At 41.3% G+C, this 72,089-nt stretch overlaps 2 protein-coding genes across 3 annotated transcripts; one reads left to right on the top strand and one right to left on the bottom strand.

The window, feature by feature from the left end:
* Positions 1-13,632: 13,632 nt before the first annotated feature.
* On the bottom strand, positions 13,633-37,465 carry adgra3 (adhesion G protein-coupled receptor A3). The gene is made up of 19 exons (XM_088347574.1): positions 36,714-37,465; positions 35,294-35,365; positions 31,965-32,036; positions 29,938-30,009; positions 29,796-29,867; positions 29,556-29,716; positions 27,338-27,551; positions 27,115-27,279; positions 25,986-26,187; positions 25,758-25,907; positions 24,711-24,869; positions 24,376-24,543; positions 23,368-23,578; positions 23,043-23,251; positions 21,534-21,658; positions 21,340-21,463; positions 21,124-21,269; positions 19,807-19,902; positions 13,633-19,207 (listed from the first exon to the last, which is right to left on the bottom strand). The coding sequence occupies exons 1-19, from the start codon at positions 36,917-36,919 to the stop codon at positions 17,914-17,916; spliced, it is 3,918 nt and encodes a 1,305-aa protein (XP_088203700.1). The 5' UTR covers positions 36,920-37,465; the 3' UTR covers positions 13,633-17,913.
* A 376-nt stretch (positions 37,466-37,841) lies between these two features.
* Positions 37,842-67,307, top strand: znf638 (zinc finger protein 638). 2 transcript variants are annotated; one of them, XM_088346840.1, is made up of 31 exons: positions 37,842-37,918; positions 38,013-38,119; positions 38,847-40,605; positions 49,432-49,493; positions 49,864-49,992; positions 50,069-50,664; positions 50,734-50,954; positions 51,038-51,172; positions 51,296-51,394; positions 51,469-51,506; positions 51,590-52,020; positions 54,773-57,205; positions 57,283-57,311; positions 57,386-57,535; positions 57,969-58,103; positions 58,175-58,213; positions 58,300-58,425; positions 58,497-58,623; positions 58,707-58,877; positions 58,952-59,154; positions 59,246-59,380; positions 59,455-59,493; positions 59,571-59,711; positions 59,796-59,890; positions 59,974-59,997; positions 60,074-60,500; positions 60,666-62,558; positions 63,714-63,816; positions 65,302-65,412; positions 65,488-65,609; positions 67,045-67,307. In XM_088346840.1, the coding sequence occupies exons 3-31, from the start codon at positions 38,965-38,967 to the stop codon at positions 67,105-67,107; spliced, it is 9,918 nt and encodes a 3,305-aa protein (XP_088202966.1). In that variant the 5' UTR covers positions 37,842-37,918; positions 38,013-38,119; positions 38,847-38,964; the 3' UTR covers positions 67,108-67,307. The 2 variants fall into 2 exon arrangements, with proteins under 2 accessions (XP_088202966.1, XP_088202965.1); XM_088346839.1 differs by having other exon boundaries at positions 51,590-52,065.
* Positions 67,308-72,089: the final 4,782 nt, after the last annotated feature.

Here is a 72,089-nt window from a genome sequence, read left to right as displayed (position 1 = left end):
ATTTGGACCGGCCAATTCACCTGAAATGCATGTTTTTGGAATGTGGGAGGAAACCGGAGTGCCCGGAGGAAACCCACGCAAGCACGGGGAGAACATACAAACTCCGCACAGGAAGTCTGGAGCTGGATTTGAACCCACGCAGGAGGTTCACATCCTGTATATTTTAAAGGCTTTGAAACAGTTTCCCTCTGCAATAGTTTTATGCCCCAAATCACTGTGGTACTTGTAGTTCGGAGACGAATGCTACACCCAAACTCCGGCATACTCCCTAAAAGGCTTCATTTCTAGTTCAACGGGACATATATATTTTATTTTCTGCCCCAACGTGGACATTTCCACAGGTATTTCCATCCATATATAAAATCGATGACTCAGAATGCAGCCCATGGGCTGTCGTTTGCTTACCACTGATTCACACTGTATGGTCATCCCTACCAACACTACCTCTTTACACATAAGACTGCTGCTTTTCGCCCCTGAAATTTTTTCCGCGGCTTTGTAAAAGTAAATACAGGGCTTTTCAAATTCAAACAACAACAAAAATATTGACTTTAGACCAGTATTTTAATCTACGGCGGTTTTATTTTAAAATGAGACTAAGACTGTGCATGAATGAACAGCTTTGACCAGGGGTTGGCAACCACAAAAAAAAAAAAAATAAAAAAATAAATTAAAAAAAATAAAATAAAATAAAAAAATATATATATATATATATATATATATATATATATATATAATATATAATAGATATATAATATATATATATATATATATATATATATATATATATATATATATATATATATATATATATATATATATATATGTATATACATATATATATATATATAGAAGATATATATAATATATATTATATATATATATATATATATATATATATATATGTATATATTATATATATATATATATATAATAATATTATTATTATATGGATGATCGTCTCTCAGAAAGAAAATGATGCACTCTCTCTCTCTAATATTATTATTATATTGTTTGTATTGAAAAAAACAAAAACAAAGCCTTTAAAATATACATGATGTGTTGCATTTTGTTGGCACTGTGTTTGCTGTGTGTTGTTCAGATATCAAGACTTCAGTTTCCTGCACTGTTACTGCCACACCATTGGTTGGGACAGTTGGCTGCCTTTGCCATTTTATTGAGTTCTTTGGTTTGGCATACTTCGGCTAATCCCTTGGCCTGGTTTTGTGTCTTTGGTATAGGTTCTGTTACTCTATAGCAGGGGTAGCGAACACACGGCTCGAGATGTGTCTCTTGGCCAATAAGAATGCGGCTCTTTGTCTCATCATATTTTCTATACAGTGTGACCTCGCTACTTCGAGGTTCGACGTTCGCGGATTCAGAGCTTTGCGGTCTGTAATGATTTAAAAAAAAAAAAAAAATTTTTGAAGGGGCGTCGCTATTTTGCAGATTTTCACTTTTTTCGGGAATCCCCCTCGGCCGACGACCCTAGTCTTTAAAATGGAGGCACTTCACACACTGGTCCGGACCCGTTCTCGTTTCCCGGTGTTGTGCCCAAATCCGACTCCCGTACAGATCCTCCACCCCTTGCGTGAAAGCGCATTCTGATGCGCTTCCGACAAAAGCAATCGTATTCTATATAATACGCTTATTGAAACCATAAAGCGACCTAATTAAAATAATTGGGCGATCGTAGTCTATATAACGCGTTTATTTAAACAATAAAGCGCGATCGTATTCTACAAAATGCGCTTGTTAACGCGGATGAAAAAGTCACCAACGTCATGTCTCCCGCTCGAGCCGCGATGGCTCTACATGGCGCTACACGGCCCTCGATGGCTCCGGCCGACGGACAGGGCCGCGGGGGAAAGGGGGAGGGGGGACCTGTGGGATTGGGGGGCGGTGAAGCAGAAGCCCATGTCCCAAATCCGACTCCCGTACAAAATGTTGTGTCGTGCGTATCACGTCCGAAAGTACCCGCGCCGCGGGTTAGGGGCTCGCTCGCGAATAATAAGGATAAGCGGTGCAGATAATGAGATGAGATCAGATTTTTTTTTTTTTTTTTTTTGAAGTGGCATTGCTACTTCGCATATTTTCAGTTTTTGCGGGTGGTTTTGGTCCCCATTAACCGGGTCTAAAAAATACTAATTTAAAAAAAGAAAAAAAAAATTTTTGTTTTTTGAAGGTGCGCCGCTACTTCGCGGATTTTCACTTATCGTGGGTGGTTTTGGTCCCCATTAACCGCGATAACCGAGGTCTTACTGTATACTGTGACTCTTTGCCTCATTTCATGTTTAGTTTTTTTCCCCTCTTAAAACACATTTGAATCCATCAGAGTTAATAACAAATAATAAATAATATTATGAAATTAATTTTGCAGATTTGTTGTTCTTATGCTGCTCTGGACACATAACTGACCGCCAATCATCTGCGTAGGTTGGCCCAGTCGTCCTCAAGATTTTTGGTTTTTAGGGGTACCCTATTCAGCAAAAAGGTGGACAATCATGTCAGCTATTTTGAGGTGAGCCTTGCGTAAATACGAATTAGTTGACCTATGACTATTTTTTAAAAATACACATACATTTGCGTATTCTTCAAATCAAGTCAAGTCCTGTTTATTTGTATAGCCCTTAATCACGATTGTTCTCAGCTCAGGGATGCTGCTGGAAATGTGAATTTCTCTTCGGGTGTCACGGTCGCCTTGGTGACCAGTCTGCCCCGCCCTCTGGGCAACAGCTGAAAGCAGTTCCACTAATTGTGGGTCTGTATTTAAGGCTGCATTGTGGGCTCTGCCGTTGCGGGTTCATTACTCTTATACACAATCCCGGTCTGTTATGCTTGTCCTGTTTTAGTCTGTTATGCCTTGTCCTGTTTTAGTCTGTTATGCCTTGTCCTGTTGAGTTTGTGCCGGAGGAACTCTGTGTTGTTCTGTTTTGCCCCGGAGTATTGGGCGACTTTTATTTTGTAAAAATAAAACTTATGGATCGTCAACGCATTTGAGTTCTCCCTTCATGCCTCCTGCCTACGTTCTGGTCCGGTCACCTTCCACGCCACCACGCCATTCCGTGACATCGGGGATGAACAAAGTATCTATCTATCTATCTAATGCTAGTCAGTGCGTGGTGTGGCTCTTTGACTATCACAGTTAAAAATTTCGGCTCTTTGTGTCAAACTTGTTCGCCACCCCTGCTCTATAGCTACACAATACATATTTGTTTTATGTTACATGACTTTCTATATTTGCTCTAGTGCACTTAGGCTCCTTTTTTCCTGTTTTAAGTTATTCTTGTCACTTGTTATTTTAACACCTGGTTAGCCAAAGCTTACGAGTTGTAACATACCCGCTTTGGCATGAGAATGTCAGTGTGTGAATTTCCTTTTTTTTTTTAAATTATTATTAATTGCTCGATTTTCAAATTGTAGCAAAGCGATAAAAAGCACAAATGTATATTTTTCTTTTAAACACAAAGAGAACTATAGCTTAGTATTGTATTTGTATTTCGGTAATTAATAATTTACTCGTCCATTGAGTTGAACCAAAAGGCAAATAATAAGTTGAACCGATCTGTTACTATCGGAGGCGCATTTGTCTATTTTTTTTTTCAATACAAACAATTTCAATGTCATTTCAGTTCTCTGTATTGCTATAGAAGTGAAATAAATGAGATGTTTTAAAATATGGCGAACAATAGTTACCTGAATTTGGTTAATTGAAGCCAGAAGTTGACATAAATACTACAATTTGACTGCAAATGGGTCATGAGCTTCTCACAAAATAAAAATAAAAAATGCAAGTTCCTGATTTTTCAAAATAAAAACAGAAACCTTGAAAAATAGTAACACTCCATACTCAGTACATGTAGCCTATCAGCAAACTACAGACTTTTGTATTCAGAAAACAAGGATGAGGCCGCTTTAGATATTTAAGTGGAAACATATACAACACAAAGAACAACATTTAAGTCTAAAACTTTCCAAATGTTTTCTTTACCACAGTTGAGTAGCCACAAACACACAAACCTCAACAAGCAACATCAGTTTTGTTTTCTTTAGTTTGCTGCTCTCTGCTGGCCAAAAGCAAGAAGTGCGACTAGAGCCTTACATTAAAGGGTAAAATGGTAAAAGGTATGCATTTATATAGCGCTTTCAAGGCACTGAAGACCTTCCAAAGCGCTTGACACTTACCCATTCACACACACTCACACACACCTATAGAGTGCTTCGAGGTCCTAGGATTACCCACAATGCATTGCTGGCGGGCATTTTGGAAGTCAACAAAGCTTTTCACTTCATTGTTATTGTTCAGCGAACCAGTTAGATTCTACATTGTAACGCCGAATACGTGCGTTATTGTTGGCTGTTGTAGCCGAGGGGAAAAGGGTGGGAAGGGCTTCTTTAGACTTCCGAAGTGTGTTTACGATCAGGGGATTGAAGCTCAGGAGAAAAGTGAACGGCGAAGACGAATGTGGCTGGCAGCTATCAACCGGTCGAATTTGCCAAAGCTTGACTGTGTTCGTGTTTGTTCTGACCACTTTCTGACAGGTAAATTGAATTATTTATGATGTAGAAATACATTTTAAAAAGGTTATGGTACTTCATGACAACAGCTCGACGACCCCAAACTACTTTTATAACATATATGTGAGGTATTTCGCCGAAAACGACATTTAAAAACCGAACAAAACTCCGTTTCTCATTCGTACGCTATTTTGGTGGAGAAATTCAACGCGGTTTCAGGGAAAGAGAGTCTCCTTTCCTCAGTCAACTCGCGTCAATAGAGGATTTAAAGCCCCCGAAAGCTAAGCTAACTTAGCCACCGGTGCGCCGTTCGGAGAAGCGTTGCCTTTCCCGGGTTGTTCAACATAGAACAAAAGGGAAGCAACATGAGAACAACATTCCCCTAAACCTGCAACACAGTTGCAATGGGCACACAGAATCGATGATGACTTGTCAACAATGATCCATGGTTGTAAACTTGGCTGAGACAAACTCTGAGAATGTAGAACTTTCCCTTTCACAGTCTTGTTTTCATCACCTTTGCTTGTGTGCACAGACACATCCCGAACCCAACCAGACACAAATCTGTCGTAGGCTTCCATACTAATTTTGAAAATCCTTCAGTTCACAAAAGGGACTTGGGTGGAAAATAAGATAGTTAACAAGTTCGATGTAAGTCACACACGGCAACAAATTGGGATCAGACTTCCAGTCCTTGTTTTTAATTTTGTAGGGATCCAATTTTCCCATAAAAGGCAACTTCGCAGCGTACCGCTCGCGTGCTTGCTTGTCTAAACTCTCCACGTAGTTTTCCATAGTGTTGATGGACAAAATCCATACACAAACGAAGCTAGTTGAGTAAATAAATAGACAAACTGAGTAAATATTTGCTCCTCTCGCTATCACCGCTTGTAATCGACAGACTTCCAAGATGGCGGCACGAAGCCGTGTTACTATTTTTAGCACAAAGCGCGGAGCCCTCTATAGGTGGTCAGCCATGCAAGGCGCCTACGTGCGTATTGGGGGCATTACCGTTTCAAAAAAACCGGGAATCCAACCTGCCACCTCTAGATCCCAAGACGAGCGTTCTACCTCCTGAGCTAATGCCGCCCATTAGTAGTCTCGGGGCCCTAAGCCGCCGCTTAGTTCGCTTATGCCTCGGTTCATCCCAATACACTACAACCCAGAACAGAGACAACAATAAAGAGCCAGTTCACAGAGAACCTAGACGAGAAATTACATGACTCAAACCTGTGTTGCTTAACAGGTTAGGACAGACTGCCAAAGTGTTTAACTTCATACTGCACAATAGCTCACACAGTTCCCATTCAAGTGAGAGAGAGAGTGCATCATTTTCTTTCTGAGAGACGATCATCCATTGACCGACGTCAATTAATAATGAAATCTCCTTCCAACCCACTTGGGCTGAGTCAACGAAGCTCTCTTTCATCTCTGATCAGTGTGTCCTAAATCCTTCCGGAAGGCATTAAAGGAACTTTTTGCATCCCAGCAAAGTACCTTTGTGTTTCGGGGAAGCCCAGGTGAGGATGTAGCGCACCAGGCAGCAGTTGAGCAGGATCTTCCTGGGGAAGCCTCTGCAGAAGGTCGGCACAGACCCGCGACGCTCTTCGGACAGCGAATGCATGGTGAGTGAATCAGATGATGATGATGATCCCTGCTTACATTCCAGAGACCGTCACCTGTCGATTTGCCGGCAAAACAAAAGTATTGAAATGCCTGCAAGCTGCAAAACCAGCGCTAAGTGATCTTCACTTTTCTGAGTAGAGGAACAGAATGTGGAAGATGTTGGGGGAGGACAAGAATTATGAGAGCGGGGACTTCAAGAGAGAGAAAGTGAGATAGAGCTCTCAATAAAACACCAGTAGTGGGTGAATTAGCACAACACTCATGTTGGCACCTAATACCTTTCAAGGAATCACTTGCTTTCAGCGTAATGACGAGGGACGGAGTTTATGACCATGAACGCCTCGTTATCTTCTACATTAATTAGAGTGGAGTGAAAGCTAAGAATTTATGGTGTTCTATCTGTGCCAAAAGTATGTTATACTGTACATAAAATGATGTTCCATTACAGGCAAAAAGCTTCCGATGTGAGGTTTGTCATGATTACTGAGGACAAACAGCTGTGCCCGCTCATTTGGCGCCAACCGCCATGGATTCTGATTGGCTCCCTGTCAGTATTTGAACCCAGTCCTGTCTGCGAACCTCAGTGAACACTAGGCAAGCCTTTTTCGACCCTGACTCCCACCTGTCCCGTTTTTTGCTCCCGTCTGTCTTCGGCTTTGACCCGTATTGATCCTGACCACGTCTGCTCTCCCGTCCCGGCTTACGACCTCTTTTTGTCCCCGACTACGTCTACTCTCCCGTTCTGTCTTACAACTCGCTTCCGACTCCGACCACGCCTTGCTCTCCCCGTCCCGGCTACCGACCCGTTTTTTCCCCTCCCTGACATCGCCATCGCTCGCTACGGAAGATCCACTTCCGCGTTCGGAGCAAAATCCGAGTACAAGAGCGACTTCCTTTTCGCATGCAGGGACCACCGGACCGTGGACGCAGCCCTTTTTCTTTCCTCCAATAAAACTCGTGAGAAACGTAACGCAATTGGGTGCTGCGTCCGTTCTGGTCCTTATAAGGTTTAATGATTTGTTTGTCTTTGCTGCCATTGCTGTGTACATATGTCACGTGACGTTGCTCTTATCAATGTCAGCTTCCATTGTATATGTGCATGAATTCAACAGGGTTCTATTAGTGCCAAAATCCTGCCGATATGTAGCTTGACAATATCATTACGCGTCAGTAAATGTTGCGCTTCATTCTTGTATGCAAATGTCAAGTGTCGTTGCTTGTATTGATGTCAGCTGCCGTTGTATAAATGCATGTTTACTGTGGGGTTCCATTAGTGCTAAAATTATGTCCATGTATAAAAAAAAGTTTGATTAGTTGCAATATTCTGCCAGTGTGTAGTTTGAAAATTCTTTAGTACTGGAAATGCTGTGTGCATATGTCAAGTGTTTTTGCACTTAGCTCCTGTGGTATATGTGCATGAATATTATGAGGTCATATTAGTGCCAAAATCTTGCCGATATGTCGTTTTACAATGTCATTTGGCATCCGTAAATTTTGTGTGTGGTTGGTGTGGTCCAATGTCAAGTGTCAGCTGCCCTTTTATACATGCATGTTTACTATGCGGTAAATGATGATCCATTAGTGGCAAATTTCTGCCAGTGTGTAGTTTGTCGATTACGGTATTTAGTATTTTCTGCCATGTCTGTGTGCATACGTCAGCTGCCGTTGTATATGTATGCACTCGTGTAATGTGTACTGCCGGTTCCATTAGTGCCAGAATTATGTTCCTTTAGTGCCAAAATCCTAAAATGTCATTCTGCATCTGTTAGTGTTTCATGTCGCTGTTTGGGTAAAAACTAATAGAATAGAATAGAATAGAATATACCTTTTATTGTCATTGTTACAAAATGGGTTAACATATTGTGACAACGAAATTGGGCATGACACTCCAGTTTCACACATTCATAGTGAGGTAAAAAGCCAAGAAGATAAAGGAACAGAGAAGATAAGGTTATAAAACGAGTAGGATAAGGCTATAGTTATAATTTACATGATATTTACACAAGAAATGTCGGCATGTAGGATGTTACATACAGTTGGTATCGTAATACAGTTGGTATCGTAAGGCTTTGTGCAATTTTGGTGCAAACATAGTCATCATAGTGCAGAAAAAAATGGTCAACATTGTGCAAGGTGAGCAGTAACTGTCTTTGTGTGTATGTGCATGTGTATGTGTGTGTGTGTGTGTGTGGGTGTGTGTGTGTGTGTGTGTAGTGTGTGTAGTGTGTGTAGTGTGTGTGCACATGTTAAATTTTGATGTTGGCGTAGATGTCAAGTAACTTGTGCACAATACAACTCAATTCAATATCGACACGAATCTCATTTATTTCTAATAGAGTACACAGTACGTTTATTACTCTATTACAAATACACTGGATCCTTCACAGACTCCGCCGCTATGCCACAAGTGACACTGGCCAAGCGAAATAGAGTAGGTTACAAATTGTAGATATATATAAGAAGTAAATAAGTAAAAATTGGTGTCATAATCGTGTTTCTTCTGACCACAAAGGGTAATGTGATGTTCACAAGTGGGGAGTGAGACTCCTGAACAGTGATGAATGATCCTAAATAACTTCAAGAGGAAAAAAAAAGGAACAGAAAAACAGCCAACTGGCCCTAAAGCTCTGAGCCTAAAACTACATGTGACATCTGAAAGTACCTTTTTTAAATAATTGTCAGGACCAGGCCAGGAAACAGGAAGCAGAACCAACTCGCGTAACATTACTCACAGTTTATTGGGAAGAGGAGGAATGAGCGTACACTCTATCCGGGGATCATTGGTCGCGGAAGTAGATTGATCTGAACCAGGAAGTGGTCAAAATCAAACAGATTGGGGCGAGAACAAAACAGGAGCAAAATACGGGGATTCACAGGGCTGCGCAAAACAAGAGGAAGAACACAGGCAAAAACGGGGATTCACAGGGCTTGATGTATAACAACAGAGTTTAGCACGAGTTTCGCAGACGCTCCGACACCAGGCAACTCACAAGACAGTGTTTAAGTAGTCAGGGAGCAATCTGTCAACACGTTTCAGCTGGTGTCCATGGGTGGGGCCAATTGGGCACCATGGCAACCGTGACAATAATCGTAATTCATCAACAAATCATTTGAATTTAATTTTACAATACATAGACCTCACCTTGAGGAAGCGGACATGATTGTCCGCCTACATCCTGCTAAAGGAACCCGAAAACACAAAAACCTTCTGAAAAAATGCTGGGCTAAAAATAAGAAACATTGTGTGATTTTGTCACTTTGAATCTCCGTAGTTTGTACTCTTCCCTGTGCTTTATAGCACTCACTTTCATTTGCAATACACAACAATCTAAAAGTCAAACTGTCAATTTAAGATGTACAAAAGCGACAACCATAAATTGCTCGGGCTTGTCTAGTTCAGTGCTGCATTGCGGTGGCTGAACTCCACAAGGCCACTTCCCTGGTGCCTCAGCTAATTTTGGCCGCCGAGTCGGCACACACGGTCAGATCTCTTTCGCTCGTGGCATCCGTGGCAAATGACCTGCCAACCCCGATTTTGCTGAGGCAGTTGCGCGCACCCTAGTGTCAAGGCTGCACACTTCAATTTCAGTGTTCTTTGCAGGGAAACTCACCAAATTTCTTGTTCTTGTCGGGAGCAATAACTTCGTCTCCCTATCTATGGATTCCAGTTGTGCTAAAATTCTAGATGTCGTTGTATTGTGTCATGCAACTGAAAAGGAGTGCTAAAAAGCAAAAGGAAGACTACAAACTAAGGAGACTCAAAGTAAGCAAACTGCAACATTTTTCTTTTCATTTTTTTGCCCGGGCCATTCATGAGGTTTTTGTTTTCTGTGGGTACCTGTATGAACAAGATGGCGGTCAATAATGTCAGCTCTCTCCAGGTGAAATTCATGTCGTGCAAAAATAAATGCAAATTTCTTGACCCACAAGTATTAAAACAAAAAATGGAATTCGTAAGGTTGATATTTTTGCTTATTTTCTAAATCAATATTTGTTTTTTACCCACCCACCAGGCAAGTATAACACAAAATGTCCTTTAATGTTCCTACGAAAATGTTTTTTATGAAAAAAATTGCAATGAAAACAAATCGAATCCAGCGTCAATGTTCCCTCTAATTTTCCACGGGTCTGAGCGTTCACACAGTCGGTGAACAACGTTTGAAACAACAGTGAGCAACAGCATTCTTAAGTGTGGCAACTAAGTCATTATCAAACATGTCCAAAACTTGACATCACGGTTACATTTTGCTGAGTTTCCGGCAAAGCAAATTATTTTTTTTCATTTTTGAATTAATTGACTAATGTATTATTGCAAAGGTTGTACGGCCTACAAACGTCATTTGTTTTTACAACAATTCTTTCACAAGATTTCTTTTTTTTCCTGGTATCTTTTGTCGCATAATACTAACATTTTTGGGGGCTTATTTAGTCGGTTGCACGATACACAACTGTATTTAATCACATCTTTAAGTGGAAGTACAATGTTGGCAATAAGACTGACTTGGTATAATTGGAAATTATTTGAATGCAACACAAATTTTTTCTTCTTTTTCCCTGTTTTTTTCTTTTTTTTTATTCCTTTAAAAAAAAACTCATTGTGTTTATTTTTTCCTAGCTGTTACTGAGCCGGTTCTTTTTAGTGAACCGAGCTGAAGAAGCCGGTTCTCGAAAAACTCTACTGGCTTTACTCAACTTCGTTCTCCTCAACCCGTGTATTTTTACCTTCATGCACTGTAACTTTGACTTAATTTGCTTCTTAATTAGCAATTTTGAGCCCTGATTTTTGTGAGCTTGGCTAGATTTTCTTGTGCGCGGAAAAGCTCTGGGTAGTGCGCACGCAGCTTAAAGGGAACATTGCGCTGGATAGATTTTCTTGTGCGTTGAGAATGTGCGGGCAGTGCGCGATTGCGCACGCACGCAGCTTAGAGGGAACATTGTCCAGCGTTATGTTGATTGTTACAAGTTTCATATATTTTTCTTATTAATTAAATCATTATTGTTTTTTTTTATGAATACCGTTTCTACCATTTGCTTCCCTTAACCACTAGGGTCGTAGGGACACCAGGTCCTGTGGTGTGCCCTGGGCAAATACAGTCTGGTGGTGTTAAATAACATACCCTGTCCCTTTAAGACAAGGGTCTCAAATGAAGTGCTTTGAGAGACTGGTTAAAGAGCACATCACCTCCAGTCTCCCCTCCTCACTCGACCCCTTTCAGTTTGCCTACCGGATAAACCGCTCCACCGGGGATGCCATCTCCTCTGCGCTTCACCTGAGCCTGACACACCTAGAGGAGAAGAACACCCATGTGCGGATGCTGTTCCTGGACTTCAGTTCAGCATTCAACACCATCATCCCACAACACCTGGTAGACAAAATGAGACTCCTGGGTTTCAACACCCCCCTGCGGAACTGGCTGCTGGACTTCCTCACTGACAGACCCCAGTCAGTGCGGATTGGTCAGAACATCTCCGATGTCATCACCCTCAGCACGGGCTACCCCCAAGGCTGTGTCCTGAGCCCCTTGCTGTTCACCCTGATGACACACGACTGCGTCCCTAGGTCAGCCACAAACCACATCGTGAAGTTTGCGGACGACACAACAGTGGTGGGCCTCATCAGGGACGACAAGGACCTGGCCTACAGAGAGGAGGTGGAGCAGTTGGTGGGCTGGTGCAGGGACAACAGCCTGGTCCTGAATGTTGACAAAACTAAAGAGATCATTATCGACTTCAGGAAAAACCAGCCCAACCATGCCCCACTTCTCATCAACAACAAGGCTGTGGAGGTTGTCAGCAGCATCAAGTTCCCAGGGGTGCACATCACAAACAAACTCACCTGGTCCGTGAACACTGCATCACTGGTGAAGAGGGCACAGCAGCGCCTGTACTTCCTGCGGAGGATGAAGAGAGCCCACCTGCCCCCACCCTCCCTCATCACATTCTACAGGGGCACCATAGAGAGTATCCTGACCAGCTGTATCTCTGTGTGGTGTGGAGGCTGCAGCGCTTCCGACTGGGGTAGTGTGAGGGGGGTGACGAGGACAGCAGAGAAAATCATCGGGACTTCTCTCCCCTCCATTCAGGACATTGGCCAGAAGCGCTGCCTATCCCAAGCTAAGAACATTATCAGGGACCCCTCTCACCCCCATCATACTGTTCACTCAGCTAGCCTCTGGGAAGAGGTACTGCAGTCTGCGGTGCAGGACCACCAGATTCCACAATAGTCTTGTCCCCCTGGCCATTAGTCTGTTAAATGGTCAATCAAACACATAGTAAATCTAAACTGCTGCTAATCTGTACATCTGTTGGTGTCATGATTACCCAAGTGGAGCCACCTGGGGTAATCATGTGGCGCGCTGGAATGTGCTTCCTGATTGGTTAATGCTCCCTTTTTAAACGGTCGGAGGATACTTTTTACCCCGTTTGACTCGCCTGATTTTCCTGTGTATTTTTGACTTGTTTACCTGATTCTGCCTGCCTCCGATCCGACCTGCTTCCGTTCCACGCTACGATCTTCTCTCCAGTCCCGGTAAACTCGACCTGCTTCCATCCCACGCTACGATTGGCTACGTGTCCCGAAGTTGTCTTCACGGCGTTGCTGCTGACGTTCGACGGTCATCGCGTCTCCCGCTAACCCTGTACGCTTCCCCAAATAAAAGACTTGTAACGAACGCTCTGGGGTCTCCTGCTCTGTTATGGTCCTTCCTGACAGTTGGTTTTGTTTGACTTTTTTGCACTACTGGCAGTTCTTTATAGCTAGCCACTCCTTGCACATCTGTTTCTCTGCACTATTGTACTTACAGTGTTATTGTTACAGTGTTATTGTTACTGTTTACCTGACTTGTTTACCTGACTGCCCATTTTGCACATCTGGTTATCTGCTCCTCTTGCACTCTTTGCACTACTGTAAAATACTATACATAGCCATAATTATTTAGTATATTATTAGTACTCAATACAACATTTTATTTATATCTGTACATTCAAGGAAACTGTGCGGGTCAGATGTATCGACATTTCGTTCTGTATACACGTGTACTAGAATGACAATAAAGTAGATCTGAATCTGAATCCGAATCTGAAACGTGATGTTGTGGGCACCAGCTAGGCCCCTAAGAAAACATGGGAAGCCCACGCACAGGTTCTGAAAATAGCTCACCAGTGATAGGTAATTGTGATTTTCTAGTAAATGTGATTTCTAAAGGACATGTTTTAGTGGTTGACGTAACTTCTCACAATAATTTGGTAATAACAAAGTAACAACAAAGTTATAACTACTTATTCAAGTCAGAGCTTAATCACCCAAAAATCTCAAAGGACAGAACAGGCCACACTTGCAACATCCCCCAAACTGAAACCTGCATGAAGACAAGGGTACATTCAAAACCCTCAGCACTGCAGAGTTTAATGCTCAATTCCGATTTTTGGTGAAATCAAAGTTTTTTTTAAAGAAACCTTTGGAAGTGACCACACAAGGGGTAAACCCCCTTCCAGGATGACCAGGCTTTAATAGATGTTGCATCGGGTAACAATACACAAAACTTAATCCCCATCAACAATAAACATAAGCAATTCCCTAAAAATTACGTAGAAACTGTTATATTAGATATGCATATAAAAATACTAGCTTCTTGCGCCCATCATTAATGAAAAGTAGATGTCAGCCTCAAAAAGGTTGGTGACCCCTGCTTTAAGGTGACCAGGAGATATATTCTTTATGAGTGATTTTTGGTGTGGAAAAATCAAATCCAGCGTTCAGTTGTTTATTACAAGTTTCGAGCCCACCTGTCTGTCCAACTCACAGACATTCATGTCCTCAATGCACCAACAAAAATGAGAGTGAAAAAATTTCTGTAAAGTTCATCTATATTTTCCAATCAATCCAAGTGTGTTTCTCCTTAAATTATTTTATGATGCGTTTATTCTGGAGTGACATGTCTAATCTAGTTGTAAACGACAATTAAGTAAATTCAACCTTATTTCCATCCAATAGTGAGCCTTTCTGGATTTCAAACAAATCATTGAATGTCTTCTGCATAATTCATGAATCTCATTAGAACTGTTCATGCCTGAACTGGCCAGGCAATCTTGGTAAAATCTCGACCTTATTACCTAACCGTGCATCAGTGATGTCGAGTGAGGCAGTCAGGTCTCCAGATAAATGAACTTACTTTGCTCTGTGCAGCTAATTCATTTTTTGATAGGGAACAAAACTAAGCTTCACCGTTTACTCTCATCACTTTTTTATTTTATTTGTTATACTTGTTTGGAGCTCTCTTAAAAGTTTTATAAACTGAATCTAACAGGATGGAGTGGGGACCTAATTGGGAAATTAGGCCAGGGAGTGATAAGATTCTATATTATTATAATACTGATGAACTGTATATATATATATATATATATATATATATATATATATATATATACAGTTCATGTCATGGGAACCTGTCGTGGGTTCAAATCCAGCTCCAGACTTTCTGTGGGGAGTTTGTATGTTCTCCCCGTGCTTGCGTGGGTTTCCTCCGGGCACTCCGGTTTCCTCCCACATTCCAAAGACATGCATTTCAGGTGAATTGGCCGGTCCAAATTGTCCCTAGGTGTGAATGAGCGAATGAGTTGTCTGTCCCTGTGTGCCCTGCGATTGGCTGGCAACCAGTTCAGGGTGTCCCCTGCCCACTGCCTGATGATTGCTGGGATGGGCTCCAGCCCCCCGCGACCCTACTGAGGATAAGCGGTACGGCTAATGAGATGAGATATATATATATATATATATATATATAAATATATACTTCAATTTCGAGACGAAATCCTCTATTTTTTTCAATAACGGCCAAGCAACGTGACAATTCCCAGATTTTCATTTTGTACTGTTCTTCGTTCTGATTAGCTAAACAGTCGCGTCGCCCCTTTTCTGCCCGCGTGTAATAATTGTTGTGATTTAAATTGTAAACAAATGGCTTGGCTATCTGACATACGCGCAAATCTCTTACAAGTTTTGACTAGCACAGGACCTTTTTGGAACGCAACCCGTGCGAACAACGAGGGATTACTGTATTAGAACTATCTTTTTGTGGGGGGATGAGGTGTGCAGCAAATCAGATTCCTTGGTCTCACTATCGCCCTCACTAAGAGAATTGTATGACTCACTGCATCTGATCAGAACAATAATACGCTGCATACTAATTGCAAAAATAGTATTAATAAAATGTGAGAATTCTGCAATTTTGAAAGAGATCATAAAAAAATGAAAATAAATGAGAACTTTAACACTGAATAAATATAACCATTTAATATATTGTGAATCTCATTTGCCATGACAGGTGAGGCGGAGCCTCCCTGAATGCATGTGTAGTTGCTCTGGATGATGTCACCTGCCATTGTACATGTGCTTGTGTACCGTGTAGAGCGGGGTTCCATTAGTAGGAAAGCCAATTAGCAGCTTGTTAATATTTACTGCAAGAGAATGACTTATTCTTACTCACCTTTGATCAATGCTCATAGACCAAAAAGCGGATTTCCTGTTGTTTTTTATATACACAGTGGCAGCATCACATCTCTTATAAAAATATAACATTTAAAAAAAAAAACACGCAGCTGCTTCTTCCAAACATGTTATAATATTTTGGTAAGTCAGTATTTCTGCTGTGTAACAACCAGGGCTGAACGATTACGGAAAATAATTGAAGGCCATAAAGCATACAAACATTTTCCTCTACTTTGATTCCAGGTTTTAATTTGACTGAATGCGTTCTCGTGCCGTCTTTTACATTTTTTTCGCGAAAGAGTGGGACTTCAACATAAAAGGCTTTATACTGTAAAACACAAAGAAATTAAGTATGTCAATTAATCAACCAGGGTTATTGGAACGCGCCCAAAACTGAGCATTTCCTTTTAGGCGGTCCAGCATATTTGCATACCCATAAAAGTGCCTTCTGTCAGTCCTTCTCGCAGGAGTATAGGATTGGTGATAATGGCTCATGGCCGCACTAATGAACTTCGCAGTTCATTAGTCGAAAAAAAAATGTGCAATCTGCAACTCCCCGCTCGCAGCAATATGTGATCGGGGATAATGGGTTCTCGGCCGCAGGAGTGCAGTTCACATTTTGGTGGAGTCACGGAATATTTTTCAACCTGCGACGAACTGCAAAAGTAGTTGCTCTAGTATGACAATTTAATGCTTGCCTAAAATGACATGGTTGGCTTATTTATATCTTGTACAATAAACATTAAATGCTTGTCTGATCATATCCCTCCCCTCGTTTTTATTTTACATTTATTGAAATTATTATTTCCATTTTTTTGCCTGCAATGAAGTGTTTATAATACCAGAGTAGTGCTATTGTAAATATTAAAATTGCCATGAATAATTTTTATACTGACAGAATCGGTTTATCTATTTTTTTGTGGACATGATAAAAATATGATTTAATGTGTATTATACATTTGGTAAAATTAGTTTTGCATGTTTTTAAATCTGCTTCAAAGAAAAACGCTTATGACGACAGAGTTGTTCTATTTTGAATTCTAAATGTTCGCCATGAAGAATGCTTATAATGCCAGGGCTTGTTTACCTATTGTACACTTATTTTGACTATTACCGAGCTCTGGAAATGCCAAATTACAAAACGTAGCGAGGTATTACAGTAACTTTTCTCTGCTGTTTTTGCTAATTGAACAAGGACTACTATAACAATAAAACATGGACGCATGTCAATCAAAAATAATATTTGATTTCATAAGTGCTGCACCCGCAAGATATTGCTCTGCAATTCACCACATATATTTTCCCACTATACGTTAAACCAGATGATCAAAAATTGTCTTTTGTGATGTTGTTTTCAAATATACTATAAGACGCATAGAATTAAAACTACAATAAAAGTTGCACGAAAAATGAAAATAATGTTATGTCGCAGATCAAAATTGCATAATATTGGATGCAACGGGAATCGAACCTGGATCACGGTCGGGGTGTGATCACTAGGGATCAAAAATGACATATGAAAAGGCATTAGTTTTGCTCTCATCATTAAACTATTTTTAGTCACAGTGCCAAATTGTTGTTATTTGGCTGGACTGCAGGAATAGCGTCTAAAATTAAACTGGTCATGTTAAGTAAAATGTTGGGGACCACAGAAATACGGTATTGTATCTTTACAAAGCGCAAAACATTCTGAATTGAATGGAGGAAAAGACATTTTGGGAAGTACTTTGGTCATCCTGAAAGATATAAACGCATGGCGCAAAACGTTTGTCAATCACAATTCGTAGTTTTTACTGTTTTTAATCACTTTCTCTTTTCTCATTTCTCTAATGTACCATGACTAAAAATGGTTGTGATTAGATAAGACCTAATGCCTTTTCATATGTGATATGTATCCTTGGTGGTCTTGTGGATTGGATCCAGCAATCACGCCGCGGCGATCTGGATTCGATTCCTGTTGCATCTAATGCTCTGCAGTTGTGAACAACTATTCATGTCCCTAGTTGCCTGGTGGTTAGGTTTCAGTACTCTTGCTATTGGTTTTGAGCTTCATTGCCCCCTCTGTTATGCAACTGTGGTCAGCAATACATTTTAACAATTGATCAATAATTGCACAAAAAAAGTAACGCATTTACAATTTTGTCCGCATAGAAGGCCCACCAGGCTATAAGCCGCAGATTCAAATTCCCGGACAATTTGGGGTTTTTGGGTACGCCCAACAGTCCGGAAAGTACAATAATCGTTCAGCCCCATTAACAAACAAAAACAAAACGGCAAACGTGTCACTACACAGTAGTTTCATGTTTCCACAAACCAGTCTTGACACAGGGGGCGCTCTCGCCCGCCCTTACAAGTGGAAGCGCTTGCCCATTTTCTTTGAGCTCCGCGCCGTCCGTCGCAATAAGGTTGAGCCCGTACGATTTGGCTTCCGGTCGGCTGCTACCGAGCAGCTCGGCGGCGCTCACCGAGTCTTTGTCCCCGCCGGATGTCGCTTCAACGGCGTGGCTCGTCTTGCGCGAGTGCCGCGGGAGGCTAGCGCTGTCGCTGCTGTCCTGCTGAAGCTGGCTCCGATGGCGCTCCCTGTAGGCCATATAAGCCGCCCGTCGGCTGTTACGTGCCGCCACGTCGTAATAGTGGTGTCGTCTGCTGGAGGAGCTCTGGACGCTACCGTCCAAGCTGGTAGGCACGTCGTGGGCGTATTCCCGCAGCACCGTCAACCGGCTGGCCCTGTGCACGCGGGATCGAGTTTTGTGAGGTCTGTTGGCGGCCGGGTTGTTGTCGGCGGGGCGGAACTGCACTTCTACGGGCGCTACGTGCATTTTGATTTCGTTGTCTACCGAATGCTCCGTGAGGCTGTTGTCTAAAATGGTCAACGCCGGGACGGCGGGCTTACACTGAGCTGCCTCCGCATGCAGATTGGTCAGTTTACTACCATGGGAGTTGCGCATGCTAGGTGCTGTTCTGTTGGTGTAGGAGGAGTCGGCGCTGGTACTGCGGGCCTTATTGGACTCTGCGTCCGTTTTGGCGGAGTCGGCTGCGGAAACGGCGCCACCGCCGTTCTGTGGCAGAAGAGCGTCCTCCTGCGTGGTGTAGTTCCGCCTGGCCCGGCAACAAGCCTGTGACCAAAAGCGTCTCATATCCTGCCTGTTGACGCAATGGTGAGCTAGCATAAACGCGGCCAGGGCTAGCGCCGCCACGCCAAATAGGCACGTGAAGGCCAAATCGAAAGGGTGGTCCTGCGACACGGCAGTGGCGCCGAATACCCACAAACTGGCGTACAAGCCCAAAGCCACCGCAGCCCCCATCAGCTGAGCGCTAAAGGTGTGTTCGTTTTCTAGTGCCACTAGGGGCGGGGCGCGCGATACTGCGGCAGGAGCCAGGGGGCACTGCGGCCCATCTGCTGCCGTCTCGCTGGCTAGATGCTGCCGCTCGCCAGCCAGTTCTTTAAACTCGTAGCGGCGTTCAGGGTGGCGCCGAAGTTGCAGGAGAATGCTGAGGAAGTACATGCAGTTCACGAAAATGATGAAACCCGCCGGGCCATAAAACGCGCCGATGCTCGGCTCCCACGCCATCCAGCAGCTGAAAAGGCAAAGAAGTTCTTGATAAATCCAGGGCTGTCTCAGATATAGCACCTTCATCATTTGATTGTTGTCTTTTTCGTTGTAGAGCGTCTTTAAAGATGAGCCTGGTGTTTGACAATACTGATATTAGATTCTAAATCCCTGCGGAAAGGTCTGAAATCTAGAGTAGGCCCGTTTGGTTCATATTTTTTTTTTATATTTTTCTTTGAAAACAAACTTTGTAGTGATGACGTTACATAATTTGCTTTTGTGGCATTTTAAAAGCCCAAAGGCTGTCTTTAATTCCTGCACATTAGTTAAAGTAATCATAAAAATCTTTTAAGTAGCAGCAAATGAAAATTAAAAAAAAGACTACAAGTAAAATTAAAACTGACAAACGTAAAACTTAAATGCACATTCGGGCATCTACTCAAGAATTTGTCCTCCTTACTTGCTTGTATAAAATAAGTCTTAGGATATTTCAATTGATTTGTAATATATACAGAATGGATGACATTTTTTTTAAATTGCATTGCAGAAAAAAAAACTCACAATATTCTAATTTTCAGAGACAGTACATGAACTTTGACCATAGACCGACTTATTTCTTCTACTTACAATGGCGCGTTGATTTGGCTGCCGTAATTTTTGATGTTGGCCGCCGCCGTGATTCCACAAACAATAATGGGTATCCCTCCACCGATTAAGTAAAACCTTGGGAAAGAATAAAAATATTTGACATTAAGGCTTGCCAACAATCTCACATTTTAGAAACCAAAATTTGGATCTGCTGGTCCCCCCTCATGATTCCTTAAGACTTTATATATTAAAAAAAAAGAAAAATATCAAATTCATTTTAATTTGATTTAACCAACATTCAAAACATTAATCGAGCACAGTCTAGTGGTCCTATTTCTAATAAATAATGCAATTGAAATATTTTTTCCTATTAAATAGGGCTACATCTTTTCAATATTTTACTATTCCGATATCTAAAATAAGCTATGAACACAGCAAAAAAAAAGCACTACATGATAATGAAAATCCAACTGGGTTTAAAAAGATGATTAATATGTTACTGAAAAAATAGCAAATTTGGGTAAAACAATTTCATGTTTATTATAAATTTGTCAAAATTTGTGTTGTGTTTGCTTTTATTCTGCTTGCAATGAAGATTGCTTTAAATGCAAGGGTTGGTCCATAGAAGGGGGATATGATAAGAAAATAATTTAATGGTGATTTATTATACATCTGTTGAAATTAGTAATGCATTTGCATTTATTCTGCTCACAAAAATATGCTTGTAATGCCAGGGTAGTTCTATTTTGACTATTAAATGTCTGCAATGAAGAATGCTTATAATGACAGGGTTGGTTTTGTGAATGTGATGGGAAATCATTTGATGTTAATTGGAAATGTGTTGAAAATGATAATGCATTTGTTTTTATTCTGCTTGCGGTGAACAAGGGTTATAAATGGTTGTTTTTTTCTTTGTTTATGTGAAACAAAAACGGTGGATATAATATATATTTTAATGTTTGTTATAAATTTGTTTTTATTCTGCTTGCAATAAGTCTGCTTGTAATGCCAGGGTTGTTGTATTTGTGGTCACTGTTTAAATCCTTGTTACTGTTGGCCAATCATGAGGCAATTTTTTGATTTGTAACCTAAAAGATTTTGATAAAAATAAAGTGTACAGGAAACAACTTTTAGAACAGGCTGGATATTGTACATCTTGAGGGTTTTTTAAGGGTCCTTTGTTGTTCTTCCTGCAAGCTCACAATGCATGATTTCTTCTCTCCTTATTTTGAGTGTCTGCTGAATTATAATCCTGGTTTGGATTCATTTAAGCCCCTCACATCAGCTAGTGGTAGAGAAAATATGAATAATTTTAAATATCACCCTGGCCTAACAAGGCTTGGTGGAAGCATGTACCTCAACATCGGGCGAGGTGGCGGAGGTGGCTCGTCCAGCTCCTCGTAGCGCTTGGCTTTGCGGGTCAATTGCTTGTAAATATTACGTGCCGTCACACCCACCCACAGGGAGGTTGCCAGAGTAGAGTAGTGCAATAAAATGCCCACCTGTAGGACGAAAACCCGGCTGTGACTAAGGTGGCCATGAGTGGTTTAAAGTAGCAGAGTTGGGTCTTACTGCTTGGCAGATGCTAGTGTAGCGCGTCTGATTGATACCGCCCACAAACACGGCGCAGGTAAGCGAAATGTGGAAACATAAGTTGACCAGCATGTGCCAACACTTGCGGCTGACGCGCACCGACCTGGGGGCGATAATAGGGTATTAGCCAAATGCCAGGTGAGGGGTGCGACGATCAGATGCTGCCACCCTACTTGTGATGGTAAATGTAACTGATGATGATGGTTAGCAGGCAAAAGAGGAGTACGATGCTGCTGGCATAAATGACAGGATGCAGCGGCTCAATGCTGGGAGTGAAATAGTCCACGGTGCTGAGGTCCTGCAGTGGAAAGAGCACAAGAAAAAAAATTGCTTTTAAACATTCAGGTTTGACGCACTTCAAAGTACTCAATTGTTATCAAAATGTGGGACGTGCCCTATAGAGTGGTGCGCCTTGTGTGATTTGTCGACGTGGTATAGTAGAGGACATAACGAGAACTTTATAGAATGTTTATTGTATACGTAAAAACGTGTGCGTTTTACTGAACATCCTGGTTTATTCCACGCTTCACCATCCAACTGTGTCCCTGTGTATACTCACCCCACAAGCCCTGCCAACACCTGATGTTATGCGCGAGCGTTGCCTGACAATTGGATGGGGCCGAATTGCAATTGTTACAGTAATTTTCTTCGTTATCTTTCGCACTGGCATAATGTCTTTCTTTATCATGCATACTTCTCACATACATATACACAGAAAACAATTAAGGACGCCATGAGATTGTGAAAATATGCTTCATAACTGATGTCACCACGATGGTCACGTGACACCAAACACGTGCCCAACTCAACTTGAAGCGTCTCTGAAAATGGATTCTGGTGAACGGTACAGAGAGCATGGAGTGACAAAAATATTGTGTTCTTGATTTCTCATTTTAAAGTTTTGAGTTCTTCCTTGCCCGCATGTTGGTTTCAGATCAGGGGATGGTGTAGTTATGGCTTGCAGTCCTTTGAGACATTTTCTGATTCAGGGATAAACAAAATATTTGTGATATGACTGGAAAATGGCGCCTCATCTGCGTGGGGCTTCACAGCCAATGTTATAACAGGTTAAGCAAATGAACTTGCCATCATTCCAGGAATCCTGACAACGGAATTCCAAGAGCTGGACATCGGAGTGAAGCGGCCGTTCAAATAAAGGCTGCTGGTGGTATGGGGGCCAGAGTGGAAGGCACCACTGGGCGAGTTACACCACAATTTGTGAGTGGACTCTAGATGCCTGGGCTAAAATGCGTAGAGGATTAATATTTCGATGCGTTAATTGATTGACGATTACTGGTAAAAATGTTTTGTTCATGCTCAGGTTTGTGCTTGTTTGATCGTGTTAATTACCATGCCCATGCCTATTGATAATGAAAAAAATGTTAGTCCTTTGTCATTAATACTTAATAAACCACAACCAAACCCAGTTTTACTCCCGCTCTATTTATAAATAGGCACTTGTCTGTGTGTGTTGTTGGTGTAGAGTGGACGTAGTAGAGTACACCATGAGTGAAAGGGTGAAATGTTGGCACTAAAGGGTGAAGTATTAACATGTGGATTTTATAAAACGTATGTGCCCTGTAATCAGGTGCGTCTTATGGTCACGAAAATAGGTTTCCTCAACGGTATGATTTTTAAAAAAAAGTTAAAAAAAAAAAAGCCAGAAAGCAGTAAAGTCCTACCATGAGGAGTCCGTAGTTGCCAAGCGAGTTGCAGGATATGGTGGTGAAGTTTTCATGATGACCAAGGATACGGCATCTGTCGCTCTGCCAGCCGCCCTGGCCACCCGCCAGGCTGAAGTTCCAGCATGCTGACACCGCGTCAGAGCCGCGAGCGAAGCGTCTTAGGGTGATGTTGACAGGCGTCCGTAGCAAACGCACAGAAATTCCATCTGGATCACGGTGGAGAGCAGACAGATGTTAACAATAAAACAAATTTATTGTTCCAAAATTAAAAAAAAAAAAAGACACCACTGCAGTGCATCAGATTACAAAAAGTCCCACTTGCCTATCTTTGTCATAATGACTGGCGTGGCTACATTCCTTCTCTTTCCACCATCAGCCAGCTGGGAGGAGTTGCCGGTAGAAGGGAAGAACTTGCCATTGCGGAAGCCCAGTAGGTGGAGCTTATAGACCATGTCCTCCGGCTGCCCGGGCTGTATTGCTCCCTCAGTAAAAAGTGACTGGGGTAGCTGTAGGGACGCCTCAACGGTGGTGCTCTAAGGGACCAAGACACTATTTTGTCTATTGAGGGGGTTACGTTTAAAAGAAAACATGATAAGAGAAATCCGAGAAGTAGAAAACTTTTTTTAACAATTATAATAAATGAAAACACTCTATTGTATATTAAAACAAACCCCTTTTATAGGCCCAAGCATTTATTTAACAAAAAAACTACTGTTTATTGTACCTGTCAACATTAGTGAGCTGCTTTTGTGTGGCCATAATCCATTACCCCCAATCGCATATTGCTGCAAACGGGGACAAACCTGGCAACTTTTTTATTTGCCATTTTGTTGCTTTTTTGGGCAATCTATTATCCCCAGACCAATATTGCTGCAGAAGCGGCTAAAATATACTGCAATGTCTTTGCCGTGATCTATTATTCCCAGTTGGCTATCGCTGAGAGCAAGGGCCGAGAGAGCAAATATGTATCATGCATGGGCCCTCTTTTTCGTGTTTCTTCTGCCTAAAATGAACAGCACCCATGTAGCTGCTATCCATTATCCCCAGTTGGCAATTGAATGGGCATGCATTGTACATGTTAATTGTGTGTGTGTGTGTGTCTACTACACAGATTTTCACATAACGCAGTTCACCGTGATAAATGAGGGACTACCGTATTGTGCCGCGGCCCACTGGTTGAAAACAGTGTTATGATGTATGTGATAAGTTTTAAGTACTGTTACTTCCTCAAGGTGGCAGCCATGACTTACAAAGTTCTGTAGTCAATTATGTCACCAGGCAGCTAAACCGAAGTGTTCTCAATCAAATGATTACTGGTAATCCCACTGACCTTTAAGAGAACACTGGAAAAAGAGCCGGTGGTGTTGCATTTAAAGGTGAGTTGACGGTCCTGTCCGGGGGTCCGTTCGGGGATGGGTCTTTGGAACAACATGCAGGTCATGCCATTCCACTCACTGGCTTTGACTGAGTGGGCCTCCAGCGCAATATTGGGAGATGTCTGCCAAGAAAATAAAGATAAGGCTAAAGCAAAAGTATTTCACTGCCAGGTTGCTAAATGTAAAATGGGGCAATTAAAAACTATATGCAATAAAAAGAACAAACAATAAAAACCAGGGTAATTATTTTGGTACATTTTAAAAATATATTTTGGTCTTGCATACTGACCAGGGAGAAGGCCTGCGCTGAGGCTAAGCGGTAGGTGGCAATCTTCTGGAGGCAGGCGATGATGCGTGTGCACGCTGTGGCCTCGCGCTGCGCCATCCACAGGACGCGCTCATCGGCTAGCATCAGATTGCTGGCCATGCTTACCATCACTTCACCGAGCTGAGGTGACAAGAGAAGATGAAGCACCCGAATGGACTGAATGAAAAATATTTCCATGCAAAAACACTATAAAAATACATTGTGACACTCAATTAGATTTAGATCCCAACAAAAGTGAGTACTTCCTCATTTATTGCAATTCATTAAGGCTAAAGCCCCCTGCGATATGCAAAAATCTGCAAACTAGCCCGTCGCCATTTTTTAAATGTACCCTGCTGGCGCACGCACGCACGCAAATTGGTTATTCTCCGGTCCATTTTAAGTTGTTTTCCAATTCCTTCTATATGTCTGTTGTTTTTCTACCCATTTTAAGGCATTGGAGATCATTTTAGCTGAACAGCCAACAATGTTTTGCACCTGATTATAGGTTCCGCCCTTTCCCATCAACGTTTTAATCAAAGAATGCTGTTCTTCGAAGCAGTGTCTTGAATTACCCATTTTCTTCGAATGCATGCTCAACCTGTGCTGGCTTCATCATCCTTAAAAAGGCACCCCCTGTTTTATTTTTATTCCCAAAAATTGATGAACTCGAATGAGATTGGTTGCCACACTGCTACACACTCTTTTAAACTATTTGCCCAATTGCACAGCCTTCGGAGCGTTCCTATTATGAATGCTGGGTCTTGTTTGTTTTCCAAGTATATACTGCTCCTACTGGTAACTTGTTTGGCATGTAACAATAAAAAATGTACAATACCTTGAGATATTCTGATTAATCACATTGCACTACTATTATTTTGAACAGCAATGTATATTCAAACAGGTAGTTATAAAACAGACTACCCACAGAAAGCAAGGGGAATACTACATAGCTACTCAGCATTTGCATTTGGTCAAAACACACAAAAAGCGTTATATGTTGAAGCTGCATTACAGCTTTTTACTCACATCCTTAAACCTGTCTACAAATTTTGCAAACTTCTCAATCAACTCTGCCACAAAGATAATGTCCATCTTGTCTGAGAAGTTAGCAGCGTCAATAGTGTAGACCAGGAGCCGGCGAGCCCTGGGCACGACGTTGCTTTCGTTCAAAGGCATCTGATAAAGGAGACGGAGGTGACGTCATGGGACGAGGAAAAATGCGAAAAAATTTCATATGAGAAGAGCACCACTGACTTGGTTGATGACGTAGAGGGAACGCGTAACGTCTTTTTGGAACTGACAGCGGGAGTAGTCCTCCCCCGCCCACAACCCGTTGCGATCGCAGTCTCGCCACGCACGCTGCTCCTCGCCCGGACCGCCCGAGTAGCTTCCGGAGCTTGATTGTAATCTATTGCAGGGGAGAAAGGCTCGGATCCCGGCCAGGGTGCGCGGCCACCTGGAATGTTGTAGGAATGGATTTTAGTTAACAATCATTGTTTGTAATCAGAGAGGCCCAAAAAGGGCACAGTGATACCTTGGAATTTAAAACGACTTTATATTATAACAAATCGGTGTTCGTTCAAACTGCGAGTTTTTTCTGCGGTCTTTGAATGAAAAGTCAGACCTTGAACACACTTGGACACTCTAGCAAATCCGACAGCATCATTTCCAGAGAAATCACATTCTGACAGGCCTCCCAACAAAAGTGCCTTCTGACAGTCTCTGCTAGCAGAAAAATTGGATTGAGGGTAATAGATCGTGGCTGTACAAGTGCAGTTCATTTTAGCCAGAAATACAATTAAGGGCAGAAAAAAAGAGTTGCCAAGCCCTACTGTGCCAGTACTCGCTCGCGGCAATATTCATTGGGGAATAGTGGATCGTGACTGCATGAGTGCAGTTCACTTTTTGGTAGACAGAACACCCAAAAAAAATGTGCTCTGCTGACCCATGCTTACGGCAATATGCAAGGAATTACAGCATTTTATCTTTATTTTGTTTAATCGTTTTTATCTACACATTTAAATCATTATCGTAGTTTGGGTACAGGTTTTAAGGATAATTTGGGTATTAATAGTTAAGGTACACATTTCGTTAACATTTTTGAATGTGTAATATTGTATGAAGATAAACACCATAACATTGTATCAGAAAAAAAATTTCAGAACTCGAACAATTCGGTGGTCAAATGTCAATTCTGAACGTATCATGGTCAAGTGCCCTTGTATCACTGTATTTACAACGGTTTAAAAATTATTTTCATTCACAACACAGGAATTGAATGCCTTTCAATTGTTTTTAAATACTTATGTGAGATTGGAAAATTACATTGTCAAGCTATCTAAAAGACTTATTGCATTCTGAAGGATGATTTATGTTTACCAACCTGAAGTCCCCCTTGTTGTTGGAGACACGTTCAGGGGCGCAGTATTTGGCAGAACTTTCCAATACAACAATATGGACTGTCCTGGTTGTGTTTCCTCTGCTTGTCCGGACCCGGCACTCCCAGTTACCAGTAAAGCCAGGTTGGATGTTTGAGATGGTCAAAGCGCTGCCATAAGACGTATTTCAATATATTTACAGATACAAGAATTTAATTGTCTGATTACCTGGCAATCAAGGAGCAGTTCTGCACCATGTGCTTCTCGATATAGATGCCCTGGGCCGCGTCGGGTGTCACCATCCGCCCGTTCTGGTACCATAGCACCTGCATGTCCTCGGCCACAAAGGACGCCTGACACTGGAAGGGGAGACTATCCCCCTGAAAGACCACCTGGCGTTGAGATGGCGTCAGCTGGAATGAGGGCAGCTCGAGCGGAGCGTCTATGGGTTGGAGGTGTGCCAAATTATGAGACTAAATGGCTTTAGCAACCCTTAAGAAAGGTATTCCCAAACAGAATATTTTTCCAATGAGGCCCAGAATTATGCAAATCTCTACTTCGCGCTTTGGTTATCGCTGGTTCACTGCTTCACGGATTTTTAATTGAATTGCCTTTGTTGTCATTGATAATGTATTGTGCATTGTGTTCAGACAGCACACATTAAAATCTATCACCGAACCGCACTGGCACCGAGGGAGACTGGCCCTCAACCCTGGCGACAGCCAGGCCTGGACCAAGGGTGGGACTGAGGCTGCCGTGGGCAAGAGCCTGCGGGGGTCAGGTATGGACCTATCCAGGCGCAGGGGCAACTTGCGAGCCACCACTGTCAAGAGGACAGGACAGAGTAAAGGGCCCTGGGTACACCGCAGAACGCAACTCGGGGATAAGCGATGCTCACGCAGTGAAACCGAACCCTGCCGGCAACGACTCGGCCACACCAGCGCATCAGGGCGACAGCTCACTCAAACACCTAAAGCCCACTTGCGCTCCTGGTCCTCTTTAGACTGCGGGGAGGCACAGAGTGGGTGACTGAGATCGGACCAACCGTCCGTAGTGACAGAACATCATGCCGCCACATCAGCGGGAAATCAGCTGGGCAACCCAGTGACAGCGCCATGTTGAACAACGGCGGCAGCACCACACCCGCAAAGGGTTTGGGCGCCAGCTAGGCGACCCCTTCAACTCATTCTCTTGTACAACCTGAACCAGGTTATACTTTAAACCACTGGAGAGGTGGAAGGGTGCTACGGTTTCGGGGTCCTGCATAACCGCAATAACAGAGGGGGGACACGAGAAATTTTGTATTAAACTTACCACATCTGGCTTGTTTACTAAAGAGCTGTGACATCATTTATGTAACACAACACTTTCAAAATCGCAAATACCAGTAACCCAACATATGAGGCGAGCTCTGAAACAGACAGTGATTGAAGCGAAATAAGTTTCGCTGATCCCGTTTTTATCGGAAAAATCCAACGGAAGAATGTCGCTGAAAGATCAATAAAAGTTATAGTGCCGCACAATTAAATACACAGCCGCGTTAATTCAAACCAGTGGTTGAGGCGAGTGAAACTTGAAGAGGAGAGAAGGAGTGATTGTTTTCTGTGCACAGATTGGTAGGTTATGAATACGATTTTTTTTTTTCTAAGAAAGTGTTCTAGTTCCCAGTAATTTTGCAAGAATATATTTACTGTTGTAAAAAAACAATCTTGCTCTGGAAATATCACATAAGCCTTTTCTAGATCTATTGATTGTTCCCTATTAAACAGAATTCTTCAGTTTTTAGTGTACTAATTTCCACTGCTCACATCAACACTCACTGTTGTCCACTATTGTCTGGCATCTTGCTGCTAACGGTACTCCCCAAAAAATAAAAACCTTGTGAAGGGCTGGTCAGAAATATGAAGAAAAAGTTGCAGTTGTCACTTTGAGTCTCCCTAATTTTGTTGCACTGGTTTTCATTTGCACCACACAACATCTAGTGGTCAAATATTACACGGTGCGCCTTTAAGGGCAAGAGAATATTCAAAAATTAAAGTTTTAAATAAATACGAGAAAATTAAACGAGCCTACATCGTCTTTTTCCTCATGTATTCCCAAGGTATCTGGATTTAAACTCTGTATAGGCAGATAGAAAATAATCTAATCAATCAATATTTTTTTTTCCCTGTAGCCCCGATACCCTCAGCCGATTTGTTTTTTTCAGCCCAATGCGGCCCGCCATTTAAAGTTTGTCCACCCCTATATTAGTAATGCATTACTACATGTTTCTATGCGCCGCTAAACAGCAAGTTCCCTTTGCAATACCCACCTCAATTGATTAATTAATTTAAGATTAATGTCCTATTCCGGGGTCATTATCATTGTTTGTTTTCTTTCCTGAAGTATATTAATCTGAGCGCTAACGTCATGTGTTAATAGAACTACAAAACGTTAGTTTGCATACCACACGTGAGGAGCTCCGGCTTGACGGCTGTGATGAGCTGGCCCTGTAGAGCATGGGGGTACGAGCACTTGGTGCTCTTAGCCGCTACGTTCTTGTTGCGCAGCCAGTGCAGCAGCCACAACAGGTTGCAGTCGCAAAGCAGGTACGGTGTCTGGAAGTCGCTGCGGGATCACCAACATAACCAAAAGGTGACCGATTTGGCATCAAAATCAAAGATGAGCTTTTCGGATGCGTACTCACAGCGACTTCAACGACACCAGGCTGTCAAATGTCCCCTGAGCCAAGGAAGAAAACAAATTGCCAGAAAGATTCCTGCAAATAACAGTAAAGATGTGAATCGGGCATTGAAAACTGTTTTAGTGTTAGAGAGTTCAAATCTTACAGTCGGACGAGACTCGTGAGGCCTTTGAAGATGTCTGCGTTGAGGCACCCGATGCTATTGTTGGACAACTCACTGTCGCACAAAAAAAAAAAAAAAAAAAAATTTCAACTTAACACTGGGTATGGTTACATGCAGAGAATAATTTAATTAGAAAAGGAATATGGCCAGTATTCCCATGATTGAAATCCTTGTATACGCGTCTGACTGCGAGTTTTCCATATCCAATGGTTTCGGTATCCTCTCATTTTCCGACTGATCGTCCATTCGAGTAATCCCGAATGCTGGTTTCCATTATCCACAATGTTTTATGCCACAAGGCACTGTGGGACTTGTACTAGAGACAAAAAAATCCTCGCAAACTCCGGCTTACTCGCTAAAAAGGCTATGTGTATCAGTTGAATTCTTAAGGATATTTCCTTTTTAGTTTCTGCCCCATGGTTACATTGCCAAAATATTTTTAGATTGGTAATCACATTTGTATCCACGATATATGGGGCACCTTTTTAAGTCTTGGGCCACATTATATTGGAAAATTTGGGGCGGGCCAGGAAGATGATAATGATTGATTTGATTCTTTTTTTTTTTAATCTGTCCACGAGTTCTTAGGTGGATACTATGCATAGTTTGTCCTGAGGCATGTGAACGATTTATTCAGGTTGTTTCAAGAAACCAACAATCTGCTTCCAATTGAATTATTGCCTGCATGTAAACATAGTCAGTGGCATGTAATTATTCATTTTATCCTTATACTGGTCAAAATCCCCATGTGCAAAAGAAAAATTCCTTATTAAACTGCAACAAAAATAAAGCCACAGAAATATTGATTTACTTTTTTGATGCATGTGTTGTTAGGTTTATTTTTACCCTTTTACTTTTAAAATGATGAATGCTTGAGAAAGGCAAGCTGAAACAGAACAACTTCAAGGTGCTTTTCCCCACTTTTTGTTTGCCAAGCATGCTTTGTGTGCCTGCGGCTGGGTGTCTGCACTTTAAAAAGGCAGACTAGGTGATTCATCATGCATGATTATTGAGTGTCCAAAACCACCGGCATCTCAGCCAAGCGTGTAAACACTCAAAATGGGGGGAAGACTTCCCCCAACTACAACAGCCACCCATCCCCCCGCCCCAATGTATAATGCGTTTGTGGGCTCGTAGCAATACAATGCCGCATGGGTGCTGTTAATTTTAGGGGAAATTATTTTTTTTTAAAAAGGTCACACACCCGGGTCTTCCCCGGGGCTTTCTACCTGGAACACCCTCCGAGGGAGGCGTACCAGGTGTCATCCTTATATCATATATATATATATATATATATATATATATATATATATATATATATAACTCAATTAATAGTCAGCTGTGGATAATGGATCACAGTCAAAACAGTGCAGTTCATTTCTGGCAGCCCACATTGGCACAAACCTGAAAAAGGGGCTCAGTTGGCCCCTGCTCTCGAGAAATGTCAACGGAGGATAATAATATTCCTTTTTTACGGTTCAGGCCGCAAAAGCGTGTCATTGTGGCCCAGCTCAAATAAACTGAACTACACTGGCTCTGATCCATTATCCCCAACTCCTTGTGTGAGACATCCATGAATGTATATGACACTAAAGCGGAATGCCTTCTTGTCTGGCTCCCGATGCTTTGCAAAAGCCTCCAAACTCAACTTTAGCATGGCCACATCTGGACTTTTCATTCAAAACCATGCAGCATTCAGAACACACACTGGATTCCCAGTTTCCTGAAGGCACAGAGGAGAAAACACTCCCAGTTTCAGTGGTGGGAGTGTGTGAAAGCTTCGATGAGCCCAAGCTGACTATGGCGCAGGGCCAGACTAAACACAGCAGTGGGAATAAAATAACTCTTGAGCGACTGTCCTCCCTTTTGGATGCATAACAGAGCTGCCCAACACAAATATCCAGTGGAGTGCAAAATGATCCGTGCGACAGCTGCTCTCTACACAGTGCAAAGTCACCAAAGGCGGACAAAGTGGAAGGGAAAAATCTAAAACAAGAAATCAAACTTACAGTCTTTTTAGAGCTGGCAAAGCAAGGAAGGCACCCGGTTCGATTCGGCTGATCAGGTTATTCCGCAAGTCCCTGGAAAACAAGCATTTTATTTAGAAAACATTTAGCCTTGTGGTTTTAATGTTTAAGCCTGGGGAGAACATATTCATGTTGAGTATTAACTATTGACATTTTGGTTTGTATCAGTGATAAGATATTTTGCTTTCATTTATTAACCAATGGTTATTCTGATTAAGAATAATTTTTGTGTCCGTTTTTTCCTGTAATTTGAGATTCTGTAATCGCTCCTTTTTTTGCGGGTAATTGGGATCCGAACCCCAGCCATATGCTAAAATCTGCTAGGTTCCTCCACCCCTATATTTAACATGTACTCGCCCCTTTATTTAACATGTTATCTGCTAGCCCACACTCGCAGCAATCGTCTATCAGGGATTATGTATGGCGGCTGCATGGGTGCTGATCATCTTAGGTGGGAAAAAAAAACAGAAAAAAGGTCATTACACAAGACACAAATTTGATCTCTCGTGCCTGCTCTAGAAATAGTTGACCAGAGATAAGGGATTGCAACTGAACGGGGGCTGTTCATTTTAAGTGGTGAGATCAGAAAAAAGTTGCCACGCCTGACACTTATTTGCTTTCTCAGGACCGCTCTCAGCAATGACAAAAGTGCGTTCTGCCATTCCCTGCTCGCACCAATACAGAATTGGGAATACTGGATCATGGCGAGACGAGTGCAGTTAATCTTAGGCTGAAATACAGTAACGGGCAAAAGTTGGCAGGCCCCAAAAAGCGCTCTGCCAGTCCTCGCTCACAGCAATATGCGATAAGGGATTGCGGCCGTAAGAGTGCTTTAGGGCGGACTGACAGGCAAAAAAAGAGCCCCCAGGCCAAAGCAATAATCAATTGGAGAAAATTGATTGCTGGATATTTTTCAACCATCAATGCATTGAGGCCGGCGAGTAAGAAACAGCAAGGGATTACAATAATGACGATTGGTCCCACAATTTCTCTAGTAACTCTAAAAATTCAAATGTATTCTTTCCCTTACTTATTGCTTTCCTTATGTTCACGACAGTACAGACAGTTTTCTTGGTGGACAAAGGGAGAAAAAGAAAGAAGAGGGAAATAAAAAGAAACTCACTGCTGTATAAAATGGGGTGGGGGCTGCTGTAGGAATGGGAGTCTTTATTTTCACTGTGAACTTGATGAGCATTGAGACAGTGGGTTGGGGGTGTTTGTGATTGTATTGCAGAAACCCCCTGATCTTTGCTTAGCTTCATTATAATGACAAAGCCGGCAAGATGTCCAACTCTACTGGCCCTCCAGGCACAAAGGGAAGCTACTTTTGAAGCTTAGAGGGCCAATAGCTTCCAATAACGATGGCCTAGGCGTGCTTTTACAACCCTATCGTCTAGCCGCTAGCAGACGAAAAAAAGCACACAAAAGAAGACCTTTCTTGGTGAAGATCAAAGTTTGCTGGCACATAACATAGGCAAACACACTTTAAACTCTCCTCCGGCAGTAAAAAACAGTCAAATCAACCTATCAACACCACTTTTAAAGTAACCCCTTGAAAAAAATGCTTTCCCCCCAAATCTTTGCTGTCTTAATAACACGTTGTAAAAATACTCTAAGCCCTCGTTTAGTGCGGTTAATGCGGAACAGAACCTTTTATGACATTCCCCAAAGTATCCTTGCCCCTCTCCCAGTTATTACATGCGCTCTGCCGCCACCCCTTTACAGCAATAGTCAGTTGGGGAAAATGGATCGCGCTGATTTTAGTTGGAAAGAACAGAAAAAAAACAGCCGCCACACATGACAAAAATGTCTCACCCTCTGCTCTCAGCAATAGTAGACCGGGGATGAGGGATCCCTGGAAAATCAGTGCAGTTATCTTAGGTGGGGCACAATGGCGTGATTCAGCGGCCTACACCGGGAACAAAAAATGATGTGCCATCCCTTGCACTCAGCTATACTCAGCAGAGGATAAAGGATTGCATCCGAATTGGTGCCGTTGATTTTAGGCGGGTCAGAACTGCACGCCTCCCGATAAAGGTGCTTTCTGCCAATCCCCACTCACAGCAATATGGGATTGGTGATAAAGGAGAGGAGCAGCATAACTGCGTTTCATTTTAGGCGGGAATAACGACAAAAAAAGAACTGCCAGGCCTGACAAAAGTGCACTCTGGCAGTCCTCGTCTGCAGCACTATCAAATCGCCTATAGTGAATTGCTTGCGAGGGCAAATTTGTGTCAGTTCTTTTTTCCCCTTCTTTCCGCCCTAAAATTAACAGCACCTGTGTGACCACGATCCAATATCCCAGGTTGACTATTGCCATGAGCAGGGGCCTTCAGGGCACATTTTAAAAACATGGGGAAAGAGGGGGTCTATTTAGCGGATTTTTGCAAATAGTTTTGATTCTTATTAACCACTTTAAACAAAGGATTATGGTATTAATGTTTTATTTCTTAAATCTTATTTTGGAAAATAATTTTAAATTTAATAAGTTGCTGTTAGAGGCTGCATGGCGGCTGAGTGGTTAGCGCGTCCGCGGCACAGTTCTGAGCTCATCCAGATTCCCCCTCCATTCCAAAAACATGCATGTCAGATTAATTGGCGGGTCCAAATTGTCCCTATGAATGGTTGTCTGTCTCTGTATGCCCTGTGACTGGCTGGCAACCAGTTCAGGGTGTCCCCTTCACACTGCCTGAAGATTTCTAGGATGGGCTCCAGCACCCCCGCGACCCTACTGAGGATAATCGGTGCATATAATGGATGTTGCTGCTAATGGCTAACTCCACTATTTTCATAGCAGTATTGATCTAATCCACTTCCTTGTGCATATTTGCCTATCTATCTCAATACTATTTTGAATTTACTTTTCTCTTTTACATCTTTTATTATATATTTATCCTGAAGTTTCATGTCTTATCTCGTTGTAAACAACGATACCTTGTTGTGTTTAAAAGCAATAAACACAATTTAACTTCTAAAAACAAACACAAATAAAAATCCCTGAACATTACATTGGCAGAACTAAAGATCCTGTGTCTATTTAACAGAGCTATTGGAAACATACCAAAATTCCCTACTGATGCGGTCATGTGTAATGGAAGACTCAAGTAAAAGCAACACCAATAACGGCCCTCTTATTCAATCTACGAGGAAGCCATTCTTCAGTGATAAATCATGCGTGGTTCATAAGTGCAGGCCCGGGGCCAGGTTTCTGAGAATCTCTGAAAAGTGGTGACGATGTCATTTTGAAAATGCGCTTTATGGCAATAGTGACTGGGGGAAATAGTCAAATTTGACATAATAAATTTACTTACAATTTTTCCAATGTAGATAATCCTAGAAAGGAACCATTCTTCAATTCTTGAATTTTATTGTTGTTGAGAATTCTGCAAAGGCAAAAAAAACACCAAGATTTATTTAATGGAAAGCTACATAAAACAAGGAGCTCAGGTTATTTAGTAATGCTAAAAATTACCAAGGAGGATGCAAAAAAATATACAGTACTGTTTCGTAAAGTGAGAATATTGTGATAGAGTTAATTTTCTGCAATGCAGTTGAAAAACAAAAATGTAGTTCATTCTGGATTAATTAACAAATCAACCGAATTGTGTTATTTTAATATTCCTGGTTATGTCATACAATTACATTGCTGATTTCAAAATATTAGAATATAGAGAAAAAGTATACTAGAGGGCCATTTAACCAATTGTCGCTTGACAGGACAGTGTGTATAAATTGACCACTAGTTGTCACTATATGGTGCTATGCAATCAAAAACGAGTGCTAGAAAGCACAAGGAAGAATACAAACTAAGGAGACTTGAGTGACCAAACTGCCCTATTTTTCTTATTATTTTGCCCAACCTTTTAGAGCTTTTGAGTAACCCTAGCTCCAACATGGCTGACAATAATGTGTCTCGGTGAGGCATATGTTATGTCAAATAAATGCACATTTCGCGACCAACAGTTATTTAAAAAAAAGAAGCACAGTTATAAGACAGTACATGTATTCTTGCTTATCAATTAAACTCAATATTGTTTTTTTTAATGAATGCAATGTTTTCACCACTAGGAGATGCTTAATAACAAACACCGTCCCTTTAAATATATTTTATTCATTAAAACATTACTAGCTTGCGATACCGCAACGCCATACATTATAAAAAGACTCTTCCCACCCTGGCCACCACCTTTTTGAAAAGTTGCCAAATCGCGCAAAATAGTGAAATATATCTTATTTGGGAATCGTTTTGTTGATGCTAAATGCTTTTTGTTGCTGCTAATTGTTATTGCACTAAATGAAGAGCATTTACATTATCTTCAATTGCACCATGATTATGTAAAAAAGACATGCATAACGTAGGTCATTTTCTAAGCACATCGTTGTAAATATTTTTTCCTATTTATCCTGCCAGTCTTATATCTTATTTCATTTAAGTCTTTAGTACTTGTTTACCCTGAAGTGTCACGTCTAATCGTGTTGCATAAGACGTTTCTCAGCGTGTATATTATTAACAATAAAGAGTTCTTTTCGATACTAAAATTGAATACACATGTGTGGGTTGATTAAATTTTAGAAATCGTATTAGTATTTGAATCAATTTTGACATCAATAATAATGATTTCAATTAACAAACTTAGAGTAAACATTCAGTCTGTGCATCATTGACCCAACAGGTAAATTTGGTACATTCAAGTGTCGTCGTAAACCCGAGTGCCAAGGGCTACTACTCACAGCGTGACAGTCCGATTTGGAAAGGACTCTGTCGGGGGCATCTGACGGAGATTCATGTTGTTACAAACCACTTTCCTGTCGGACCCTAGGCCTTTCGCAGAACTTTTTGAGGGTTCGTCGTATTTACATGGGGGTGCGTCGTCCGCCGCTCCCCGGCCCCCTCCGGGACACAGCAGAATAGTCACAAAAAGTACACGAACATTCATTTTTTCCTCGGAGCTCTGAAGTAACCGCGTTGAAAACAATCTTACAAATCGAGGGAAGAGAAACGTTGTAATTTGCGTTTACATAAAACCAATACATTTTGTTCTAGTTGGTAGAATTTCTTCGGTTGGAGTGCAACTCCCCCGTCGTCCATTTCTTCTTTGCCTTCAATGCAACAGAAGTGTCCTTTGTGCGTTTCTTCATTTATAAATACTTAATAGCCTTGCTTTAGTTGACCATCGGGTGGAAAACTCATTTTCCACAGAATGCAGTTCCGTTCATACCCAAAATATCCGCGCAAAAATACTCAGTCCAAATATCCGATCCAATCGAAGTCCCCTTTCTCTTTTTTCCCACAACAGGAAATGGGTTGGGAAAACATGAGCGACGGGAATAACAACAGCACAAAAGTTGTAACCGCTCAAAGCGTCACATCTATGTAGGGTGAAAGTATCCACGTGAACTTTAACATTTCTTGAGTTCCCATGGCGTCGTGTATTCGATGAGGGTTCTCGTCCATTGAGGAGTATTCGTTCTTGCCCGCCTGGTGCTCAGTTGGCTGCCAGCTTCCGCGCTTGTATTACAAAATAAGAGAAATACTAGCTTTTATTTAAATTTGATTACTGTAAACACATTAAGCTCCTTAATTAAAATTGCTATTATAGTGTTAAACCATATGAAGACAAGTATACATTTGACGCATACAATTCTTGTTTTTGACTGCAATCATACCGGAAGTAAGTTAGTTTGCCATAGAAAATAAGGAAACGCGCAGGAGTAGCTTTAAAAATCATTAATACTTATTACGCGTCTTGATAGACAAAAAATACTACAAATATTATGCCGTATGGCATCAATTAAATTTTTAACGCAGATAATCTTTCTTTTAAAAACATTTTGGTGCCGATCAACCCGGAATATAGTTGGTGTCTATTACAAAATAAGAGATTGACTAAAGTTGCTTACCAGGCAAAGACAAATTATGCACTAAGGGATGAGAGGTTTGATTTAATTTGAAATGTGTGTTGGGATAATTTCTAGGAACAAATACTAATTGAAATATTTTCTGTGAACGTGTTTTCATTTTCAAAGCAGAATTCTAACGCATAATGAACTTCCGCTACCCGTGACGTCCGGATAAACTAGCGCAAGCTAGCACTGCTCGTCTAAAGATTCGAACAACTTGCTTCCACTAAACAAAGGTAAACGTAATAAGATATTTTAATGTTGTTTCATTGGTACGAGGAGTATTTCATGTTGATCTACGAAACAGTCGTCCGTGTGTTTCGTTTGGAGCTTCAAAGGCATCCGCATAAGTCAACAAGCAAGGCCTCCGCGTAAGCCAACAAGCGGCATTGGTTAGCTCTTCGTTTTTTCAAAACAAGTACGGATCGTCGATATTTCTACAGTAATACGATGTGATTTTTTTTCTTTCAACCAAATTGTGCAATTGGGTTCGTTTTGGAAACCTCAAAGCCCCCTCTACTGCTACTACTCGTGAAGCACACGTTGATTTACCCACCACCCCCAAACACCAATCATTCCTGGCTTTTTAACATCGCAATATACAATAATAACTTGTTTTCTATTTCAGTAAAGCAAGGTTATTATTTGTCCTTTGTTTAGTCTTGTTTACTCTCCTGTTGGTTTAATCGCATGGAGAACTGCATTTGTGGTGAATTATTTCCCTGATGAGATTTGTCTTGCCAAACACATCACCGAAAAAGGAATTGAAGTCAAACAATAAATCATGTTAGAATTTCCCACGTTTTGTCTTTAATGTTTTTTGCAAGTTACGGGTAGGACGTTTCCATGCAACTCTACCCACAGAGACGACGAGACGGTTCCTGCAGATGAAGTGTTCCTGTCCAGTGAGAAGCGGTCCAGTTTTCTACAGTAATTTCATTCTGTGTTTGTAACCTTTACCAGCTTTGTGTTGACATCCAAGCATTGGACTGCTTCTCCTGCCCGAGGCCCTGTCAAAAGTCCACCCCCCCGTTTGAGGGTCTAGCTGGAGATGTGTTCCTGATTTTGCAAACAGGCAGCCATGTCTCATCGCAGGGGATCTTTTGTCGGAATCAGACCCAGCCTGAGGTCGCCCACAGATCGATTGCAGGCTTCTGAAAGCCATGTGATCCCTACGCTGGTACCTGGTTATCGACGCCAACAAAGAGCCAAGACCATTGAAAACATCCCGGCTTTGGAACATGATTTCTACAGAGAAGAGTTCCACTCTCCCTCCTACCAAAGAGTCAGTGAACACTTTGATGGTGGTGGGGACTCGCTCAACTGTTCATCAAATTTTGGACGGACTGCTGTTGATGGCCATCCCTCTGATTATTATCAGCCAGCCACATCACATTCCTCGTTTCCGGCCTCCAGTAAAGAGGGATGCAATATCCGCTCCATTCCTAGCTGGGGTTTTGACAGACCACAAGAGGCCCAAGTTTCTGACTCACCTAAATATACTTCTGAGACAGCTGCAAACATCCTTGTGCATTTTGGACTTGAAAAGGGTGATTTGGAGCATCTTAGTTCTTACCCTGAAGATCAAATCACCCCTGACAACTTGCCGTTCATTTTGCGCCAAATCCGTATTCAGAAGAATAAGAAGGCTTCAGATGCCCATCGGTCAAATCAGGTCCTCGAACATGGCACCACACGAGGGGGCTCTCCTAGTGTGGACTGTTGGAGAGGTCCTGGAAAGTCAACTCAAATCATCGACTATGGACATATGAGCAAATACACTGGCCGAGTGGAGGAGGATATTGAAAGCAGAGCCAAAAGAGCTGAGGGAGACAATTTGTTAAAAACGCAACGTTTAGATGAAGGCTTTCAGCGCAAAGAACTGCAAAGAGTGGAAGAAAAACCTGGCTTGCCGCCTCCTTCCTGGAATCAAAAGGAAAGCTCTGTCTTCAGCTTCATCCGGAACCCTTCAAAAAGTCGTGAATTTGTCATTCCAGGACTAAAGAGTGTTGAGACTGACATTTCGTCCTGTTCTTGGCCAGCTAAGAAAGTTGATATCCGAGACGTTGAACCTCCAGTCCCAATACCTGCTATAAAGCGTGTACCTAAGGCGCCTAAGCCCATCATAAAACCACAACTGTCACCCGTAAATCGACAACTTTCACTCGCAAAACCGCAACAGTCCCCTGCAAAACCCATTGCTCTTACTCCTGTCCACCCTCAGTCAGCCTCTAGCCTCTTGGTCATCGGACAGAACAAACCCAGCATCAGCAGCAATCAGCTAAATAGTCTTGCTGTAGCGGCTGAAAAAAACCCAAAAAACTCTGCTCAGCAGTCAAGTATCAAGAACAGGCCACCACAAAAGCAGAAGTCTTCACTGAAGTCAACGGAAGTCATGAAGATGGTGCCACAGGAGGCCCCCAAGTCCAAAGTTCCACAGACCGGCACCAAGAAACCTTTGCCAGTGACCAGTTCAGCAATGGTGGTGGGGCAAAGAAGTCTCACAGAGGGGAATCAGTTGCAACATGCCCCTCTTCACCCAATCCCCAGCATCTCACCCGCTGCTAGCGTAAATTCCACTGTCCCACCATCGCTTCTGGACAAGCAGCTTTTATCCAAGGGTTGGCCGTCATCAGCCCTGTTGCGGGACTATGCGACGACAAGACCCGATGTCTTTCCACACACATGTTCGCTATGTCACCAAGAGTTCTTGACGATGAAGGTGAGTGGTTCACACCTCTTTCATCTTTCTACATTTGCCCTGTTTTCTCTTTGCCACCCTTGTGTACGGAATACCATTACAATTTGTGATCTTTGTGACAAGGGGTCAGTGTTTTTATGTCAATTATCATCTGACAGCTATCATCAACAGAAGAAACCAGCAGCCATTTAAAAAATATTTTTTTCTACTTTTATTTTAATATTGCAACCATTGTTTAAAATGTATTTATGGACAAAAAATGTTTTTTTTTTAAATTCTCGATATATTATCTCCCTCTCTTTTTTTCTCTTTCTCTTTTTCTTTCTGTCGACCTTTGAGCTCTCTCTCGCTCTTTCTCGCTCTCTCCCTCTGTGTGTTTTAGTATATATCTATCACACATATATATATATATATATATATATATATATATATATATATATATATATATATATACATACAGTGTTGTGTAAGTTACTTTAAAAATGTAATCCGTTTCAAGTTACCTTGTTTGAAATGCAATTGTAGTGTAATTTTTCAAATTACTTTTAAAAAGTATTGTAACTAGTTACTTTTGGATTACCTTATGGTTCAAATGAATATTGACCAATGTTCATCTGGCTGCGAGATCTCAAAGCACAAGCGTCTCAAAACGCCCATGTCAGGTGACTATGCCACGTGAAACATGTTCCAACAGCTGTCAAAAGGTGAATAGGGTTGTCACCACTCTACTTTGGTAATAAATAACAAATGACAGACTTTTACGTCATATTTTATTCGTCTTGTTTTTTTTTTTACAACTGTGGACACTGCAACGGAGTGTCAAGAGTAAAGTCTTTAAACTTTTGCATTTAGTAATCAAATTTAAAAACATTGAAGAAATGCAATAGAGAAAAAAAAAAGACCTGACACATAACCCTGACATGATCCTTGTCTGCTTCAAGGGGGGTTGAGTTCCTGCTGTGGTAGAACTGCCTGCTAGGGCATCTTCCCCAGCATCAGATGAACTAAATGTGCTCTTCTGAAGAACGCCTGGATGCTTCCACTGAAAAGAGAGAGAGAAACAGATAGGATGAATTTACTATCAAGAATTATTATGCTAAGCTTCAGATCCACTTTATTACAAAATAGTGTGTGAAGTAGCACTGATGTAAAAATGTAATAGAAGAGCTCTTTTCCGAAATGCTTTCAATTCATTTTGATTGTTTTGAAGAAAAAAAATTACAATTATATACCTAGACCAACATTTTTTTCAGGTATTTCATTTATATTTTAAAAATTCATTTTTGGTTTGGTTTGAACACGTATCAGAAATAATTGACAAATCTTGATTACTTGATTACTTTCAATTACTTTTGGATGACTCTAATACCAAATATGCTAATAAAAGACAAAATAAACTAAATATGAATAAAATTATGACTCACAACACGTGGTAAGCCTTCTCTCCTGGCTTTGATCTCCGGCAAAACTAACATAAAATGCGACAGAAACAAAATGAAAATAAATCCAAACCGCTTGCCAACATCATTTTTGCCATTGCATGTATTCCGTTACTCCCCAAGCCTGCACAAAATTTAGTAATTTTATTCATATTTAGTTTCTTTTGTCATTTATTAGCATATTTGGTATTGGAGTAATCCGAAAGTAATCAAGTTAAAGTAACCCTACCCAACCCTGACTACTTCTACCAACTCAATTCCATAATGGAGATAAACAAATTGAAATTACTTGTAAAATCACTCAACAAGGATATTAAACAGCCTGGCAATACTTATTGTTTTACCCAGTGAATGCACAATCTGCTGACATGTCATGAATTTTATCTTTAACTGAAGGTGACAGGATGTGAACTTTTGGCAGGTACGATTTGCACTGCACAATGTTCTTTCCCTTTTCTTCCACGCTGTATATGCATTTTCCCCATGCTTGTTCTTCTGCTAGGCCGTCAAGCACTGCCAGCACAGCAATTGTTGCTACTGTCGTCATAACGTAAAAGCGCAGATGGGAAATAATAATAATAATAATAAAATAATGACGACAAATAGCCAAAAACATACAAGCCACAGCAATATAATCTAATAAATGAATAAAAACAGTAAGTAAATTAATAAAATGGGCCAAAGACGGCGCAACCTCACACAAATTTCAATCCTGTTTAGTAACCCTCATGCTCACGGAATGCAATTGTAATCTGAATACTTTATTTTTGGTTGCAACGTAACGGATTACAGGTACCGTATTTTCCGCACTATAAGGCGCACCTAAAAGTCTTAATTTTTTTCAAAAGCTGACCATGCGCCTTATAATACAGTGCGCCTTATATATGGATCAATATTAAGTCGCAAAGTCTTGCAACTAACGCAAAGCAGCCCCCGACTACATTTTCCCCTGAATGCGAAGTAATAGTAGTAGTAGTCTGCGGTGTATGCTGGGATTTATATACTGGCGTTTCATTGGCTAACCAATGTGTCAATCATCATTTGAACCGATCGCGTTTGGCTAAAGTTATTTGGAGGTAAAGGGGGCGGCTCCTTTTTATCATTTACATGCTCGCATAGGTTAAAGGGGCACAACAAAGCCTGCAATTGGCCAAAAAAGATGCGTCAATCATCAGTTGAATCGATCACTATTGGCTAAAGTTACTCTGAGGTAAAGAGGCCGGATCCTTTTTATCATTTACAGGCTCACATAGGCTAAAGGGGCAAACCAAAGCCTGCAATTGGCCGAAAGAGATGAATGTTAATAGCATGTTGGGTTGACGGCATAGAGAAAACAGTAATTTACTATTCTGTACTGTATTTGTAAATATTTGACTCTCCTGGATTTACTACACTCGCGGATATAAGAGGACCATGGTTGCACATTATTATTGAACACAATGACTTTGGGGAGCTACTCCGGCTAAAAAGTGGTTGGCGGCGCCCTCTGTTGGCTGCGGCTGCATCGGCTCGCTACAACGGTCAGGTGTAATCGACATTTCGTTCTGTGTACATTGTTACACAGAATGACAATACAAGGAAATTACTATTACTACTACTACTATATATTTTCCCAGTATCTTGTTTCAGAGTGATATCGATGCTTCTCTGATGGGTCTTTTTTTAAATTAAACTCAATTCCAAGTGTTTATTGTCATATGCACAGTAAAGTTGCGAGCGAAAAAGAAAATAGAAACTAAGGAATGGTTGGCATTTCTTGAATCCCAAGACTTTAACCTTCCGAATGATATTTGGAACGATCCATTTGAGTGACATTGTACGGACACCGCATCCGCACGTGTCTACGACACGTATTTGCTTCTTTGCAAGCTTTCGGAATGTTAAGGGGGTAATAAGTTTGACTGAACTATCTGACTGTTTTGTCGACGTTCCCATTGTAGCGCCTTATAATCCGATGCGCCTTATGTGTGGAAGATATAGGACCAAAAACTATTTTTTGGGGTGCGCCCTACAACCCAGTGCGCATTAAGTGCGGAAAATAAGGTATTTGTATCTTGTATCTCTTTACCGTAACGCTGGTAAAAGTAATCTGTTACTCCCCAATATATATATATGTATCTACACACACACACATTATAATTTGTCTCTTTGCATCAACTTGTGGGATTCTAGCGATTTATTCATTACTATGATGGGATCTTTTTTTCTTGATGGCAACGTGACCTTCAAACATAGTGGCACAGACTCAACAATGATATGTATTTGAAAATGAGAATTTCACTGCGGCTCCTTCAACTGTTTGGTACTTGTGCTATATATAGCAAGGAAACAAGTACCGGTACTGAAATTTCCCGACTAAAAGCTCCTCGAAATGTTAGTACTTTTCTTAATCTAATAAAGCACAACCAAACTCTGTTTTGCTCCCGCTCTATTTTTAAATCTGCACACTTGGATGCCAGTATGTGTTGATTTTGTTGTAAGGTAGCCATAGTATTGTTCCTTCTCTATTGTTTAACGTTTGTGCATGTGCGCGCGTGCGTGCTGTATAGGTTTCAGATCAAGGAATGTTGTAATGGTGGAGAATGTTTGTGATTCACGGCTATACAAATAAATATGGCTTGACTAGACATACAACGGGCAGCACAGCAGGCAGTGGTTAGCATGTGCGGCACAGTTCTGAGGTCATGAGATCGAATCCTCATGTGTGGCGTTCGCACTTCCCGTGCTTGCGGGGGTTTTCTTTCGGGCACTCCGGTTTCCTCATTCCAAAAACATGCATGTCAGGTTAATTGGCCGGTCCAAATTGTCCCTAGGTGTGTATGAGCAAGTGAGTTGTCTGTCCCTGTGTGCCCTTGACTGGCTGGCAACCGGTACAGGATGTCCCTGCCCACTGCCTGAAGATAGCTCAGATGGGCTCCAGCACCCCCGCGACCCTACTGAGGATAAGCGGTGGAGATAATGGATGGATAGACATAAAACCCCCAGCAAAAAAAGTACAGAATCACCACCCACTCATACATTTTATTTTGTAGAAAAAACTCAGATCACAAACAAAACAATTGAAACGTCATTTCAAAGTCCAACATATTGGCATTTAGAAACACAAAAATAAATTAAGAAAAACATTGCAGTGGTCAGTAAATGTTACTTTTATATAGCAAGTGCAGGAAAATAAATATGGAATTACTCAATTCTGGGCAAAAAATATGGAATCAGTGCATTTTGAGTTTGCCGCCTCTACCCAATTGAAAACCTGTGGTGGAGATAAAAAAAAGTTGTCCACAGCAAGGCTCCAAACTGCAAAGATGATCAGGCAACTGCAATCAACGAGAGTTGCCACCATATTGATGAATACTGTTTGTCACTCATCAAGTCCATGCCTCAGGGACTGCAAGCTGTCATAAAAGCCACAGGTGGTGCAACTAAATACAGCACTAGTGATATGATTATCATTTATTTGCTATTTTATGCTTGGTCTATAAAAGTAACATTTACTGACCACCACAAAGTTTTTTTATTCATTTATTTTAGTGTTTCGGAATGCCAAGAAGTTGCACTATTGAAAAAAACTATTTTTTTTTCATGCTTTTTTAGTTTTTTTCTACAGAATAGAATGTCAAAGTGAGTACTTGTCCGAGGCTGATGATTCCATACTTTTGCTAGGGGTTGTAGTGTGGAGTTGTAGTCGAGGAGGCTGATGGGTGTCACAAAGTCTGTGTAAAGCCGTCGCCCTATTATCAGGTGTGCCTCGTATGCGTGTTGAATACAGCAATGGCATTTAATGGAGACTGCACATTTTAGTTTAGCGACTTGTGGTCTTGAATATCTGGTACATAAATTCTGCTTATGCATATATAAAGTGTACACAAAATAAAAATGGATTTACAAAGCTACCAAGTAATACAAGTCGTCCATCTTTTATTGCGTCAATTTATTGCATATTGCAAAACATGCATTTAAATGTAATACCAAGAAAATTGAAAAGAAGCAATGTTCCATTTTATTTCTCTAGATCAGGGTTTAACCTTTTTGAAGTTTGCAAGCTACTTGTTGCTACTGATAGGCACTGACACTACCAGTTTGATATGGATTTTTAAAATGACATTTGATAAAAAAAATGTGTTTACTATTTTATCACCAGGTTATAATTATTAGAAGTTTAAATGGGCTCAGTCAACCACTAAAACACCATGCCAGTTAGAAATCAATTTCCTGGAAAATCAGAATGACCCATAACTAGTGAGCTTTTTCTCAGAACCTGTCTGCTGGCTACTAAGATGTTCTTAGCGAGTTTCTCGTCCATTTTAGTATTGATTTTAAACTATTAATGTCTGTTTGTTAAAGCTATTAATGGTTTTGTCCCATCTTATTTATCTGAGCTTTTAACTATTTGGAATCCTGCTAGTTTTGAGGTCCGAGGACCAACTTGTACTGGAAGTGCCCAGGTCAAAATTTAAACACTGGGGTGACCGAGCTTTTTCGGTTGCTGCCCCCAGTCCCTGGAATCAGCTCAGAGTCAAGTTGTGTCTTAATTCTGACCAGAGCCTCTTTAAATCCAGGCTAAAAACACTGGTTCAAAATTGATTTTTATACTCCTTATTAAAGGACACTTGTATTCCCTTTTATCTTATTCAATACTGCTGTAATTATTATTTTCATTTGTCTTTTAATGTATTTATTTATTTTTATTGTTTGGTTTTTATTTATTACTTCTCTGTTATTACTGTAAAGCACTTTGGTACACCGAAAAGATTGTTTAAAAAGGCTGTATCAATAAAATACATTTACATTTCACTTAGTGCCGGCAGGCACCCCTTTGGGCACCCCTGCTCTAGATAATGTTCATGGTTTTTAGAAAAGATAAAAATGGCTAGTTCAGTATAATTTTAATGCATTTTTAGACAAAGAGTGCCGTATAAAGCGGGTGCTTTATGAATTTCAGTTGTCATCACTGTTATAATTCTAATCGCTATGTTCATTTTTATTTGTACAAATATGAAAGTTATATTCATACCACATTTGAACAATAAAGGTAATTCATTATCACTTGTTGTTATATTAATAACAATGTCTAAAAAGGACTTTCAACCTAAAAAGGTTGCTCTTAAATGCCATTTGGTAAATGTATCTAAAAGTTATCTTTATTTTTTCAGAAATAACATTTTTTAGTACTCAATATACTGTATACATATATATATATATATATATATATATAATATATCCATCCATTATCTGTACCGCTTATTTGCAGTAGGGTTGCGGGGGTGCTGGAGCCCATCCCAGCCATCTTCGGGTAGTGGGCAGGGGACACCCTGAACTGGTTGCCAGCCAGTCGCAGGGCACACAGGGACAGAAAATCCGCTCGCTCATTCACACCTAGGGACAATTTGGACCGGCCAATTAACCTGACATGCATGTTTTTGGAATGTGGGAGGAAACTGGAGTGCCTGGACAAGAGCGCTCTGGAGCAGGTTTTCATCCAGGATATCTCTATATATTGCTGCATTCATTTTTCCTTCTATCCTGACTAGTCTGCCAGTTCCTGCTGCTGAAAAACATCCCCACAGCATGATGCTGCCACCACCATGCTTCACTGTAGGGACGGTATTGTCTTGGTGATGAACGGAGCCTGGTTTCCTCCAAACATGGCGCCTGGCACTCACACCAAAGAGTTCAATCTTTGTCTCATCAGACCAGAGAATTTTGTTTCTCATGGTCTGAGAGTCATTCAGGCGCTTTTTGGCAAATTCCAGACGGGCTTCCATGTTCATTTTACTAAGGAGTGGCTTTCGTCTGGCCACTCTACCATACAGGCCTGATTGGTGGATTGCTGCAGAGATGGTTGTCCTTCTGGAAGGGTCTCCTCTCTCCACAGAGGAACGCCGGAGCTCTGACAGAGTGACCATCGGGTTCTTCGTCACCTCCCTGACTAAGGCCCTTCTTCCCCGATCGCTCAGTTTAGAAGGCCGGCCAGCTCTAGGAAGAGTCCTGGTGGTTCCAAATGTCTTCCATTTACGAATAATGGAGGCCACTGTGCTCATTGGGACCTTCAAAGCAGCAGGATTTTTTTCTGTATCCTTCCCCAGATTTGTGCCTCAAGACAATCCTGTCTCGCAGGTCTACAGACAGTTCTTTTGACTTCATGCTTGGTGTTTGTACTCTGACATGCACACTCAACTGTGGGACCTTATATAGACAGGTGTGTGCCTTTCCAAATCATGTCCAATCAACTGAATTTATTGCAGATGGACTCCAATTAAGCTGTAGAAAGATCTCAAGGACGATCAGGAAAAAAAGATGCACCTGAGCTCAATTTTGAGCTTCATGACAAATGCTGTGAATACTAATGTAAATGTAATTTCTTAGTTTTCTATTTTTAATAAATTCAAAAAAAGTAAAAAAACAAAACTTTTTCACATTGTCATAATGGAGTATTTTTTGTAGAATTTTGAAATAAGAGATTAAATTAATACAATTTGGAATGAGGCTGTAACATAACAAAATGTGGGAAAAGTGAAGCGCTGTGAATACTTTCCGGATGCACTGTATATATATATATATATAATCTATGAAAAGAGAAAATTATAAATATTCCCACTAAAGAAGGTACCTAAACTAAAAGTACATTAGGGCATAAATTCACAAACCCAATTAAATTTATTTCATGGTGTCAGTGTTGATGAGTCTTAAAATGCTATTCAAATATTCTGCCTGTAAATTTTGTTGAAATCTTTTTCCAAATGTTTGGTAAAACATGACAGTCAATGTCTCAGGTGCTGGTTGGTCCAGAGCAAAGTTTGTGCCCCAAGAATGTGTGTGAAGTTACCAATTAACAAGGCATTGAAGTCGCAAGTTCTGGTGGCAGCGGACATGTTGGCTATCCATTGTGGCGCTCCAAGAAAATGTTGTGACTTTCTTGTTGTACTTGCTTGTGATGTGACAGAGAGAACTGCACCGTCAAGTGGCAGTTTTGAAAAGTTCAACCAAATGCGCCTAAGCCCGACCTTATTTGGATAATATTTTGCGATGGACTGTGATGTTTATTTAACTAATTCAGTTCTTAGGCTATAGACATCACCGATGCGAGCCAAAGACGCCAGTGCACATTTTTTTCGGGCTTAGCACATTTTTGTCCGTTCTTTCCACGCAAAAACAAACTGTACATGTCGACCGCGATCCATTATCCCCAATCCTGTATTGCTGCGAGCTTGACCATCAGAAGGCACTTTTGTCATGGCCCACCTAAAATGAAATACACGGTTGTGGCTGTAATCCATTATCCCCGGTTGATTTTTGTTGAGAGCAGGGGCCTGTAGAGTGTTTGTTTTTTATCATGAACTTTTTGTACCTGGAAAAAGTGACTTGTGCTGAATGCCCTTTTCCTGAATTTTTGTTACATGCAAACCAGGACTGGCTCGCTCACCAGAAGACCAGCCTTCACATCGACAAATGCAGATTACTACTAAAGGAGTGAGTTATCATAAAATCATTTTTTTCTCGATTTGCATAATAAGTAAAAATACATAAAATATTGTATAAACCTGTTTTTTTTTGTTTGTTTTTTTGAATTAAGAAATTTTCATCAATTTTACACTACACAAGTTCCACCCATAGGTGTTTAGTTATTGGCAGGTGATTGATGCTGTACTTTGTTGTAACATGGACCTTGAATGCATAAGTTATTTAGTCCTATTAGGTAGGCTATCCAGTCATTAGCTATACGCGCTTCAAATAATAAAACAGGAGAAAACATAATAAGGATAAATATTTGTCCGTTTGTAATGAATGTTGTACGATATAACTTGACTCGGAATAAGGCGTGTTTTATGGTACTGATTAGATACCCAAAGTGGAATGGAGAGGTTGTGCATGTCTTTCCGGATGACGCCGAAAAGTCCAAGTCCGTCGTGCAGTCTCAGAGGAAGAGGACTCAGTCCCGGTCTCCTCACAGCTCCAATTACAAACACAGGTTCTCTCGCATTTTTTGAAAAATTGGGAGATTGCGTTATTTCAGATTTTAAATTGTTGTTCTGTATATGTTCCAGGTCCCGCTCTCGCTCCCCAAACACATCTGATAACGTTCGTTCACGTTCCAGAAGCTATGAAAGGCACTCTCTACACCAAAGAGAGGATGGACACTCGTCTCGCAGGCGGTCGTCGTCTCGAAAGCGGTCGTCGTCTCGAAAGCGGTCGTCGTCTCGCAGGCGATCGTCGTCTCGCAGGCGGTCGTCGTCTCGCAGGCGGTCGTCGTCTCGCAGGCGATCGTCGTCCCGGAGGCGGTCTTCGTCCCGGAGGCGGTCTTCGTCCCGCAGGCGGTCTTCGTCCCGCAGGCGGTCTTCGTCCCAGAGGCGGTCGTCGTCCCGGAGGAGGTCGTCGTCTCGGAGGAGGTCGTCGTCTCGGAGACAGCCGTCGTCTCGGAGACAGCCGTCATCTCGGAGGCGGCCCTCCCCTCGGAGGTGGCCCTCGCCTCGGAGGCGGTCTCGGTCACGAAGCTGCCCTGATAGGCACTCAACGGCAAGAAAAAGCCATGAAAGAGAGTCGTCCCCTAAAAAGAGTTGTGAAAAGATTGCAGCTCAACAAACGAGCCATCAGACGCCAACCAATGCCAAGAGACTTGCAAAAAGCATCCTGGAGTTATCAGGTCTGACATCATCAACATATTTGCAATGGAACAAGGCTCATTTGAACTTACCACATTGTTTTCATACAGCTGTCCAATCTCTGTCAGATCAGTCTGACTTGGAGACCATGGTCAAAACTCTTGCACCCGCCTTGTTGGCGGAGTTAGCCAAGTTGAGGTCGGCTACACAAACCCCTTCCGGAGGAAGTGTGATACCTACAGCCACTGCCTCGTCTACTGCAACCAACCAAAATCCAGTGGTAATTCAAGCCTCCTCTGGCCAGCAGAAAAATTCCTCTACAAAAAGCAAGGTCTTGTGCATTAATTTAACAACAAATTACTTTCAAGCCATTTTCTTTCAAAATGTCTCGTTTTCTTTGGGGCTTTCACACAGGCATTTAAAGCATCCGACCCAACTATTGTGACTCTAGGAGATATTCAGCCCTTCATTTCCAACCATGACATTGTGGCTGCTGCCGAGCAGTACGGAAAAACCAAATATGTCACCATTCTTCGCAGCAAAAAGGAGGTCGTTTTCATTACTGTGTTTCTGCCTTGTGCTTCAAACAATCTTTAATAGGCATAAATGCCTTTTAATGTGCTTCCCTCTTTTATGTCCCCATGTCCTCACTGGGCATTTATGTTCTTGCAGGCAATTGTGTGTTATGAGAAAACAGAACATGCAAAGAAACTGAGGAACACAAGTGGTCTGAAAATTAAAGAATACCACATTACAATCCTGGACGAGAAGGTGGTTGTCTTGACAGTGTTTTTTCATTGTACTTCTCTCCAGATAAACTTAAACAAGTTTGTGATTTTCTTCAGGCGGATGCCCATATTAATCAGAAGGGTAATTCTCAGAAGTAAGTGGCAGTTTTCTTCTTCTGTTAGTTAAAGATAAAAGAAAAAATATCACATTCACAAAATAATCACTTAATTTCCTCAGAAATCCACTTGCACCATCCAAAGCCACCAAGACACAAACAACTGAAGGGGTCACTGCTACGCCTGCTGCTAAGGGAAAAGCAAAAAATCCCCCACACAAGCAGATCATAAAGACAGTGAAAGAAATTCCAATGGAGCCCAAGATAACCAAAGCATTAACCACTGTAGGGAGTCCATCAGCAGAAGTTTTAGTAGAGAAATCTGTTCCGAAGACAGCAGAACCACAATCAGCAACTCCGGCAGTAGTTTCGCAAAAAGCAGTGGTTGAAAGCAAGCCACAGTTGGTTGAAGACAAAATCGTCTACCAACCTGAAACTGAGCTCAAGGGTCGAGAGCCCATGGACGTTGACCTTTGTTTAATGACTAAGGAGGAGAACCAGCTTAATGTCAAGCTTCAAGCAAAACCAAGAGGAGGAGAAGTCCCTGCCCGAGGTGCACGCTCGCGTGATGCAGACAACACTGTTGTTGGGCAACACGGTTTGTAACTCTACATCTCCACTGTCACTTTTTTTCCCGACCTTATGGATTTAATTGCATGCAAACCCTAAAACTGTATACTAGAGCTGACAATGTTTTCAGTTAGTTATTTCCTGAATTCAATGAGAATCCGTGAGAATTCATAGGAATTAAAATGAGACCTACAGTGAAGAAAATTAGTATTTGAATGGCCTGCTATTTTGCTATTTCTCCCACTTAGAAATCATAGAGAGCGGTCTGAAATTTTCGTCGTAGGTGCATGTCCACTGTAAGGGATAAACTAAAAGAATAAAATCCAGAAATTACAATTCATGTTTTATTTTTTGTTTTTTTTTTACGATTTGTTAGTGTGATAAAACTGCATTTAAGTATTTGAACACCTGAGAAAATGAAAGTAGTATTTGGTACAGTAGCTTTTGTTTGCTATCACAGAGGTCAAACGTTTCCTGTAGTCTTTCAGCAGGTTTGTACAAACTGCAGGAGGTATATTGGCCCGCTCCTCCACACAAATTTTCTGTAGATCAGTCAGGTTCCTGGGCTGCCGCTGAGAAACACGTAGTTTGAGCTCCCTCCAAAGATTTTTTTATTGGGTTTAGGTCTGAAGACTGCCTGGGCCTTGCTAAAACCTTGATATGCTTCTTACGCAGCCACTCCTTGGTTTTCCTGGCTGTGTGCTCCGGTTCATTGACGTGTTGGAAGACCAAGCCACGATCCTTCCTGAATGCAAACACGCTTAGTGGAATTATGACCAAAAAGTTCTATTTTTTCATCTGACCACAAAATTTTCTCCCATGACTCCCTTGTATCATCCAAATGGGTCATATGCAAACTTAAGACGGGCCTTTACATGTGTTGGTTTAAGCAGGGTAACCTTTCGTGCCATTCATGATCTGAAATCATGATGTCTTGGTGTATAACCTACAGTAACCATGGAAACGGGGGTCCCAGCTCATTTCAACTCGTGTCGTGTAGTTCCGGGCTGATTCCTTATCTTTTTTAGAATCATTGAGACCCCACAAGGTGATATCTTGCATGGGGGACAACTCCGATAGAAATTGACAGTCATGTTTAGCTTCTTACATTTTGATTGCTCAAACAGTGGAACTTTTTTTTTTCAAACTGCTTGGCAATTGCTCTGTAGCCCTTTCCAGCCTTATGGAGGTGTACAATTTTGTCTCTGGTGTCTTGGGACAGCTTTTTTGTCTTCGCCATGTTACAAGTTAGTCTTACTGATTGAATGGTGTGGACAGATGTCTTTATTCAGCTAACAACCTAGATAATGATACATGGAGTGCAGGTGGACTTCTAATGGGTGGACTAACAGGTCTTTCAGGGTCAGAATTCTAGATCATACATAGGTGTTCAAATACTTATTTGCAGCTGTATCACACAGATAAATTGTTAATAAATCGTGCATTGTGATTTCTGGATTCTTCATTTTAGTTTATCTCTTTCACAGTGGACATGCATCTACGATGAACATTTCAGACCCCTCCATGATTTCTAAGTGGGAGAAATAGCAAAATAGCAGGATGTTCAAATACAGTGGAACCTCGGTTTTCGAACGCCTCTCAGTTCGGACAAATCGGTGTTCGACCAAAAATTTCGAGAAATTCTTGCTTCGCTGTTCGGTCAAAAAATCGGAGTTCGAACGCTGGTAATGCGTGAGTGCATACGCTAGAGTGCAATACTGAGCGGCGCACGGCTGTAGATCGCCCCCACCCCTCGTGACCAACTCACGTGCGCACTTGCTTCTTTTTTGCTTTCGCTTTTGATATCGAGGAACAGTGTTTTAGCCCCTAACTATGCCTCCGAAGAAGGTTGGTGCAAGCAGGACAGGTGAAAAAAAAAAAAGTTGTTCGTACAACTTTTGCCTTTAAGAAAGACATAATAGCTAAATATGAAAGAGGTGTGCGAGTTTCTGATCTTGCTAGCATGGCTTCTGCTGACCACCACAAAGGTAGGAAATCCTATTCATAATTCTTTTCTTAATCATTTTTTTTTCATTTTTACACGTTCATGTTAGCGTAATCTTTCGTACGGAAGATTACGATATCGCAAACGTACAATTAGCCTGGATTAGCTTTATGATTATGTTGAACATTCAGGTAAACATTCAGGGTGTTGCAACTGAGCCCCAAATTAAGGTTTTGGAACCGACCCTAATGAAGATAAGCGGTACGGCTGATGAGATGAGATGAGATGAACGGAGCCCCCTTTCCAATGAAGCGCTAGCCACTTGTGGAGACCCGGGTGCTAAATGACTTGTAAACGACCTGATTTTTTTATTATTACACGTTCATGTTAGCGTAATCTTTTGTACGGAAGATTACGATATCGCGAACGTACGATTAGCCTGGGTTAGCTTCATGGTAAACATTCAGGGTGTTGGAACGGATTAAAACGATTTACACATGGGAAAATTGATTTTGGTGATTGAAAAAATCGGTTTTCGAACAGGGTTCTGGAACGGATTATGGTCGAGAACCGAGGTTCCACTGCACTTGTTTTCATCACTGTACATATTGAGATATGTATATTGGATATCAGAACCTCTTATATATTTGTTACTCTATCCCACTGAATCTCTCCAAATGAAATGAAAGAAAGTCGTACAAAAAATATTGATTATGGAAATAATCAAAATGGGGACAGTAAGAAACAAACATTGGTACGACAACTAACATTATTCTAAATGTATTTACAGCCAACACCGAGACAGACACTAGTGCCATACAGGATGTGAAACCCCCACTGAGTTCTGAAGCGGCACAGACAGAGGACGCAGTGCCCAAGAGTGGATGTGACACTCTAGCCATAGAGGCCATGGTGCCACTATCCAATTCAAATTTACAACTTGTGAAAGACTCTGTGCTTCAATGCCCCTCTGAGGTTACACTTGCATTGAGCTCATTCGAAGGTGGCTCTGAAGAATCAGCGAATGAGAAGGTGGTCTCCTGCATGGCTGAGGCAGAGGTGAAAAAAAGCACCGAGCTCTCAAACAACTCCGAACAAGCAGTTAACAGGAATTTGGCATCCTCACATCTCTTCAGTGTTGTTGTGAAGAAGGATGCAGCACCCCAGTGCGACTACCATGTTGAAGCAACACTTCCGAAGGTTGTTGCACACCAAATGGGCTCTAAAGCAGTGATCTCATTTGAGTCCGATGCCGCAGCAACAAATGATGTGGTGCCCCCACGCGTTGCAGATGAAAAAGCAAAGGAAGATGGTGCAACCCCTTGTGCCTCAATAGACAAGGAACAAGCTGAATGTGGCTCCACAGCACTACCACCAAAGGGTCAATTGCCGTCATCTGCTTCTGTTGCAACAGTAAAAAATGATGCTGCACCCCAGCTTATCTCCAATGCTGCAGTCAAGAAAACTGTGACCACTCGGTCTGTTGCAGCATTAAATGATGGACCTCAATGTGACTTCAAAGAAGAATCAAAGAAAGATTCAAAAACCTCCCCTAAACCCCACTCAACAATTGAGGGCAACTTGGGGTCTCCTCTTATCTCAGACTTTGAGGCAAAAACAGATGATGAACAACCACATGACGCCAGTACAACATTAAATGAGGATGATGTGCCCTCTTGTGGTTCTGACATCGGTTTGAACAAAAGTGCAGTTACTCAGTGTGGTTCTGGTGTCAGAGTAAAAAATGATTTGAAATCCTCAAATGACGGATCAAATATAGATTCTCTCAAATCTGATGCAGTAAGTCAAGACAGCATTGAGTCCCTGTGCATTTCAGACACGGCAGTAGAAGAAAATACTGTTCAACCACAAAGTGCAGCAGTGAAGGATGCAACGCCCTCTTGTGGTTCTGACAGATTATTGAAGGAAAGTGCATTGTCTCCTTGTATCCCGAGTGAAGCAGTAAAAAAGAATGTGGAGCCTGGATGTGACTCTGTTCCAACGTCAAAAAATGACTCAATGGCCTTGCAAGAATCCAGTGCACTTGGTAGAGCTGAGTTGGGGCTTGTGAGCATCTCATACACAGCGACAAATGAGAAATCCTCATCCCTGCTAGACTCTGACAAAAAAGTAATGAAAGATGAGGGACCCCGTTTTGGCAACAGTACAAAAGATGTAGTGCCCCCATGCGGTCCGGACACAACATCGAAGACTGATACACCAAGTGTTAGTGGTTCTGACGCAGTCACAGCTGAGTTGGGGCTTGTGGGCATCTCATACACAGCGACAAATGAGAAATCCTCATCCCTGCTAGACTCTGACAAAAAAGTAATGAAAGATGAGGGACCCCGTTGTGGCAACAGTACAAAAAGTGTAGTCCCCCCATGCGGTTCGGACACAACATCGAAGACTGATACACCGAGTGTTAGTGGTTCTGACTCAGTCACAGCTGAGTTGGGGATTGTGAGCATCTCATACACAGCGACAAATGAGAAATCCTCATCCCTGCTAGACTCTGACAAAAAAGTAATGAAAGATGAGGGACCCCGTTGTGGCAACAGTACAAAAAGTGTAGTGCCCCCATGCGGTCCGGACACAGCATGGAAGACTGATACACCAAGTGTTAGTGGTTCTGACGCAGTCACAGCTGAGTTGGGGCTTGTGAGCATCTCATACACCGCGACAAATGAGAAATCCTCATCCCTACTAGACTCTGACAAAAAAGTAATGAAAGATGAGGGACCCCGTTGTGGCAACAGTACAAAAAGTGTAGTCCCCCCATGCGGTTCGGACACAACATCGAAGACTGATACAACAAGTGTTAGTGGTTCTGACGCAGTCACAGCTGAGTTGGGGCTTGTGAGCATCTCGTACACAGCGACAAATGAGAAATCCTCATCCCTGCTAGACTCTGACAAAAAAGTAATGAAAGATGAGGGACCCCGTTGTGGCAACAATCCAAAAAGTGTAGTGCCCCCATGCGGTTCGGACACAGCATCGAAGACTGATACACCAAGTGTTAGTGGTTCTGACGCAGTCATACAACAAGCTGTGGTGCCTCAGCGCAACACTCATGCATCCGTGAAGAACGATGCGGCGACAACAAAAAAGTGTAAAGCAGGAAAAAGTAAGGCAAACATTTGGCACCAGAAAGGTTCAGGCCATGATGCAATGGTAACGCCTGGAGAGAATTTGAAAAAACATTTTCAACTACCCAAAATTTGTAAGCAAAAATTTGTTGTAAAACATCAAATCACACATAACTACGCATACTAAATAGTTATTTTGTCTCTGTTGCAGTGAAATACAAGGAGTACGTCAACGCTAACGTAAGATGATGACAGCCTAATGGACTTCTAAAAGATTGACACTCAACTAATGGCTTCAATTATATGTTGTTTAGTTTATTGGAAAGCTTAAGGTGCAGCTGATGATCACTAACCTTCCCATGACTGATACAAGCTACTCTGAGCAAGACATCATCGATGTATTCACACCGTTTGGATATTCGGAATTCAGTGATTGCGTGTTTGGTGTTCCTCAAAAGAGAATGGTAAGTACTGTTTTTTCCTCAAATCTACTCAAGAAAATTTGCCACTATTGTAATATTGAGATGTGTGACTGCATATACAGACAGGATCGTATAATTTCTTCATTTATAACTTTTTTTTTTTATCATTTTATTGTCATCAATAACTCCTTCACTTATTTTGTCATAATTCATTCACTTAATGATTGTTTACTTGATTGTTCAAAAAGCTGGTGTGTAGTACTACCTATAAAGTTTTGTTTTTGTCATTGCCCGCCCTACTAGTATAAAAGTGATTCTCAGCCATTTTGACTGCGCTCATGTCAATCAAACAGCCTTGTTTTTTTACCTAATTTGTGACCAGAAAATTCGTAATAAAAACATCAATATAACTGCTCAAGCCCAGCACATGTTTTACCTATGTCACCATGTTTATTGTACAAAACATATTTTTCAGGCTTTTATTCAGCTGAATGAAGCTGAAGCTGCAGCTGAAGCTGCTTTGGAAGCAGGCAAAGGCTTGCTAACTCTCAAAGGCAGTCATCATAAATTGAAAGTGGACATCCTTCGCAGAGAACTCCCCATGTGGCCGGTATACATCTGAAACTAAATCACACATTACATGCAACTCAATTCAATCCTAATTTGGGGTTTGTATTGCAGCTTGGCTTCTATCAGGCACTGATGCGTATGCTTGGTTTTGTAAGTAAATTAACAAGGGTTATATGTGATGGCTGTGTGATTGTTTGTAAGCATGCATTTTTACCTAATTTTAATTGGACCTGCAGTACGTAGAAAGTCCTCCCTCAACAATTATCTTCATCAAAAACATTGGTCCAGAAGAGGCTACCAAACTACGAGAAGATTTAAGAAACATTGTCAGTGTGAAAAACTTCCTGCCACTCCTAAACAAGGTTAGTTGCGTATGACCACAGGTTTCAATAGTCACGGTCTTTGTTGAAGTTATTTTACCATTTTTGTGCAGGTCTTTGTAGAATTGAGGTCTAATTTGGATGCAGACTGCTTCGGCTTTTGGTACTTTCTTCACAAACAATGCCCGACCTACCAGCTTTATAGGTTGGGTCTGCCTAATGTTGAAAGAGTTTCACCATGTAAGTTTCACAAGTTGGATGCTCAGCTATCATCCAAATGTGAAATGAGAATTAAAGTAGAGCCCTGGTACTTTTCTCCACAGCGCCAACATCCTATCTTAAAGCCATACCAGACAAGAGTGTTGACCTTGTTGAACCTACCATTTCGACATCTAAATATGGCATCCCTCGACACACCTGTTCCCCATTTCAACTGACCACAAGGACAGAACCTTATCTATTTCCAACAATGTCGCCCTGGTTCATTATTCCTGGTAAAGGACATGCTCCTGAGGTTCCAGGTACTGTACTTACACCCGTAGTCTAAAATTTGGTGTGCTTCATACAGACTTCCTGACCGTCACAGATGATGAAGACATTTTTGAAGCAGAGTTCAAAGTTGCGGCAGAGTTGCCAACGGTCATGTTGACAGGCTTGCCTATAGATAACTACTGTCAGCAAGAGTTGGCCCAGTTAGTGTGGCCATGTATTAAGGAGAACGATTTTGAGGCACTTTACTACGATTTGAACATTCTGCTGCACCAGAGAAGGGTGAGGTCACAGGACCCGCACGCAGCCAGGAGCTGCACGCAGTCAAGATGGCAGTTTGTTCATTAAACTTCCTCACACTCCTTTCTTGCAGGCCTTTGTGACATTTAGGGATTGGAGCTCGTGTTGCCGTTTTGTCAGCGGTTACTTGAATAATAGGTTGTGGGTGGGTCACTCCAGACTGGCAGTGCATTTTCTCCTGCAGCCTATATTCACCGAACACAGCGAGGTACAAAAAGTGGCAATAAACATCACTTGAACACATTCATCACTTAAAGATCATTTAATTTATCATGTTTTCAGGAATGCAGATACACGTCACTGATGAAGCTGAGCAATTCTGTGAGTTCATTTTATAAATGTTTGAGGATCTATTGTTTGCATTTGTCATGAGTGTCACTACATTGCTTTCTTTTTAGCCCGTTCAAGAAGAGGAGTCTCTGGCTGAGCGTCTGCTTTACGTGGATATGTCGGTGGGCCGACTAACCACCGTAAAATTTGTTGTACATTTGGTCGCAACTCACGCAGAATTAGTCAACTTCCTCCCTTTGGCCAGCAGGGTACGAGAATGGCAACATTTTTAGACATAAATTCTAACTACCGTATTTAGTCTTTTCCTCATTTTAATTATCAAACCACTGCAGATATACATCGAGATGGCTGACTCCACAGCGGTTTTGCACGCGCTGCAGATATTAAAGGATTATAAACCAGTTTCTCAAAAGCAACGGTCATATTGGTGGGTTTTATTTTCTTAAAACCAATTGTAATTATTTATGTAATAATGTTCTAATAATTCCTGGATTGTTCTTTACTTGTCAGGTGTACAATTGACGGTTTTGGCAGGTAAGGATTTATAATACTGGAACTAATGATACTTTCAAATTGTACCAGAAATAGCAGTGTCTTCACCTAATTTCAGTGTTGAAAGCCTGAAACAAGGCTCTAAGGACCCAGATGTTGATACATTAAATCTTGAGAAAGGTCTGAAGGAGGACTGCCCTGCTTCGTCAGCTTCGTCGGTCGCCCCATCGGATTCACATCCATCAACATCCCCTTCTGCACCATCAATTGATCCTGGTCAACCCGTCAAGAGGCTCGTTTCAGTGCCAGAGAAGGGAGAAAATGCAGCTAAAGGCGACGATAGGAAAGGGGAATGTTCAATTGCTGCAGACTTGGCAGCTGTTTCTGAGTTCCACGTTGACAGAGAAAAAATGCCATCAACTTCAGACGGCGTTTATGAAATACCAAATGTCATGACTGTCGGCAATAATAATGGAACAGCTATAAACGATACAGAAGAAACTGCTGTTGTTAATGAAAAAACCCTTCCTAAAAGGGATGTTGTGGTGAGTATTTACTAAACTTAAAACCTGGCTGTGACTTGATATAAGAAAATATGAAAACCACTGTCTGGATAGACATTTGATCACTCCATTGTTGACTTTGCTCATTAAGTTAGTCTTATTGTTTTTTTTAAGCATGTTAATTATTTTTATTTGATTTCCTCCTAGGATCCCTTCAGCATTGAAGATTTTATCACAGTTGATGAAGTTGGTGTTCTGGAAGACCATTCCAACGAGGCTCGGCCTCGATCCAAGAGATCTGCTTCCAAAGCTATTCGACGGCCTGCTTCCAAACGAACCAAGAAAAATGCCTCAGAAGATTCAGAGAGCTTTGTGACCTCTTCATCAGCCTTTTCCAGGATCACCAGAAATTCATTGAAAATTAGCTCTTCTTTGACCACATTTCCGCCCAATATAAAGTCCAGCAAAAAAGTTAACAGAGTAACGTCAAAGGATTTACTTGACAATTGTCAAGTACTTTTTTCACCCACTATTTCCAAAAGAGAACATTTGGTGACTATGGTCAGTGAGGAAAGTTGTAAAGTGTTTGATAACGTTGGTGGAGACCAAAAAACTCCCCCATCTAAACCCCAAAACACAGAGCCTGATGTCTCTAGAGATGGCTGTGTTGAACGCCAAGAAATTCCAGTGCAGGACAATACTGGTCAGTTCGAAAATGTTGAGAAAGTTGTTCTGGAAGTGGGAGACACGGAACTAGAGCAGAAAGAGATTATAAGCAAAAACTCTTTGGAAGATGTATCTTCAGCTGACCTTGGTAGACAAGATCTAGGGACTTCTAATGGCTTGCTAGTTCAAGGCACAATTGCCACGGAACAAGGAGAGGACAACGCTGAATCATACCAGGCGATTGACTCTGTGGAATTGTCACTCACTTCTACCAAGAATGGACACAGTGTTTCAGAAGCATCTGAGGGTTGTACTGCTTCTGGTAGAGCCATCCAGAGTCAATTGTGCTTATCTTCAAAGAATGAAGACTCCTCTACTGCCAATAAGACAAAGCCTGAGACGTACCATGTTGTCGATTCTTACCAAGTTGAAGATTCCAGTGCCACACCCTCAGTAGCTCTTAGGCGGAGTACAAGAGGAAAGACACAGGAGGTAATCACCAAAATCCCCATGAAGCATGGGCCTACTTTCCACATGTTAGACTCTGAGGTAGAGGAAACGAGCGTCTCTACAAGAGCCAACAGAGCAAAAAGAGGAAGGCCCCAGAAAAAAGACACTTCTGGTGAAAAAAGAGATGAGGAAGATATGGTTGCCAAAAATCAGAAAATTTATTTGAGAACTTCTTTTGAAAGTAGTAAAAAAATGCCTATGATGTCTGAGGTCTCTGGTAAAGACGAGCCCATTCATCAAGTGTCTGCAACAGCAACAGGAAAACGAGGAAGAAAAAAACATAAGAAAGGGGTGAAAAGGCTAAAAATTGATGACACAGTTGAGGAAGAAGCAGCAGTGACATCCAAGGTCCTGGATTTTGATGAGACTGGCCAAGATCTGCCATCAAGTAAGCACAAGAATGATTTTCCTGAAATACAATGTGTGAGCAAAAAGCCATTTCTCATAAAGCCAGAAGATGAGGAAAACCCAATTTATGAAGTAGTGGATTCTGTGGAGGAAGATCTGGACAAAATGAGTGTGGAGGACATTGGTCCAGTGAAAATAGAAGACAGACAGACTGAATCAGGGGATGAAGCAGCAAAACGTGACAATAAACAAGAGCCTTGTGTAGAACAAGATGAAAATTCACCACTGAAATCTAGGACACGGCACTACTTGGATCAAACCAAACCTTATTGCAAGAAAGAAAACACTCACCTCGCCAAAAGCACTCTCACACCAGACCAGGTGAGGAATGAAGAGGAGGACTTCCTCCACGATTTTGCCAGTGAGCAAGTAGAGAAAGGACAAAATACCAGCAAGCGCCAGAAAAATAAGGAAGAGCTGGTCCTACTGCATCAAGTAGTAAAGGACGAGGCTGGCGAGGAGAATATTCCATCGACCTGGCAAGAGGAAGATTCAGATGAGCGTCTGAACTTCGAGGTGACTCGTTATTATTGCTTGAGAATGAACAAATATCTCAACTAAATTTATATTGCGTTAATTTGGGTATTATTAAAAGTGAACTTTTTTTGGAACACGATCATACAATGGTATTTAAATTTCATGATATTCCTTAAGGTCATTGTTTGATTTCAAGAAAATCTTTTTCATGCATTATCCACTAGTAGAACGCACTTCTACAGTCAATGCCGCCCAAAGCTGTATCAGGAATGTAGTCCACTTAGTCCGAATCTTATGTTCTTTACTACTCTAGTTTATATAAAAAAAATATGAAAAAAAATTGTATGAAAACTACAGTAATCAAACTCAAAAACCTCAACATGAGGTAAATGAAGAAACCTTGAGAAGGGACCGCACATGTGGCATCCCCCTTTCAGGATTACCAGACAGCAAAGGATGTTGCAATCACAAATAACAGAGATATTGTCCACGAAAAGTATAGACGTTAAACATTGCTAAGTATCTTTGAAATACTCATTTCCATGAAAACTTAAAAGAATAACGACTTTTTGTGAAAGGATGTGTTTTAAGCAGAACTTTCAGTTGGGCACTTTTTACATTTGCGATACCTCAAATATCTGAACAACGCTTTCCATTAACACAAGGGCACTTTGCTTACAAAATATCATTTTAATGCAAAATCAGCAAATTCATGCATGAACAATGCCGACACTTTGCAGCTCTGATGTGATTCCAGTTATGTGATCACATCATTTTGGTGATTCAGGGGCCACCCCAAACTCTCAATTACTGGATAGAGGAAGCAAAGCAACACGATTAAGTGGGGCTCCTCTACTGGTATGTAAGGACAAAGATCTGATCGTCATTCCTTGCCATCTAGTAGTTATTTATCATACCAAAATAATTTCCATATGCTTGATGCTTTCTGATCAGAAATGTGAAATCCTTAGTTTTCAAGAACAGAACAAACAAAAAAAATGTTTTTATGTTTTGCCACTCAGCGTCAATGTTTCTGAAAATATATTCGTACGTTATGGCTTTGAACGAGTTAAATGGTACAAGCATATCAAAATCTGAAAGTTATCGATGCAGTAAAGGATCTGTTTTATTGTGGGAGTTTGGGTGGGTTGAATTATTTTAAGGTTGTGCAATCTAACTTGTTGCATCTTGCAGAATCTTTTCACTTTGGATGAGATAGGTGAGGAAGATGAGGACAAGGAAACTGGAGTTGCGGGGACCTCGCACTGTACTAAACGCCAACGCAGTATTGACACAGGTAAACTGATGTCAATGATTCAAAGTAGTGCAGGATATTTGTTGGGTTTTTCGCATTATAGAAACCACTGGTTAGTTTCATGAGAAGATTGTTGGCTTGGCAAATTGATTTGAAGGTGAATCAAACGCTTAACCGTGTTATGTCAAACAGAGCAACTCAACTGTAGCAAAGACTAACCAGCGGCTCCAATCGAGGCTTCCCAGCTGCTAAGAGTCAACCTATATATGGTTTAGAAAAGGGGAAAAAGAAAGTAAAGAAGGAGATGGCTAAATCGGAGAAAGAGAGAGTGTAGGAAGAGCTTGAAACAGACGAGAAGGGTAGGGAGGCAGAAGCGAGGAGCAAATAGGAGGATGAGATTGTTGAGGAGAATAGAGCAAAGAAAGAAAAGACGAAAGGGAATAACAAGGACAAAAAGTGACAAAAACACAGAAGGGACAGGAAGTCCCCTTTGCTTTGCATCCTATTCAAAATGTCCTGCAAAAACGGGGTAAAAGTCATAAAAACAGGATATTTTCTGGTATTGAACCACAATTATTGGCTAATTGAAAAATTTAGACATTTTTCAAGTAAACGTAAACTTAAAATAAATAAATATTTCATTGTATAATTAAAAAAACATTCTTACATTTACAAATACCACACAATTTAAGTGGTAAATTGTTGGCAAACTGGAGAAAGGAATAAAAAGGTAAAAGTTTAATAAACTCAAAAAAAGGAGAAACGAAATTGATTCATTTTGAGCTCACAAGGAGAAGAAGTCTGTTCAAACCCCTCAAAATTTATAATCTCTGGTTCAAAGGAACAATTGTTAAGTTTGGTTCGTCAAACACTTAGAAAAAAGGTAAGAAACCAGGAATGAATTTTGAGTTTGCGAGGAGAACAGGAGAAGACTGTACAAAACCCTCAAGATGTACAATATCCAGCTTGAAGGACTAATTAAGATTATACTTTAATTGACACTTAAAAATAATCGAAGACAAGCTTGGAAGAAGATCAAGAGAGGACCTAACAAAACACTCGGGACGTACAATTTCCTTCCTGCTTTTAAGGATCATGCCCTGACAAATTTTCTATTAAGATCTCCTAGATGACAGAAACCAGATCAATCCTTGGCCCCCCACGTGATCACGGGTTGAGACCAACCACAATGATGCAAACAGTGTTGCATGATTGACAATGATCATAGCAATGGTGTAATTAGTGCGCAAGCGTTCAATAAAGGTCATAAAAAACGAACAACAGGGTGCTATAATAGTCAAACTAACCCTACCCTGGCAATAAAATCTTAGTTTCAGGTGTTTAGTAGTCAAATTAGAAGCACTCTTTTCATTGTAAGCAAGCAGAATAAAAGCTGATGTCACACTTAAACAAATCTTTTTCTAATCAATGACAAAAAAGCTTGTTTAAAAGTGATAACTCATCAGTTAGTTTACATTTTGGTTGTTAAAGCTCATTTTCAATGATCATTGCACTCTCCTTCTACAGGCAAAGACACTTCAGAGCTCATTCCAACCACAGTGAAACGATCACGATCCGAATCTCCATGCACCACGTCGGCTTTTGTTTTACCAGCTTTCAAACCCAACACCCCTCTCGGTACAAAATGCTAGTTTGTGGGTTTTTTTTGTCGTCCACCTCCCAAACAATTTTTATATTGTCATTTGTGAACAGGTACGGAGTTTGTCATGCTGAAATCGGGTTACTTCTGTCAACTCTGCTCACTATTTTACTTGGAAGAGACAAAAGCAAAAGTGAAACATTGCAGCAGTAGGACACATTATAACAACCTGAAGGTAGGTTTCTTTTCCAGCAAGGGTAGGCAAACTTGGTGTGGCGACTCACATTGGGCTGAAAGATATTGCCAGAAGAGTGGAATAAAATGATTTGATATACTAGACTGCAATGAATTACAAAACAATATCAGATTTCTCTCTTACGCATTTATGAATGAATTAACATGTAGACATCTACTTATCCATGATATATTTCATGTTATATTTATTTAATAGTAGACAATGTAATTAAAAATACAGTATAATGGAAAAACCCTCACATATTTTGCGTCTAATATTTGACCCCTAGATATTGCGTAGTGCAACCTAAAACGAGTGTTGCAAAGCACAAGGACGAATACAAAATACAGAGACTCAAAGTGACTAAACGGTACCTTTTTTTTTTTTTTTTTTTTTTTTCCCCCCAGTTGCAGAGCTTAATGCTCACTTCTGTTTTTTGGGGGGGGTGAAATCCAATGTTTTTGTAAGATTCTTTACATTTCCACCTAAATGTGATCTACTTTGATTTTATGCAATCTCCTGTGCAATGTCCCACTTGCACAAAGGAGGACATATGACATCACTCGCAATGCACTTATTGTTTTCGGAAATAGTCATGGATGCTACCAGCGTAGCTTATCTGATTCAAAAGTTATTCTGCTGACCAGAGTTGTCCCACAAATATTGATTAAATTCAAAACCCCGCTTTCCCCCCATTGAATGTAGTTAGTGTTTCAGTCCGCCATGGCTGTTGATTTCTTCGCTTCCTCCTGCCTTGTCGAACACAGTATAGGTCGCATGAATGCGTCTCGTCTGTTCACACGGCAGTCGCATTCCAAAAGATCAGATATGTATCCGATTTAGGACCACATATAAAAGTGGCCTGGATCTGATGTGAAAGAAACCAGATATGTGCTGTTCAGGCTGACTTTAACGGCTTCATTTTATTTAAAATTAATACAAATGTTTTAACCTATGAGTATTTTACAAATGCATTTTTATGCGAGAGGTTATCCATTTTTGCTCAAATAAATAGTTTTGTGATAAATTAGGGTTTTACAACTAGGAGGTTCCTAAATAATACAGTCTCCTTTTAAACACCCAATTTGATCATATGCATGAAAAAAACTCATTTTTTTCCCCCAGCATTTGATAAACATCTTGATCCATAAATTGAATACACGAGAAAAAAAGTACAGAAAAATGTACATCAACAAAAAAGGACATTGATCTAATTTGAATTTTAGCTTAGAGGGATGGGTGCCAGCAGGCTGTATACCTAGAGGACACCAAAACAGCATTTTTATCAGTAGTACTTTTTTAAACTTTTGCTTCAGCGGACCAGATCAAAAAGTCAGATGGTCTATATGTGGCCCACAGGCTGTAGTTTGTCGACCCTTGCTTTGAGGCACATTTCTCTAAATCTCATTAGAAGTCATATTTTTTGTCTTCACAGAAATTCTACCGAAAGCGTGAACAGACTCTGACAGAATCTACTCAAGGCAGTGTTTCTAATTGAAACCTTTTTTTTTTTCTTTTTTTTTTAAATTAATCTAACTTTCAATGTTTTTTAGCACAATGCAAGATGTTCATGGTGGTTTTAGTCTCTGTTTTGTTCCACGAAGCAAATGCAAATGAGGGACAAAATTGGTGGTCACAGGTAGTCTTTTTGTGTTCATTTAGAACTGCAAATGTTAAATAAAGTATCCCTATAAATTGTTTCTTGGGCTGTTAGTGATTCTTTGAGAGCATTTGGCCAAGAACAGTTGCCGCACAAAAGGAACATTTTGTTGCATTGTTTTTTTTCTTTTTTCATATTTTTATTTATAGGCAAAATCATTTCAACATAACACTCGTACATGGTTTTGTTTTTCTCCCTATTGCAATTATACAATATACTCAATATACATCAAGATTCAACCCCCCAAATATACAAGCCTCTGAAATACAATAACTTAAAAAACTAAAGCAAACAAAAAACAAACAAAAAAATAATAATGTTTATCATATACACGCACATATACAGTGGCTTGCGAAACTATTTGGCCCCTTTGAACTTTGTGACCTTTTGCCACATTTCAGACTTCAAACATCAAGATATAAAACTAATTTCTTGTGAAGCATCAATAATAAGTGGGACACAATCATGAAGTGGAACGCACTTTGTTGGATAGTTTAATCTCATCTCATTAGCTACACCGCTTATCCTTAGTAGGGTCGCGGGGGTGCTGGAGCCCATCCCAGCAATCGGGCAGTAGGCAGGGGACACCCTGAACTGGTTGCCAGCCAATCGCAGGGCACACAGGGACAGACAACTCACTCGCTCATTCACACCTAGGGACAATTTGGACTGGCCAATTCACCTGAAATGCATGTTTTTGGGATGTGGGAGGAAACCGGAGTGCCCGGAGGAAACCCACGCAAGCACGGGGAGAACATACAAACTCCGCACAGGAAGTCAGGAGCTGGATTTGAACCCACGCAGCAGGAGGTTCCCAAGACATGAACTGTGCCGCTCATGCGCTAACCACTGCCCCGCTGTGCTGCCCGATAGTTTAAACTTTTTTAACAAATAAAAAACGAAAAAGTGGGTGTGCAAAATGATTCAGCACCTTTACTTTCAGTGCAGCAAACTCTGTCCAGAAGTTTTGTGAGGATCTCTGAGTGATTCAATGTTGATCTAAATGACTAATGATAAATGGAATCCACCTGTGTGTAAGCAAGTCTCTGTATGAATGCACCTGCACTGTGATAGTTTGAGATCTGTTTAAAGCGCAGGGAGCATCATGAAAAATGAAGAACACACCAGGCAGGTCCGAGATACTGTTGTGGAGAAGTTTAAAGCTGGATTTGGATTGAAAAAGATTTCCCAAGCTTTAAACATCCCAAGGAGCACTGTGCAGGCAATAATATTGAAATGGAAGGAGTATCAGACAACTGCAAATCTACCAAGATCGGGCCGTCCCCCTAAACTTACAGCTCATACAAGGAGAAAACTGATCAGAGATGCGTGCCAAGTGGCCCATGATCACTCTGGATGAACTGCAGAGGTCTACAGCTGAGGTGGCAGAATCTGTCCATAGGACAACAATCAGTCGTATACTGCACAAATTCTCCTTTATGGAAGAGTGGAAAGAAGGAAGTTTGCCACAAGCTACCTGGGAGACACACAAAACATGTGGAAGAAGGTGGTCTGGTCAGATGAGACCAAAATCGAACTTTTTGGCAACAATGCGAGATGTTATATTTGCTGTAAAAGCAGCACAGCTCATCACCCTCAACACACCATCCCCACAGTCAAACATGGTGGTGGCAGCATCATGGTTTGGGCCTGCTTTTCTTCAGCAGGGACAGGGAAGATGGTTAAAATTGATGGAAAGATGGATGTGTAGCCAAATACAGGACCATTCTGGAAGAAAACTTGATGGAGTTCGCAAAAGACCCGAGACTGGGACGGAAATTTGTTTTCCAACATAAAGCAAAAGCTACAATGGAATGGTTCACCCAAAAAACAAGGTGTTAGAATGGCCAAGTCAAAGTCCAGATATCAACCCAATTGAGAATCTGTGGAAAGAACTGAAAACTGCTGTTCACAAACTCTTTCCATCCAACCTCGAGCTGTTTTGCAAGGAGGAATGGGCAAAAATATCAGTGTCTCGATATGCAAAACTGATGGATACATACCCCAAGCGACTTGCAGCTGTAATCGCAGCGAAAGGTGGCGCTACAAAGTATTAACTCAATGGAGCTGAATAATTTTGCACACCCACTTTTTGGTTTATTTGTTGAAAAAGTTTAAAATATCCAATAGTGTATTCCACTTCATGATTGTGTCCCAACTATTGTTGATGCTTTAAAAGAAATTACAGTTTTATATCTTGATGTTTTAAGTCTGAAATGTGGCGAAAGGTCACAAAGTTCAAGGGGGCAAAATAGTTTTGCCAGCCCCAGTACATACACATACATGAATATAGCTGCAAACATACACACATTAATATATCATAATCTTAAATTGCTACAAAACTAAACATTATATCATCATACCCTTACTGCTCGTGTCTTGTTGAGCAAGTCAAACTCAAATGTTTCAGTTTTCCAGCCTCGGACCGATATATGAAGCTGATTGCCTTTCCAGTTGTCAACACCTTGCAGCTGGGTCTAGACTACTCACGCATGAGTCTGGAACAGACCTCAGACCATGCCGCACAGCTCCTCAAGAGCTCGGACACTGTACTGTGCCTAGAGGAGGTTGCGGTTGGTGACACTGGAGTCAAACTGGTTCGTCCTTTCTACCAGCCAGCCTAGGCCCCTGGTCCCTGCTAACTAACGGCGTTCCGTTTTTGATGCGGTCAACAGCTTGACCCATCCCGGTAGGAAGGCATCCACGAGGCTGCTGGCTCAGAAGTTTGTCTGGAAAGGGCTGAAGAGAATCGTGCAGACCTGGGTTGATTCGTATCTAGCCTGGCAATGCGCCAAAGTTTAACAAAGCTCCGTTAGAACCATTTTCTGTCTTGGAGAGTAAATTTAACCATGAAAACATAGACCTGATGGGGCTACTTCCTCTTTCATTCACATAGTTTCTCATATCTCCTGACCATCGTGGACAGAACAATCCTTTGGCTGGAGGCCGTCTCCTCACCTCGACTTCTTCTGCCGACGTTGCTCGTGCGTTCATTGGTACATGTGTTGCAAGTTCAAGGGGGCCATTTAGTTTCGCAAGCCCCCGTACATACACAAGCATGAATATACCTGCAAACATACACACATTAATATATCAAAATCTTAAATTGCTACTAAACATTATAACATCATCCCATTAAAGCTCGTGTCTTGTTGAGCAAGTCAAACTCAAATGTTTCAGTTATCCAGCCTCAGACCGATGTATGAAGGTGTAAGTTGCATTATTTGTTGCTTATATTTTTATAGACACCTTAACGGTCACACTGTATGTGAACCGATGAAGGTCTTTTTCGGACTGCGTGTTTTCCGATTGCAATCGTGCGGTTTGTCCTTTAATTTCCCGATTCCTTGTGCTATCATACTCATTTGAGTCATCCGATATCTTGTTTCCTTCACCCGGGGTATTTCTATGCCTCTACTATAGAAACAAATAACAGTGTTTGTTTATGTGTTTTAAATGATTGAAAATGCCTTAATTTTCATGTTATGTTTTCAAATGTGCTAGAATTTTGGGTGACGTAGTTGTAAATGCAGTGGAACCTCGGTTTTCGAACGCCTCTCAGTTCGAACAAATCGGAGTTTGACCAAAAATTTCGAGAAATTCTTGCTTCGCGTGAGTGCGTACGCTAGGGTGCGATGCTGAGTGGCGTATGGGTGTTTTAGCCCCTTATGCCACCGAAGAAAGTCAGTGCAAGCAGCAAAGTTGCTACAGGTGAAAAAAGAAAAGTAGTGCGTACAACTCTTGCATTTAAGAAAGACATAATAACAAAATATGAAGGAGGTGTGCGAGGGTCTGATCTTGCTAGGGAATACAGCATGGCTTAATCTACGATCACTACGATACTAAAGAATAAGGAGGCTGTGAAATCTAATGATGTGGCTAAGGGAGTGAGTGCTATAAGCAAGCAACGGCCGCAAGTTTTGGAAGAGGTTGAAAAACCTTTGATTTTCCTCTCCCCTCTCCACCTGCGCCTTCTGCTGACCACCACAAAGATAAGGAATCCTATTCACAATTCTTTTCTTTATCCTTTTTTTAATTTTTACACGTTCATGTTAGCGTAATCTTTTGTACTGAAGATTACGATAACGCGAACGTATGATGAGCCCGGGTTAGCTTTACGTTAAACATTCAAGGTAAACGTTCAGAGTGTTGGAACGGATTAAAACGATCTACATTATTTTTAATGGGAACCATGATTTCGGTGATCGAACAAATCGTTTTTTTGGAACGTATTATGGTCAAGAACCGAGCTTCCACTGTGCTTGTTTCTTGGCAGCCTGACTCGACAGACCACACATTAAATGGAAAAAAAAGGCTACCTAAAAATGACACCGACATTGCTCTCTGGTGGCTTTGCTTTGCGATCGTATTTCTTCTTCCCTGATTAACGGCAGCTGGCATTAATTTGTATGGCATTGTCATGTAAACGTGTCGTGTCGAGTGCATCATAGCAAGATGGTGCGTGAATGCCAGTTTAATAATTGATGGCTATAAACGGGAAAATACAACCATTGGCTAAAATGTGGAACAAATCCTGGCATGATGCAGGCAAACTCCAGCTTACTCACTAAAAAGCCTCATGAGTATTGGTTGGTTTCTATGGGACATTTCTGTTCTACTTTCTGACCTTACGGTGAAAATAACACATGTGTAACCATCCACAAATGGTGTAAGTGATTTTGGCCAGCCACGTACGATTACCATATTGTAAACAGACGAGGCGCAACAATTGTAAACCTTTTGGAGGGCATAGGAAACAAGCTGTTTTGTTTCTTTTTTGAGTGATTTGGATTTTTCCTATTTTACAACATCATGCAATA

This window comes from Urocampus carinirostris, chromosome 11 (genome assembly GCF_059441175.1).
Source record: "Urocampus carinirostris isolate Australia breed hairy pipefish chromosome 11, RoL_Ucar_1.0, whole genome shotgun sequence".
Classification (NCBI taxonomy): domain Eukaryota; kingdom Metazoa; phylum Chordata; class Actinopteri; order Syngnathiformes; family Syngnathidae; genus Urocampus; species Urocampus carinirostris.
The sequence above is the reverse complement of the archived record's forward strand: the minus strand, read 5'-3'. Positions and strand labels throughout refer to the sequence as shown.

Coding starts and splice junctions, on each gene's coding strand:
- znf638 (XM_088346839.1), top strand. CDS start 38,965: ATGTCTCATCGCAGGGGATCTTTTGTCGGAATCAGACCCAGCCTGAGG. Junction 57,536..57,968: donor GTGTTCCTCAAAAGAGAATG/GTAAGTACTGTT, acceptor CATATTTTTCAG/GCTTTTATTCAGCTGAATGA. Junction 59,891..59,973: donor CAAAAGCAACGGTCATATTG/GTGGGTTTTATT, acceptor TTTACTTGTCAG/GTGTACAATTGACGGTTTTG.
- adgra3 (XM_088347574.1), bottom strand. CDS start 36,919: ATGAATGTTCGTGTACTTTTTGTGACTATTCTGCTGTGTCCCGGAGGG. Junction 25,908..25,985: donor CCCTCTACGTCATCAACCAA/GTCAGTGGTGCT, acceptor CTCCTTTATCAG/ATGCCTTTGAACGAAAGCAA. Junction 23,579..24,375: donor TTTCCAGTGTTCTCTTAAAG/GTCAGTGGGATT, acceptor TTGGTCCCTTAG/AGCACCACCGTTGAGGCGTC.